At 41.1% G+C, this 72,089-nt stretch overlaps 3 protein-coding genes and 1 pseudogene across 3 annotated transcripts in view; 3 read left to right on the top strand and 1 right to left on the bottom strand.

Annotated features, from left to right (window-relative positions):
• Window positions 1-6,471, top strand: part of LOC134356468 (chymotrypsinogen A-like) — a 9,013-nt gene extending 2,542 nt beyond the window's left edge. The window contains exons 5-7 of the mRNA XM_063067425.1: window positions 2,413-2,593; window positions 6,090-6,223; window positions 6,310-6,471. Of these exons, the coding sequence (XP_062923495.1) occupies window positions 2,413-2,593; window positions 6,090-6,223; window positions 6,310-6,471 (477 nt within the window). The remainder of the gene's footprint in view (window positions 1-2,412; window positions 2,594-6,089; window positions 6,224-6,309) is intronic.
• A 5,243-nt stretch (window positions 6,472-11,714) lies between these two features.
• LOC134356469 (agouti-related protein-like) lies at window positions 11,715-13,891 on the top strand. Its single transcript, XM_063067426.1, has 4 exons — window positions 11,715-11,795; window positions 11,968-12,129; window positions 12,846-12,913; window positions 13,693-13,891. The coding sequence occupies exons 2-4, from the start codon at window positions 11,973-11,975 to the stop codon at window positions 13,879-13,881; spliced, it is 414 nt and encodes a 137-aa protein (XP_062923496.1). The 5' UTR covers window positions 11,715-11,795; window positions 11,968-11,972; the 3' UTR covers window positions 13,882-13,891.
• Window positions 13,892-27,999: 14,108 nt separating this feature from the next.
• On the top strand, window positions 28,000-52,334 carry LOC134356467 (chymotrypsinogen 2-like). The gene is made up of 7 exons (XM_063067424.1): window positions 28,000-28,051; window positions 28,166-28,269; window positions 30,876-30,955; window positions 31,278-31,359; window positions 33,797-33,977; window positions 51,953-52,086; window positions 52,173-52,334. The coding sequence occupies exons 1-7, from the start codon at window positions 28,000-28,002 to the stop codon at window positions 52,332-52,334; spliced, it is 795 nt and encodes a 264-aa protein (XP_062923494.1).
• A 6,765-nt stretch (window positions 52,335-59,099) lies between these two features.
• Window positions 59,100-67,735, bottom strand: LOC134356466 (chymotrypsinogen A-like; annotated as a pseudogene).
• Window positions 67,736-72,089: the final 4,354 nt, after the last annotated feature.

The raw sequence follows: 72,089 nt of genomic DNA, 5'->3' as shown, positions 1-72,089 counted from the left end.
ACTAGGAATTTGTTTGAATTCAGGTCAAGTTTAGGCTACAGTACTGTTAGGATCCAAAATGATGTGCAGAGATGGATGCCATACAGACAGGACACAGGATCTTAGTAAGGGGTGTCCAACACCAAAAGTGGTTTCAATCTCCAATATGAATATGCCTCACCATGATAAACTTCATAGCACCAAGAATAGAATCACAAGATATCAATAACAAGCAAAAGCAAGAATTATTTCAGGTGCTGACGAAGATGATAAAAGATTATTACACGTCACTTCCCTTAGGCATTGGGGCCCCAGTTTTAATCAGATTAATTTTCCTCTGCACTAGCCTCAATACCCTGACACATGCGCCTTCCAGCAATAAATGTTACTTGCAGTGTAGTAAGTGAAAAGACAAACTCAGTCATAAGTACAAACATGAAGCAAACAGATTAGACATTTCACATTGGAATGCATGACTCTCTGGAAATGTCAATGCTGACAAATCATTAGGCTCACAGCCAGAACAAAACGAGGTCAGTCTCAAGACTGTTGAATACTTATAGCTTGGAACCAACAAAATAAACTAAAGTCTTATTCCTATCTCACTTATATCAAGTGAGAACTAACTTAAGTCATTAATGCTTGGTATTATGGCCATGTTAGATCAAATTAAAAGAGAACACACTATTAGCCCTATTACAGTTTTTCTCAGTCGCTTAACCACACGGTCAAAACAGTAGCCACATTCTCTAAACAGTCGACACAGGCTGCAAAGGACTAATTCATTGTGCTAGACTCCTCATTCTCACTGCAAATTACACTCAGCAAACCAAAACAATAAATATTTGCAGCAAAAGTGAATAATTCAATTAAAACAGTAGCACACAGCATTACATCTCTAACACATATCAGTGATCACTGGGTAATCACTGCAAAACACTGGCCATCCTTCTCAAAGAGGCATAACATGATCAGTGTAGTCAGTTGCACATTGTGATGCTTGGCGCATACTATGTATAACGCCAGAGATCAGGACACTTTGTCTATTATTGTAAATACTATGATTACAACTCCAATCTTGAGTAAGAACTTTGAAGGATCAACAGGATGAGAGGCAAGAATGCAAACCTACACACACAGTCTGGAATCTCAACTGTTGTTACATGAAAGTCAAAGACAAAATTGCCCACACCTTTAGGGGAGAAAAATCATTCATCTCTGATAACAGAAATGCCGTACAATAATGGTCCACTGATCTATTTTGTCCCCGGTTTGGCCTCATGTTTTCACCAACATCACAGCGAATGTGCTCCCTAGCAATGCACCCACTGGGATGCCAAATCCAGCCCTGGACGTCTGCATGGTGATCCTCAATCATAGTGTCCATCAGCGTCCTTTGGTCGGAATAACGCCTGCCATCTGCAGGAAGGGAAAAAACCCAGGAGAGTTGAGGAATGGGGAGTGCGGTGAAAAGAGTTTCACGGACATGGATAGATAAGCCTGAAACCAGCCAGTCACTGCAGATGAATGGTGGAAAGATATATTGTCCCACATGATGACATAGAGTGGCCATTGATCCTGGTGTCCTGTTCACTAAGGGTTGCCTGTAAAACCCATCAGGGAATTTGATAATGTGTGGGTCGGTATAAGGTCCAGTCTTTGGGCTGTATGCCAGAATGTCAGTGTCTATATGACTGCACACACGGTAATGTTTGAACCTCTCTGTCCTGATAGCTGGACTGGCACCTTTTTCTCGACATGATTCATCCTTTGTCTCCTTGTCCTAGATAAGGTTGGTGTATCAACAGATTACCAACGATTGCTTAATCTGTTGCAAAGCAGAGCCATTTTGAGTAAATGATTTGGGATTGATTGCTGACACTTCTGAATGATTTTTGCATCTTCTTTTTGTCTTCTGACCACTGTTGTGTCCTGGTATCGAGCGGTTTGCAAGAAGTTCATTAACATTTGAGACAGATGTAGATGCAATGAGAAATGGTTGCCTTATTGTGCTGAGGTGATTGTTTTTTTGCTCATATAGAGTTTAGAAATGAGCACATGAACTGCTGGCTTGATTGAAGTGTCTGGGCAACTAAAAAAAACTAATTATCTCAGAAAAGTTAATCAAATTCAGAAAGGAAAAACTGAAGATGTTTTATACAAGACGACAGCACCAGTGTAATGGTAAACCACAGAATGCTCCACTTATTTCCACTTCCAGCTTGTAAGTCTATCTATTTTTCTTTAAATTGCTGACTTGGTTTTCTAATGAAGGGCTTTTGAATTCTATTTTGAAGAAGCAATTCCCCATTCATGAGTGCAGCTCCATTGACATGAAATCCAGGAGAGTCTGAAGTTATCGGTCTCAAGCAAGTGCCAACTGTAAAAGATGAGTACTAGGAACAGCCGTCATCCATGTTCTCTCTGTTACAGGTCATTACACACCCCAAGTGGAACCCATCCACCATTAATTATGATCTTTCTGTGGTGAAGCTTGCAACCCCCGTTCAGTTCAACAGTCATGTGTCGCCAGTCTGTCTCGCCGCTGTATCTGATAACTACCCAGAGGGCATGATGTGTGTCACAACGGGATGGGGAAGGACTCGTGCTTACCGTATGTCAGTTCAAAACTTTACAAATTACAGTGTTGCAGTTCCGAGCTCTGTGCCTTTGTACCCTTACCCTGACAGGGAGCAGCGGATAGATTCCCAAGATGATTGGCAATCTGAAAGGTTATGCTATGAATAATACTTCATGGCTGCAACAAGTTTCTCTGGTCAAGGAACAGGATAATTCTGTTCATCAGAGGGATATTGTGGGCTTCTACAACTAATCCACCGATAGGGTGTTCACATTGTCATATAGATTGGAAATGGGTCTTTCTGCCCAATTGGTCCAAGCAGACTAAGGTACCCCATCCAACCTAGTGCCATTTGCCAATGTTGGCCCATAACTTTCTAAACCTTTCTGATCCATGGACCAATAACCTTCTAAACCTTTCTAATCCATGGTCCCATAACCTTCAAAACCTCTTTTATCCATGTGTCATAACTTTCTAATCCTTTCCAATCCAGGTACCTGTCCAACTGTCTTTTAAAAGTTGTCATTATATTTGCCTTACCACTTCTTCTAGTAGCTGATTCTGCATAGATACCACCCTTTGTGGAACAAAAAAGGTTGTCCCTCAAGTTTCTCTGAAATCTTTCCACTCTCACCTTAAACCTATGCCCTCTTGGTCTTGATGTCCCAACTCTGAGGAAAAAGACGGAATACATTCACCCTATCTTTGCCACTCATGATTTTATACCTCTCTATAAGATCATCTTCAGTCCTTAATGCTCTAAGGAATAAAGTCCTAGCCTCTTCAACCTCTCCCTATAATTCATTTATTCAAATCCTGGCAGCATCCTTATAAATCTTTTTTACACCTCTTCCAGTCTAACAACACCTTTACTGCAGCAAGGCGACCAAAAATGAATACAATATTCCAAGAGCAGTATTACCAGCGTCCAATACAACCACAAAATGACATGACTTCCCAACTTCTCTACTCATTGGCCTGAGAGACAAAGGCCAGTGTGTCAAAAGCCTTCTTCACCTCTTCACCTACCTGTGACTTTCACTCTGTTCTACACCACTCCCCAGTGCCCTGCCATTCATACAACTCTCTGTGGTTAAAAAATAACAGAGGAGAGATATTCATTAAGGACCATGCCTGCCTCCTGTGGCTCCACACAAAGATATGTTCTTGTGATCTTTGAGGGGCCTTATTCTGTTTCTATGTTAATATACATACAATCTGTGTAGAATTTTATTCATATTCTCTGTCAAAAATCCCTCATTCCCCCTGTTTAACCCTATATCCCTCCAGAGAATTGCTTGATCCCAGCTGCTTGTACCTAACCTATGCCTCGTTTTCTCCAGGGTCAGGGCCTCAATATCCCTCATTGTCCAAGGTTCCGTACTCCTGCCTGCCTTGCCCTACGCTCCAACAGGAACATGTAGGCTTTGAGATCTTACTAGATCACTTTTAAAAGACTCCCACTTACCTGTGGGCTCTGTGTCAACAAACTACCTACCCCAAACAATCGTTGCAACCTCCTGTCTCATACTGTTAAAATTATCCTTGCCCCAGCTTAGAACTTGAACCTGTGGACCAGTTCTGTCCCTTTCCATAACCCTTTAAAAACTATTAGAAATATAGTCACTGGTCCCTAAGTGCTCCCTCACTGTCACCTTCCCAAATGTAGGACGAGTTTTGCCCCCTCCATTGTCGGGCCCTCAGTCCACTGCACCAATGACCCCTCCTCCCATATCCAATCCTACACCTTCTCTTGGACATCCCGCTCTGGTTCTCTGCCAGCTCCAGATCTTTTCATCTCTAATTCCCAACGAAATATCAACTGCCTCAATTTCAGCACTCCTCTCCTCCTCCTCCAGTCTTACTCCCTCTGAATGCACTGCCCTCCACTCTCTCCACACCAATCACAACCTTACCAGCAAACCTGCAGTCAAAGGGGGAGCTATTGCTGTGTGGCGGACTGACCTCGACCTTGCTGATGCCAGTCGGAAACTCTCAAGACACCTCCTTGAAAAGGACCATATTCTGGACCGTCAGTGTCACCATCACTGATCTCATCAACTTTGTGAACTCCCATTCACTGCCACCAAACTTATAGTTTCCTTAACCCGCAATGCTTGTTTCTACCTTCTACCCAAGATCCACAAACGTGACTGTACGAGTAAGACCATTGTCTCTGCCAACTCCTGCCCCACTGAACTCATGTCCACATACCTCAACTCCATTATATTCCCCTTGGTTCAGTCCCTTCCCAGATCAACACAGCCACACTTCTCATGCTCGCGATCTCCTCAATAATGTTCAATTCCCTGCCCCGACCGCCTCATTTTCACCATGGATGTCCAGTCCCTATAACTTTCTATCCCCCATCAAGAAGGCCTTAAAGTTCTCTGTATTTTTCCCTCCAAAGGACCCAACCAGTTCCCCTCCACCAATACCTTCCTGTCTAGCAGAACTGGTTCCCACCCTTAACAATTTCTCCTTTGGTCCCTCTCACTTTTTCCAAACCCTAGGGGTAGCCGTGGGTACCTGTATGGGCCCCAGCTACGCCTACCTTTTCACTGGCTGCGTAGAGCAGTCCATGTTCCAAGCCTTCTCTGGTCAAACTCCCCAACTCTTTCTGCACTACATTGACAACTGCATAGATGCTGCTTCACACCTACATGCTGAGCTCATCAATTTCATAAACTTTGCCTTCAACTTCCACCCTACCTTTAAATTCACTTGGTCCGTTTCTGACACCTCCCTCCCCTTTCTCGATCTCTCTGTCTCCATCTCTGGAGACCAACTATCTACTGACATCTTTTATAAACCTGCTGATTCCCACGGCCATCTTGACGATACTATTTCCACCCGATCTCCTGTAAAAACGCCATTCCCTTTGCTCAGTTCCTTCACCTCTGTCGCATCTGTCCCAGGGATAAGGACAAAGAACGGGGTTTCTCTTCCTCACCTGCATCTCCTCCATTTCCCGGACATCCACGTCCACCCCATCTTCCTGCCACCTGAACAAGGATAGAGTTCCTCTTGTCCTGACCTGTCACCTCATGAGCCACTGCACCCAACGCATCATCCTCCACAACTTCCGCCGTCTGCAAAGGGATCCTACCGCCAACACATCGTTACCTTCCCTCCACTCTCCACATCTTCAGTGGGATCCTAGCACCAAACACATCTTTACCCCCCCTCCCCCACTATCCACGTTTCATAGGGATTGCTCTCTCCATGATTCCTTTGTCCATTTAGCCCTCCCCACTAGTCTCTCTCACATATCCCTGCATGCAACAGAAATGCTACACCTCGCTGTTCACCTCCTCCCTGTCCTGGAAAGAAAAGCCTTATCCTGGCAATAGATACAGTGGAAGCACAAGAATTGAGAAAAGGGAGACAGGCCGGAAAGAGGTATAGTCAATCAATAGGCCTATAAAAGGTTTCTAATGGCTGAAAATATACCCTTTTACTTTCATTGGAGTATGACCCTTAAAAAAAAAAGCAAAATTGATTGAAGTATCATCTAACGTTTCCACAGCTGCTAAACGACCTAACAAACTTCAGCAAGCTGCTCTTCCTCTCCTCTCCAACGTGAACTGCCGGAACTACTGGGGTAGCAGTGTCACCGATATCATGATCTGCGCTGGGGCAGCTGGTGCCTCATCTGGCATGGTATGAAACCTTTTCAAAGTACTTCAACCTCTTTTAAGTTGCAAAAAGGAAATTTGACCAAGTCTGAGGCTGTGACTTGTTTACAGGATGACTCTGGCGGCCCACTTGTCTGTCAGAAGCACAACGTATGGAACTTGGTTGGCATCGTTTCCTGGGGCAGTGGCTATTGCTCCACCAGCACTCCTGCTGTCTATGCCCGCGTGACGGAGCTCAGGGACTGGATCGATAGCACCATTGCTGACAACTAAGTGCAAAACAACATGTGAAATGCAAATGAAAATAAATGTACTTCTTCAACATGAATTCTAAACCTGTGTTGTTCTTTAAGGCCTGTCTGGAAATATAAGTTATTAATAAATCTAAGTAATATATGAGTTATAGGGAAAGGGTGAATAAGTTAGCAGCATAGGAGAATGTGGGGGGATTTGCTAGAGATGTACAAAATTATGAAAGGTATAGATAGGTTAATTGCAAGCAGGCTTTTCTCCCTCAGAACACAAAATAATCTTCAGATGCTGGGGTCAAAACAACATTCACAACACGCTGGAGGAACTCAGCAGGTGAGGCAGCATCTGTGGAAAAGATCGGTCGACGTTTCAGGCCGGAACCCTTTGTCAGGACTGTAGGGGGAAGGGGCAGAGGCCCTATAAAGAAGGTGGGGGGAGGGTGGGAAGGAGAAGGCTGGTAGGTTCCAGGTGAAAAACCAGTAAGGGGAAAGATAAAGGGGTGGGGTAAGGGAGGCAGGGAGGTGATAGGCAGGAAAGGTGAAGAAAGAATAGGGGAAAACACAATGGGTAGTAGAAGGAGGCGGAACCAAGAGGGAGGTGATAGGCAGCTGGGGGAGGGGGCAGAGTGACGTAGGGATGGGGAATGGAGGGGGAGGGGGAGGGAATTACCGGAAGTTGGAGAATTCTATGTTCATACCAAGGGGCTGGAGACTACCTAGACGGTATATGAGGTGTTGTTCCTCCAAACTGTGTTTAGCCTCATCATGGCAGTAGAGGAGGCCACGTATGGACATATCTGAATGGGAGTGGGAAGCAGAGTTGAAGTGGGTGGCTACCGGGATGAAAGGTGAAATATTTAAGGGGACACTTTTTCACACAGAGTGGTGAGAGTGTGTAATGAGCTGCCAGTGGAAGTGGAGGGGAAATGAGGGGGAATTTCTTCATTCAGAGAGGGGACTGAGTGTGGAACAAACAGCATTCAAGAGAAATTTGGGTAAGTACATGAATAGTGGAAATACGAATGGCTTTGGTTCAGGTGCAGGTCAATGGGACGAGGTAAACTACTAGCTCGGCATGGTCTAGATGGGCCGAAGAGCCTGTCTCTGTGCTGTGGTGCACTATGATTCTGTAATCTACAGTCAGTTATAGATCTTTAAGAAAAAAAGTGTTTGATTTCCAAATATGCTGCCTTTGATAAGTCCAGCATCTTGCTTCCACTCCGTGTTGCCCAGGCAGTGAATTTCCATATGGTTACAGAGATCCAGCACAGGCTCTTCAACTCATCAAGCCTGGCTGATCACCCCACATCACGTTTCCATCACCTAACCACACTAATCCTACCATCACCCATTTTGTCCAAATTTCCATCAACCCATCTACACCTAGATGAGGACAAGCAGATGTACAAGATGTTGGTGAGGCTGCACTTGAACAATGAGTGCAGTTCTGATCACTACACTATTGAACCCCAGTGTTTGAATCCTATCTTCATTATCCCTGATAACATCATCTAAATGCCTAGTGGTATGGAGTCAATGTAATTATTGATATATCTCTGTCATTCCTTCATTATCAATCCCAGCAAATTGGAACATCTACGTCCTATAAAAGCTGGGAGATAGATATTCTATCCCCACTGGTGCACCTCAGGGGTGTGTACGTAGTCCACTGCTCTACTCTCTATATACACGTGACTGTGTGGCTAGGCATAGTTCAAATATCATCCATGAATTTGCTGATGATACAACCATTGTTGGTAGAATCTCAGACGGAGATGAGAGGGTGTACAGGAGCGAGATATGCCAACCAGTGGAGTGGTGCTGCAGGAACAACCTGGCACTCAACATCAGTAAGACGAAAGAGCTGATTGTGGACTTCAGGAAGGGTAAGACGTAGGAACACATACCAATCCTCATAGATGGATCAGAAGTGGAGAGAGTGAGCAGTTTCAAGTTCCTGGGTGTCAAGATCTCTGAGGACCCCACCTGGTCCCAACATATCGATGCAGCTATAAAGAAGGCAAAACAGAAAATATACTTCATTAGGAGTTTGAATAGATTTGGTATATCAACAAAAACACTTAAAAACCTCTATAAATGTACCATGGAGAGCATTCTGACCGGCTGCATCACTGTCTGGTATGGGGAGGCTACTGCACAGGATTGAAAGAAGCTGCAGAGGGTTGTAGATTTAGTCGGCTTCATCTTGGGTACTAGCCTGCAAAGTACCCAGGACATCTTCAAGGAGCGGTGTCTCAGAAAGGCAGCATCCATTATTAACCTCCAGCACCCAGGGCATGCCCTTTTCTCACTGTTACCATCAGGGAGGAGGTACAGAAGCCTGAAGGCACACACTCAGCGAGTTAGGAACAGCTTCTTCCCCTCTGCCATCCAATTCCCAAATGGACATTGAACCTGTGAACACTACCTCACTTTTTAAAATATATATATTATTTCTGTTTTTGCATTATTTTTAATCTATTCAATATATATATTGTAATTGATTGATTGATTGATTCTCTTCTATATTATATTTTGCATTGAACTGCTGTTGCTAAGTTAACAAATTTCACGACACATGCCAGTGATAATAAAGCTGATTCTGATTCTGATTCTGATTCTAAAACTGTTAAAACTATTACTAACTAAAGTATCAGCTGCGGGAGCACTAAAATTGATAGCATTTGCTAAATCAACACAAGAATGTGAATGACCCCCTACCTCATCAACAATAGATACTCATTATTATCAGATATTGCAACAGCTCCAGAAAGAAGGAAGGAGATGTTCATCATGATGTTCCCTGGAATGAAGGTCTTTAGTTATAAGGAAAGATTGGATAGGCTGGGATTGTCCTCACAGGAGTGCAGGAATCTGAAGGGTTAATAAAAGAATGAGGGGATGAGGTTGGGTACGGTCACAGCACTTTTCCAGAGGTAGGGGACTCTAAAACTACAGGGCGTGGATTGAAGCGGGAGGGAAAGGTTTAAAGGAGATCTGAGGAGAATGTTTTTGACACAGGGTTGTGAATATGTGGTCAGGCCTCTGGAGAAGAAGGTAGAAGTGGATGCAATCCCAGCATTCTTGAAGCACTTGGACAGATTGATGTGTATGAAAGCATGAGGGCCAAAGTGTAGATGAGTGTAGATGAATTTCTTGTCTGGCATGGGCAACTTGGGTCAAGAAGGCATGGGATCCAGGGAAGTTTGGCCAGGTGGATTCAGAATTGGCATGCCTGCAGAAGGCAGGAGGCGGTGGTGGAGAGAGTACATTCAGACTGGAGGATTGTGACTAGTGGTGTCCCACAAGGATCTGTTCTGGGACCTCTACTTTTCGTGATTTTTATTAACGACCTGGATGTGGGGGTAGAAGGGTGGGTTGGCAAGTTTGCAGACGACACAAAGGTTGGTGATGTTGTGGATAGTGTAGAGGATTGTCAAAGATTGTAGAGAGACTTTGATAGGATGCAGAAGTGGGCTGAGAAGTGGCAGATGGAGTTCAACCTGGAGAAATATGAGGTAGTACACTTTGGAAGGACAAACTCCAAGGCAGAGTACAAAATAAATGGCAGGATACTTGGTAGTGTGGAGGAGCAGAGGGATCTCGGGACACATGTCCACAGATCCCTGAAAGTTGCCTCACAGGTGGATAGGGTAGTTAAGAAAGCTTATGGGGTGTTAGCTTTCATAAATTGAGGGATAGAGTTTAAGAGTCGCGATGTAATGATGCAGCTCTATAAAACTCTGGTTAGGCCACACTTGGAGTACTGTGTCCTGTTCTGGTCACCTCACTACAGGAAGGATGTAGAAGCATTGGAAAGGGTACAGAGGAGACTTACCATGATGCTGCCTGGTTTAGAGAGTATGGATTATGATCAGAGATTAAGGGAGCTAGGGCTTTACTCTTTGGAGAGAAGGAGGATGAGAGGAGACATGATAGAGGTATACAAGATAATAAGAGGAATAGATAGAGTGGATAGCCAGCGCCTCTTCCCCAGGGCACCACTGCTCAATACAAGAGGACATGGCTTTAAGGTAAGGGGTGAGAAGTTCAAGGGGGATATTAGAGGAAGGTTTTTTACTCAGAGAGTGGTTGGTGCGTGGAATGCACTGCCTGAGTCAGTGGTGGAGGCAGATACACTAGTGAAGTTTAAGAGACTACTAGACAGGTATATGGAGGAATTTAAGGTGGGGGCTTATATGGGAGTCAGGGTTTGAGGGTCAGCACAATGTTGTGGGCCGAAGGGTCTGTACTGTGCTGTACTATTCTATGTTCTATGTTCCATCCCGGGTCGCTGGAGGTATGAGGCAGCTCCGTCTGCTGCACTGTCATGCCACCCATCGGGATGCCCTTAAGCATGACTTTATCAAGGACTTCCAAAAATCCAAGAACACTACATCCAGGGATTCTATTCCATCTAGGCTACCTATTACAGCTTCTAAACTCCTGCAGCATAACATGAATAAATGTGATGCTATCCACTGTTAGATCACTTTCCCTTTTCATACTGAGCTCAGATAATATCAGATTTTTGTTCTGAGAATGCTGTTTTAACACCTCTACCTTGAAAGACCTTACATGCCTTTAAGCTTGCATGTGGCCCCAGACTACTACAGCCTATAAAATTGTCTGGATTATCTTCCTTGTTAGAGACATAGAGTCAAAGGTTCATTTATTATCAAAGTATACAACTCTGAAATCGTTCTTCTCCCGATAGCCACAAAACCAAGAAAGCAGCACGAGCATCAAACCCCAAATCCCTCCTCCCCGCACAAAGCAAATGAATAAAAATGGAACAGGCACATCGACCTCCAAATCCCCCTCCCCCACACACAAAAAAATGAAGAGACAGGTTGATGTATATGAAAGCATGCTGGCCAAAGTGTAGATGAATTTCTTGTCTGGCATGGACAACTTGGGTCAACTCAGGAGCCTGGGAGAACACATCAGATAATGCCCTGTGACCTGAAATGGAATTAATGCCTTATGGAAAGAAAAGACTTCTAATAGTTCACTGCTCTTCAGCATTGTACTAAAGTGGCACGCTGGATTTTGTGCTCAGATCTCTGCAGTAGGACTCAAATGTACAGCTTTCTGACTGAGAATGCTATTCACTCAGTCAGGACTAACATGAAACTAAATTAGGTGACTTTAAAGAAACATTGCTGGAGGTGGATCCAAATCCCATTTCAGTGATGGCGTCAGTGTGACGTTGAAGTTAATAAATCCAGTCGATATAAACCAGGAAGTGTGAACACAGGAGTTCAAAAACAGATAGCAGCTCTCAGCAACCACCGACTGGGGAATGAAAAAGTTCACTTTCACTTCATGAGCTGTTCCTTGCAGGTAAATGGAGATTATTAAATCAAAGTGATTTCTGAGATCCAACTTCAGCAGATGCGTTATACGCTGATGATAGAGAAAGTAGGGTTATTGCCCAGTGTATTAATAGAAACAGATTATTTTTCTTGTGGTGGGGTGTTGCTGCCCTGCTGAGTGTTGTGCCATTATCCTGCAGGTATCATGGTTAATGCCATGCTGCTCTACTGCTGTGCTCTACAGCTCATTCTCTGCTTCGGTGCCATCAGAGCTGAACTGGATTCCAACGCCGTTAGAGATGTGACCACAAATGCCGACTTTACATCCCTGAGCAGGGGCAAGACCCTATTTTCTGCTGCAGGTGAGTATTAACCATCTCCATTTAATTCTGCACTCTCTGCATTAATCCTGGTCTGAGGCTCTCAGTGTGACTAATTATCTACTGCTTCAGTCGCAGTTGACTGTTGCATTTTATCCAAGAATATTGAATGGATTAATGACTCCAGTGGGAGAGCATGGTACAGGTTCCGCATAGGAAACCTACAAAAATATATTTCACTGGAAGAAAAGTAAGTGACCAGCTCTTGTTTACCGTGAAGCCAATACTCTCATTCAATGTACATAGGCAGTTTGTTAGAGTAGTCTCTAATTAGCAATGTAGAACTCATTTTGGATATCCCTGACATTACACCCAGAACATACTTTTGTTGTGCTCTGTCACCTTTAGAAATAATTTACTCTTAAACCTCACTTTATCATTGAGTGAGTCTTCTGTATGGCTGAGAGTCTGTTGGAGATTGAGTGCCTTTCTATTGTCTCTTATTCTTTGTTCTTACAGTTCACTCTGTCAGTTTTGTTTGTTTGAATTCTCTGGGTTCTTCTCCAAACTTCTGGGGAATGTTAATGTGGTAGAACACAAATCCTTTGAGAAAAGTAGAGAATGGTTTGTGCAGCAGCCTTTATTTTAGGTCAATATTATTGCAATCTACCAAGTCACCATTTCATGCCCTGAAATTTAATGTTTGCATGAACAACAGGATAGACATTTGACGAATTCTGTTAATGTTGTGAATTCAGGTCCACTGACTAAACCCACATTGGAAAAAGAACATCAAATGTCAGAAAAGATGATGCTCAATCCTGAGGTAAATCCAGTTTTTATATCTTATCGTTCCAAAGGCAGAGTGACTGATATCCAGTAAACTGATCAACTTTTAATTACATTTAAAATTTGACTTTTTATAACAAATATTGTAAAATATAATACGAATTAAAGCTGAAACATCAGCAGTTCAATTAAATTCTGTTATTCACTGTTCTGGCCCAACATTAGTACACAATCATCTGCTATTTAATATTTAGGATTCTTTAATATGAATTGTATTTATTTAATATAAAATTGTTTCTTAGTTAAAATAGTAGAAAATTATGAATGAGGAAATATTCTCACACAGTTTTTAATCCCAACGTCACTCTGATATTGGGGTACTTTAGGTGTTTCTGCAACGATGTTCTGTCCTCTCCAGCACCAACAAGACCTGCATTTTTCAGCCTCAACTAATCTGTCATGAGGTCATTTCTGTTGCCTTGTGTTTCTTAAAGCAGAGTAACCTGGAGACATCTGCCTATTGACAGGCTTAGCTCTGCTGAATGCCAAGACACCCTCCTTACCCGGGCTAGCCCAGGTTGGTTTAATCACTCCCTGACTTATGTATGGAAGAGGCAATGCCGGTTTACATAGTCCCAGGGTTACGGCATTATATCTCCTTAATGAACGAGGAGACCATTTGGCCCACAGGGTATATAGTTGGTAGTCCATGTTTAAATGTTAAATGCAACTAGTTATTCTCGTTGCAAAGTTGGAGAAATTGAAAATGGTATGTGACATTTCATATTCTGTAAACTTTAACACTTTCTCTTACAGCTGATGTTCGATGCAGTCGAAATGGATAGATCAGAGCGTTCGCCCAGGAGATGCGTTCGACACCTAGAGTCCTGCTTTGGCCATGCTCTGCCTTGCTGTGATCCATGCACCATTTGTTACTGCAGATTCTTTAAAGCTATTTGTTACTGCAGGAAAATCGGTAGTGACTGTGACCAGGGCAAGAACTAGCTTTGTACATGTCCGCTCTGTTGACAACTTCTCTGTTTTAGATGTAAACAGATTTATATTACGTTATGTTGCTTTCCATGTGCAACTTGTAAGTTTGCAGTTGAAATAAACGTTTTACTTTGATGAGAAGGAGAAACTTGCAGTGGAGTGCAGCCCAGCTCAGCTTGTAATTTAGTGTGAGAGAGTCATAGAGCACTACAGCCCAGAAATAGGCCCTTCAGCCCATCTACTCCATGCCAAACTGGTCTTCTGCCTAGTCCCTAAACCATAGCCCTCTATACCCCTCTCATCCACGTACCTATCCAAATTTTTCTTAAACTCCTTTTGTGATAGGAAATAATGGATCCACCAGTAATTTGTCACAAATGCCCCAAAATTTCTAATGACAGAGAGAATTTGGTGAATTATTTGTCTAATTTAAAGCCAAATTTTTACCATACGGTTAAAGGGCAAATACAATATTCCTTAAATTTGCCGCCAGTTATTTGGGGTGAGGTGGAGGACTTTGTTACATTTTGTAGAATACAAATGTATTACACAAAAGTGTCTTTCTTTGCACTTTGAACAGAAACTTTAACCATGTCTACTCAAATAAACAGAGGAAAGAAATGTAATTTCAATTCTGCAATATCTCACCAATTAAAAATTTAAATATTGTTCATCCTTAGTTGATAGCGATGACCTAGAGGGCACTCATGTTGCTGAAATATACTTCTGTTTGCGGAAGCTGCTTCTAGAATCTCAGTCTGGTACATATTTAGGATCTGAGGTTGATTATCTCAGCCTGGGGATAGAGGCTCTTATTCAGGTAGGAGGTCAAGGAGATTTTGGGACGGATGGGAGGTGTCCTTGACAATGCTGAGGGTTCTGTGAACTGTAGAGTGAAAGACACCAGAAAAAACAAGCAACCTGCAAGTAATTCCTTTCATTATCATGGAGAGTGCTTCAATCAGGCTCTTTAACACGTATTCAACTGGACAGCAGTAAATGTGTTGTTGGGGTCAGGTCAACACAGCATTATAACTGACTCCATGACATAATCCTCCTCAGATTTTCAATGGAGCACACTATCAAAATGGCAGCCAGTAATAGAGGTCTGAGGTTGTCCAATTAAGATGCAGATGTTTGTTTTCTAAATGTTCAATACTCAATCTGAATGCTCTGGTTAGCGCAGCAGTCAATGAGAATTAGGAAATGTTTTGACACTCAACAATTTTTATCAGCGCACACTGAAGCTTGAAGCCAAAATGAGGAAGGGGAGGGAAGAAGGGCAGGGAAGGAGGGAAGACAAGGGGAGCAAAAAACAAAGCAAAGGGAGACAAAGCAGGAGGAGTGAAGGAAGTGAGTGAATAAAGAGGATGGGTGGAGGGAAAGGGAAGGAGAGAAAAGGAGGGAAGAATGAAATGAGAACGGGAAAGGAACGGGAGCAAAGGAGGTGAATAAAGAGGAGATAGGAAAGAGAGGGAGTGAACAGGAGGAAGAAAGTCAGAGGAGAAAACGATGGGATTGCAGGGAAAAGTAGTAGAGAGAGTGGTTGAGTGAGAAGAGGAGGGGTATGGCAAAGACAGAGGGAGTAGGGAAAAGGAAGAGAACGAAAGTGAATAAAGGAAGAAAAGAGAGGGAGAAAGAAAACGGGAAAGGTGATAGGGAGAAATGGAGTTAGAGGACCCAGGATAGGCTGCTGACAAACAAAGCTTGCAGGGATCACCCTTGTGTGTAAAGCAAGCTACTGAGATCTTTGAGGGCCAGACCCAGGCACTTCAGGCAGGCAGCTGCCAGGAAGGGTGGAGGGTGCAGATGCTCTGTAAGGTCATGGTTGCGGGCTTTGAATACTTGGATGGTGGGGAAGCTTCCGGTGCGGAACATGTCTGTGTCCACTCTGCCTGCTCTTGGGAGCTGAAGGGAAAACAGATGAAATCTCTTTCTCTGAGCTGGGCGTCAGGGTGATCTCCGTGTTCAAGCAGAGAACAGCACTGTGTGAAGTTGCAGAGATCTGCAGCCGCAGACTGGAATGGTCCAGAGTTGGGATAACCCTGCATGGATAAAGCAGTCAGGGCAAATCTATGAAGTTGTATTGAAGGTTGAAGATGATCAATATTCCAGTCAGGGTGAAAAATGGAGCTTGAATATTATTCAATGAGTAAGTGAAAATTGTCATTTGGAACACCATAAGACACAGGAACAGAATTAGGCCATTCAGCCCATTGAGTCTGCTCCACCATTTGATCATGGCTGATCCATTTCCCTCTCAAACCCATTGTCCCGCCTTCTCCCCATAACCTTTCACACCCCGACTAATCAGAACCTATCAACCTTTGCTTTAAATACACACAATGACTTGGCCTCCTCAGCTGCCTGTGGCAACATATTACACAGATTCACCACTCACTGGCTGAAGAAAGTCCTCCTCATCTCCATTGCAAATCAATGCCTCTCTATTATGAGGTTTTCTCTTCTGGTCCTAAACTCCCCCACTATAGGAAACATCTCTCTCAAGCTTCTCTCTCAAGCCTCTGTAATTTCCTTTACTCCACTGCAATATGGAAACATCTGACTTTAGAATCTCCCTCTCACATTCCAGGGTGAATTCTATCATATTACGGTGACTGTCTCCTAAGGGTTACTTAACCTTAAGCTTCCTAATTCAATCTGGTTCATTACAAAACATCAAATGCAGAATAACCTATCCCCTAGTGGGTTCAACCACAAACTGCTCTAAAGGGCCATCTCATAGGCATTCTATAAATCCAAATTCAGTACCAACTTGATTTTCCCCAACCTACTTGCATATTGAAATCCTTCATGACCATCATAACATTACCTTTGGCATGTATTTTCTATCTCCCATTGTTATTTTAAGCCCACATCTTGGCTACTGTTTGAAGGCCTGTATATAACTCCGATATGGGACTTCTTGCCCTTGCAGTTCCTTAATTCTACCCACAACGATTCCACATCTTCCAATCCCATGTCACCTAAAAGGATTTGATTTGTTTTAATAAAACGGGGTGGGGGGACACCTGCCTGTCCTTTTGATTAAATGTGTATCCTTGGACGTTAAGCTCTCAACTATAATCTTCCAGACACAACTCAGTGATGCCCACAACGTCATACCCACTAAACTCTAACCATGCTACACGATAATCTACCTTATTAAGCATACTGAGTGCATCCAAATACAACATCTTCAGTCCTGTATTCATCATCCTTTTCAGTCTTGTTATCACTGAGTTCAGATATGCCCCAAGTGTGGAGTGAGAGACACTGAAACAGGTCGATAGTTCACAGACTTTAGTGCGAGTGGTGTTAAAGGGAAAAGAAAACAATAAATGCTAGGCCAAACAAGGCCATTAACTGAAACTCTCAAATGGAAAACAAAGCCTACACTGCAGCTGGAAAAGAACAACTAAACAGTAAATGAATACCGCTAGTTTTCAGGGTGAGTTGACTCAACAGTCCAATTTCCTCAGGTAAGGCAGAATGCAAGCAACGAAGTGTTGCTGTGTCCAAGTCACGACAAATATTACGACAGAACGAATGGAGTTAAGTACTATTACAGTGAAATGATAATTAGCTGAGACGAGCATATTCACGAGCTCAATTGCCGTATCTGCTGGGCTGCCGAATCCGTGATTGTGACGGGGCCACAGATCTGTGTCCACTGGAAGTCCTGAATGAGGGACTTGTTCAAGATGTCCTTCAGTGATGCTGGTAGATAAATGCTGTGGTGTGCACTGGCAACATCGGAGATAAAGACTTCCATGTAGAGACAGAAACGAGAGCTTATACAGAGGTAGCTCGACCAAGTGAGACAAATTGTTCTCAAAATTAGGACATCCCGATTGGAGCTAATCGGGCATCTGCTTCAAGAATAAAACTAACACAGAATCTCAGCCTATCAAAATAAACTTAACAAACTTAAACAGAAAGCACCAGATAACTGCACTACAAAGTGCGAGTCGCTCGAGAAACACAAGGAACTCTTAAACCATTAATAACTGTTAAGCAACAATTAGCAAATTCAGGTGCTCTTAGAAACCTCAGAGCCCAATGCTCTGATGCCCTGCACTTGTCCCCCGTTACACTGCAACTCATCCAACTGCCGGCTATTTTGCTCTTTCATCTGCCTGTCCTTCGTCACAGTTTCACTACACACTACCTCTGCTTGTATACCAATGGCCCTATCACTCAGTTTCCCATCCCCTACCCAAAGAGTTTAAACCCTTCCCAACACTTCTAGTGAATATATTGGTCCCCCTCGGGTTCAGGTCTATCCTGTTACTTTTGTACGGGTGTCAATGTTGTCACATTCCTCAAGGAGATCTTGTGAGAATGATGTAATGGTCCGGTGCAGATCACCTGATGTTTGGTTGTTTTTATATAACCGGTCTCGATTGATATTCATTGTTGCCGGTTACGTAACAGTGTGAATAAAAATTTCACTGCAAATAAACTGGAATTGGAATTAGTTTAATATCGTCTTATGTACCTCAGTACAGTGAAAAGTCTGCCTTGCCTACTGTTCATACCAATCAAATCATTACACAATACAAAGAGGTAAAATAATAACAGAATGCAGAATAAAGTGTAACAGCTCCAGAGAATTTACACTGGGGAAAAAAACGTTTTAGGGAGATCAGAAGATCCAGCAGGCCCTAAAGCTCCGAGATATAAACACAAAATTGCTGCCTCGAGATTACACTGATTTTTAACATCGCATTGTACCTTTTGCAGCGGTGTGAATGAGTTTTTGCCCACGATCAGTGGCGGCATGTGGAGAGAGGGAACGAGCGCCAATGAAGGAACAGCGTGGTAAATTCAACAAATTCTGTAGATGCTGAAAGTCCAAAGTAACACACACAAAATGCTGAAGGAACTCAGTCGAAAATCAGCAGCATTCATGGAAGTGAACGTGAATGCTGCCCGCAAACACGAGGAAATCTGCAGATGCTGGAAATTCAAGCAACACACACAAAATGCTGGTGGAACACAGCAGGCCAGGCAGCATCTATAAGAAGAAGTACAGTCGATGTTTCGGGCCGAGACGCTTCGTTAGGACTAACTGAAAGAAGAGATAGTAAGAGATTTGAAAGTGGGAGGGGGAGATCCGAAATGATACGAGAAGACAGGAGGGGGAGGGATGAAGCTAAAAGCTGGACAGGTGATTGGCAAAGGGGACAGAGAGCTGGGGAAGGGAGAGGATCATGGGATGGGAGGCCTAGGGGGAAAGAAAGGGGGAGGGGAGCCCAGAGGAAGATAGACAGCAGGCAAGGAGTGATTGTGAGAGGGACAGAGAGAGAAAAAAGAGAGAGAGAAAAGTGGCGGGGGGGGGGGAAGGAGAATTAATAAGTAAATAAATAAATAAGGAATGGGGTACGAAGGGGGAGATGGGCATTAACGGAAGTTAGAGAAATTAATGTCCATGCCATCAGGTTGGAGGCTATCCAGATGGAATATAAAGTGCTGTTCCTCCAACCTGATTGTGACTTCATCTTCACAGTAGAGGACGTCATGGATTGACATATCAGAATGGAAATGGGACGTGGAATTAAAATGTGTGGCCACTGGGAGATCCTGCTTTCTCTGGCAGACAGAGGGTAGGTGTTCTGCGAAACGGTCTCCCAGTCTGCATTGGGTCTTTTTTCTCTCTCTGTCCCTCTCACAATCACTCCTTGCCTGCTCTCTATCTTCCTCTAGGCTCCCCTCCCCCTTTCTTTCCCCCTAGGCCTCCTGTCCCATGATCCTCTCCCTTCTCCAGCTCTGTATCCCTTTTGCCAATCAACTTTCCAGCTCTTAGCTTCATCCCTCCCTCTCCTGTCTTCTCCTATCATTTTGGATCTCCCCCTCCCCTTCTCACTGTCAAATCTGTTACTATCTCTTCTTTCAGTTAGTCCTGACGAAGGGTCTTGGCCTGTATCATCGACTGTACCTCTTCCTATAGATGCTGCCTGGCCTGCTGCGTGTCACCAGCATTTTGTGTGTGAATGCTGCCCGACCTGCTGAGTTCATCCAGCATTTTGTGTATGACTCAACTGTCCTATCTGATTCTCAACGGCTCAACCCTCATTAACAAAGGCCAATTGGCCTTAAACTTCCAATTAAACCCGACTCTGAGGCTTAACAACCAGTCCCAATCGAGGATACAAAAAATTGTGTAATTTACATCATCATTGCGTCTGTGTGCGTAAGCCGCTATGTGTTTCTCTGTCAAATACACTGAAAACCAAGAACAAATATGCAGCTTGTTCTGGTGAAAGTTAACTTGTACTTTGCAGTAGAAATTTCAGGCTGTGGTAGTTAATTAAAGTTTCCAGTAGGTGGCGCATCAAAGCATTTCTAAGGTAACACGTCCCACATTTATAACTCCTACATCACCATGTATTTTGCTTCAATTTCTTTACCAACTTTCGGAGACCCCGATACTTTTTATGCGGTCCTCTCCAGTACATAGAAGCCTGGGAGGAATGGGGCAAGAACTGGATGGAAGAGAAAACAAAGACTGGGAAAAAAGAGAAATTTTCTGACAGGGTTAAGAGTCTAGGGAATAAAGACAATCTCTCCCTCTCCCTCTCTCTCCCCCTCTCCCTCCCTCCCATTTAGGTGGGAGGGGGAGGAATGGGGGAGGCGCTGGTGCACCAGAAATGGTTTGATGCTAAGAACGTGGAAGAAGCATGGAATCACGAATCCCTGGATGTGAGTAGACAAGCAGATCAAGTGGTTAAAAAAGGCATTTCGGATACTTGCTGATTCTCTAAGAACAAGAGCAGGGAGATGATGCTGAATAAGATGGCAGAGGCAAACCTGTCAGCATTTCTGGTCGGTACACTACAGACACACTGTGATAGCACTCAATGTGGGTGGAAGAGATTTACAAGGACATTTCCAGACCAGGGAAGATTTAATTGACGTGCATAAAATTCTGAGGGGCCCAGGCTGAATAAACAGTGAGGACCCTATTTCCCTTAACAGAGTTTAGTAACAAGAACAACTGGGGGCAGTTGAGAAAAAATTTCTGAACCGAAAGTGAGGTTGGGGTCTGGAACTTATTACCTGAAGCCACCTCATGTTTAAAGGAGTAACTGGAGACATCAGTCTCTTCTTGTGCTGTAAATCCCTCTGCTTTTTTCCCCATTCATAGTGGTTTGGATGTTTTATGAACTACACCTCCACAAATGACACGCGAGGGCAATTCTCTGGGATTTTTACAGCCCTTTCATTGATCAAGAGTGTAGCCACTGTGATTTTTGTGAAGGAGGACATAGGCAGTGGATTATGATAGAGGAGCAAGTTCTCCTATGCAGTTTGATCAGAGCCCCCACACAATTCCTGCTTCTCAAAATGGATGCACTCGACTTTACTCTGCCCGAACGGCGCTGTGAAACCGACAGTCTGCGTGTGGCATCAGGGCAGATGCCAGATGGAGCGGTCCCCTGCACTCAATGATTTGGGATTGAAAGGCAGTGACTCACTATGCCCAGCATAGAACTAGAGGAAATTGCTGTCTCTGATGCCTTTTGGATGGGCTATGCAGCATTTACACCAGGTCCAAAACGAAAAAAGCTATTACTTTCCAAAGTTTTCAGACTGATCAACACCGCCGCCCATTAAATCACCCATCAGACTACATCCAGATTAACCCACTCATCACCACTACATCCACATTAACCCACTCATCACCACTATATTCACATTAACCCACTCATCACCACTACATTCACATTAACCCACACATCACCACTACATTCACATTAACCCACTCATCACCACTACATTCACATTAACCCACTCATCACCACTACATTCACATTAGCCACTCAATGTAATCTATACACTTTATGTGCATACGGTCAGTCTCTGTATATACAGTAAATTAATCCCCTATACCTATGGTATATACAGAAAACTAATCCCCTGTCCATACGGTATACATGATAAACTAATCCCCTATACATACGGTATATACAGTAAGCTAATCCCCTGTACATATGGTGTATATGGTAAACTAATCTATGCATATGGTATATACAGTAAACTAATCCTCATCCATGTAGTATATACAGTAAGCTAATTTCCTGTATATATGGTATATACGGCGAGCTAGTCCCTGTCCATGAGGTATATACAGTACAATAATCTTCTGTACATATTGGTCACACTCAAACAGTTACTCACCTATTGTGATTTATAGGATTGCTTTTATATTTGCTAATCAATAAATAACACATTGCGATTATTTTTGTTTTTATTGTGTTCTTTATGCTTCCTGTACTTTTTAAAGCTGTATTGGATCCAGATCATCTTGCTCTTCTTTACACTTGTACCAAAGAATGGCGATAAACAATCTTGAATATTGAAAGAAATAAACTTTGATAAACTGAGGGAGGCCAAGCCTACTGGTTTGTCCTGCTCTGGGGAAGCGAGGCACTGAAAGAGGCACTGGAAAATCCCAAACATTTCTGATCCTGGCTGTAACACCTCTCCTCCCCTCCATTGCTTCATGAGCAATTCCCAAAATAAGTGCCTACAGTACCCATGCCTGCTTCTATCTCCAACGGATGGAAGCAATATTTCAGTTCAGAGCAACTGAATGATTTGAAGTTCACTTTATTCTACTGCCTACAGGGCATTGGATTAGCAACAGAGCTTCAGAATTCCTGCAGTCGAAAAGAGCAAATCTCCCCAATGCAGGGGGTGATGAGTGTAGGCCCAACTAAAATCCTGGGCTAATGTCAATAAAAGCAGAATAGAAACGAAGCCACTGTCTTATTTCACATGCGGCCGTCACACAGCTGAACAGTGGAGTGGGGATCTGGAAAGGGCTGCAGAGTTCCAGAACAATGGTGTGTGAATCAGTTTGCCTTCTGCTATTGACAGAGCAGAATTTCTACTTCATGCACTATTTGATTAAAACTATTAATTAGCAACCCCACTTATTGGTAGCTTTATCATCAGCACTTGAACAGGCATATATTCCAATGCTTGATGAAAATCAAAAGAACTGCAGAAGATGGAAAGGTGAAATCATAGCAGAAAATGTTGGAAAAACTCATGGAGAGTGAGCTGTTCCCCTTTCCATGGAAGGGGCCTGACTTCCCAAGTTTCCAGCATGTTCGGTTTTTATTCAAATCCTTCTTCAGTCCAGAGATAACTTCATGACATGAAGTAAGTTCCTGACGAAGGGTCTCGGCCTGAAACGTCTACTGTCCCTCTTCCTAGAGATGCTGCCTGGCCTGCTGCGATCACCAGCAACTTTGGTGTGTGCTGCTTGAAGTAAGTTAATGTGGGTCTAAGTCAAAGTTAAGTTTATGCCCAAGTGCATGTATAAGGGGTATGTTCCTGTCACTGTCTGTAAGGAGTTCGCATGTTCTTCCCGTCACCGCTTGGCTTTCCTCTGGGTGCTCCGATTTCCTCCCACGTTCCAACATGCAGTTCATTAGCTCAACAGGTCACATGGGTGCAGTTGGGCAGCGCAAGAAGGACCTGTTACCGTGCTGTGTCTCTGAATAAAAAGCAAACACAGGTGCAATGAAAAACTTGGTTGCAACGGTGTCAAAGGGACAAGGCGAGACATACACAACATTCACAAGAAAAACTTAAATGATGTAGGAAAGATCACAACTACAACAGCAATGTCATTGCAGGTCAAAGTGGTCATAGCTAGCATTTCTCTGCTGTGGTAGTGATTAGGGTTGTATGGGTTGGTTCCAGAACTGAATGGTTGAAGGGAAGTTGTTGTTTAAAACTTCTAATAATTAGAGGAAAACCTGAGTTGGGCTCTGCTGAAGCAAACAGAATAGAGTTTCCTATTTTCCACTTTGCTGAAGTGTTGTGCAAGAAACCGGTTATTTACATAAGACAAGGTCACGTGTATCCAGTTACCTGTTGGAAGCTTTCTCTCTGCAGCTATTTGTTAACCTACAATACTGAATCTCTTGTGTTGTTAGCATAGTCATAGTCATAGTTATTGATCCCGGGGGAAATTGGTTTTTGTTACAGTTACACCATAAATAATAAATAGTAATAGAAATAGTAATAGTAGTATTACTATTAGTAAATAGTAATAGTCATAGAAATAATAAATAGTAATAGAAATGGTAATAAATAGTTAAACAGTAATATGTAAATTATGCCAGTAAATTATGAAATAAGTCCAGTACCAGCCTATCGGCTCAGGGTGTCTGACCCCCCAAGGGTTGTAAAATTTGATGGCCACAGACAGGAACGACTTCCTATGACGCTCTGTGTTGCATCTCGGAGGAATGAGTCTCTGGTTGAATGTACTCCTGTGCCCACCCAGTACATTATGTAGTGGATGGGAGATATTGACCAAGATGGCATGCAACTTGGACAGCATCCTCTTTTCAGACACCACCGTCAGAGAGTCCAGTTCCATCCCCACAATATCACTGACCTTACGAATGAGTTTGTTGATTCTGCTGGTGTCTGCCACCCTCAGCCTGCTGCCCCAACACAGAACAGCAAATATGATAGCACTGGCCACCACAGACTCGTAGAACATCCTCAGCATCGTCCGGCAGATGTTAAAGGACCTCAGTCTCCTCAGGAAATAGGGACGGCTCTGACCCTTGTAGACAGCCTCAGTGTTCTTAGACCAGTCCAGTTTATTGTCAATAGTGTTAACGAACCAATGAGTGTCATTCCTTTCCAAACAGCAAGTTGCTAATCTGCTTCTTTTCTTATATATTTTGATTATTTGAAGACAAATAATGAGACATTATTTTTGCACTTCCATAGTGTACATTAGTTGATGCAGTACATATGTGAGTTTTCCTTAGATCTGCTGTGGAAAACTGGCAGAATTCCTGGGTTGAAAGGGATATGAAATCAGCCGTGATGGACTGGTGGAGCTGACCATTTGGACTGAATTAGCCTAATTCTGCTCTGATGTCTTATGGGCTTATGGTCACTCCCCTGAGAAAGTTCTGTAGAATTTCTGCTCCACAACAAAACTTGTGAAAGCAAATATGTTTCCTTCAGTTTCTGAATCTCACTTGGTGCTCTGGTTAAAAGTTTGGATAAAAAGAAAGGAACTACAGTTTCTGTTTAGTGCTTTTTGACAGAATGCCTGCAGGCATAAAGAACCAAGAAAGAGACAGCAAAGGGGACAACACTATCATTCAAATCCAAAAATCAACATCTTTGTTTTCTGCCATTTAACCATTGTTTTACCCATCCTTTGTGCTCCCTTGTGTACCGTGCATTTCTGTTTTATAAACAAGCCTGGTTCTTAAAGAGATAAATGTGAAAACAGTTCTTAAAGCGGTAAAGTCAAACACAGTTCTTAAAATGGTAAATTCGAAAGTCCAACAGATTTATACATTCAATTGGGAGAGACTTCTCTGGAGAAGGATTTCTTCATAGACGCGACTTTCCTGCTGGTTCTGTCCAAAGGATTCATACTGAAGGAAATAAACGGCTTAAAACAACTGACCTTAATTTCCAGAGAGCAAATTCTGCATGAACTACCTTGTTCCTTTGGCAAGAGTTATCTCGATGCAGGTCGCTACTTCTTCAACGAAGACTCAATAAGGTTGATCCTTTATTAAATTGACGAACGATACCACCTTCTCTTAATCCTTCAATCCTGTACTTCGATGAAGTCTTCGCTCTCCAATACTACTGAAAAGGTACATTAACAAATCTGGCAAAAAGGGTAAACTGCCAATTCAGCACTATCTTACCTTGCAACAGAATGTAACACTCCATTTTAAAAATGAAACTGCATCATAAAAACAAATACACAACAGAACGGAGACATTGACAAACGTTCTAGTTGGAAAACTAATAACTAACTGCGTCACCAGAGATCTTCCCTTTTATACTCATGGTGCACATGTCATCGTGTGACCTCACATCGGCGGGAAAATTACATCAGGTGACCTCCAAAAGACCGCTACATCATTCTCACAAGATCACCTTGAGGTATGTAACACCTCCCTCCAAAAAAAATTTGGTCTCTTAAGGAACAAAATTTTAACAATTAACAATTTACACAAAAAATACAAAGGTATAAAATTTACAACGTACACAATATATACAGTCTTATCTTTCAGCACTTTACAAACTAATATACAGCATGAGTGTTACAAATGTTAAAATACCACTCTATAAAAAAATTTCATTGTACATTTAACATCTAGATAGACAATCAGCAATCACATTATCTTTACCCTTAATATGAGTGATCAAAATATTGTACTCCTGTAACATTGAACTGTGTTATTAAATTGGAGTTTGATTTCCTTAACCCTTTTCCTTAAGAATCACAGTGGCATGACCAAATTCACTTTTAGCTAAGTTAATAGTTAAGTTGGCTTTTGAAAGTCTATCCAATAGTTTCTCCACTGCAGTAATGTGTGCTTTCCACGTATTATTTCCTCTAACTAAATCATCAATACAGGCATCTGTATCTTTTAATCCATGAATTACACTATTAGTCATTCTCAGAAAAGTACCTGGTGCATTCTTCATCCTAAATGGAAGAACATTACATTCATATAACCTAGATGGGGTTACAAATGCTGAAATCTCTCTACCTCTATCCGTCAATGGAACACACCAATAAACTTTCAACAAATCAATCTTTGTAAGGAATTTGGCTTGTCCAACTTTATCCGCACAATCATCTACCCTAGGGATTGGATATGCATCAGCTTTTGTCACAGCATTCACCTTCCTGTAATCTGTACAAAACCTAACACTATTGTCTGGCTTAGGCACCATAACACACGGTGAACTCCAATCCGAATTAGAATGTCTAATAATATCATTCTCTGACATACACTTAATTTCTTGTTTGGTAAGTTCAGAGTTTTCCCTGTTCATTCGATACGGATGTTGTTTTATGGGTTTTGCATCTCCAACATCTACATCACGCGTAGCTACGGTGGTTCTTCTAGGAACATTTGGAAATAAATCTCTATATTTAAAAATTAACTCTTTTATCTTCTCTCTCTCTCTGCTCTGGCTGTAAATGAGATAATTTTTCATCAATATTTTCTAGAATTTTTGAATTTGGTAACCTGGCTGAAATAATGTTGGGTTTAAAATGAGTTTCAGATGAATCATCCATTAAGTTTTTAGAAAGATCAAACTCATTATTGATCACATCAGTCATAGTAGAAGCTTCTCTCTCATAATATGGTTTTATCATATTTATATGACACAGCTGTGTTGTCTTTCTTTGATCTGGGGTTTTTATCACATAATCCACATCATTTACTTTAGATTTAATTTCATAAGGACCATGAAATTTAGCTTGTAATTGGTTCCTTTGCAGTGGGAAAAGAACCAGCACCTTATCTCCAGGTTTAAATAACCTCATTCTAGCTTCCTTATCATACCAGGTCTTCATCTTCACTTGAGCCAACTTCAAATGTTCCTATGCCAAGCTACAAGCTTTATATAATCTTTCTTTAAATTTTAAAACATAATCTAGCAAATTAGTGTGTACCTCTTTATTAAGCTTGTACTCCTTCCCCACCTTCTCATTTGGCTTCTTCCCCCTCCCTTTCCAATCCTGATGAAGGGTCTCAGCCTGAAAGATCGACTCTTTATTCCCCTCCATAGATGCTGCCTGACCGACTGAGATGCTCCAGCATTTTGTGTGTGTTGCTAGGTGACTGTATACTGTATGTCTCCGGAGAGTTTAGCACTTACTAGGGCTGAGGCCGGCTGATTTGGTCTTCCAGAACAAACTTTGTATTTTTCTTACTGGATCAACAAATGGGGGTGGATCGGAGCAACTGAATGTGAAGACACTGATGCTCGGAACGCAGCCACTGAACTGCATTGACCTGTGCAAGTGTTTACCGGCAACTCATTGTGATCAAGTGCTAGAATGCAGAGAGCTGAGAAGTTATGTGTCAAAGACCGTATGTGCCTTATTTGCATTTGTTTAGGATAATTGCCATTTTTCCAGAGTTTGCACAACCTTGTATAATATTTGTTTACTTGGAAAAGGAATAAGCAACATATGCTGTTATTAACTTTTGCACACAGAGCATTTTTTATTCATGACTTTGAAGTGTAAAGTTCATGGCAAATAGACCCTATAAAACCAATCATCAGTCTCTTAAAGAATGTTATAAGCTCACCATGGCGTTTCTGTGGCTTCTCCACTGCTTCGCTTTCATTGGAGTCACTTATGGTAATATCACTTGAAATTAGAATTCTACTTTTAACCATTGGAACGGAGGGTGCTGTGTTGAATGCAATAGGCAACATTTACATAGAACAACTGCTTCTCTCCACCCAGGTGCAGGCTGCGGATCTCCAGCCATCACCCCGGTTGTGTCAGGCTACAGTCGAATTGTCAATGGTGAAGAGGCTGTTCCAGGATCCTGGCCCTGGCAGGTTTCCCTGCAGGTCAGTTAATGTTACCTAGTAAGTTATTTGTTTTTGTTATTTAGTACTTATGGTTATAGAGAGACAACACGGAATAGGCCCTTCCAGCCCTTCGAGCCACATTGCCCAGCAACCCCCGACTTGACCCTAACCTAATCACTAGACTCGCCGGCTGGTGGCATAGTGGCATCATTGCCCGCTTTCAGCGCGAAGGGTCCCGAGTTCGAATCCAGCCGGCTCTCTTGCACACTTTCCATCCGTGCTGGGTTGAACATTGAGCTAGCAACTCGGACATGTAAAAATACGAAAGCCTTAGAACTGTTGAAATTGCTGCAAAAGGCCAGATACTTCTGTATTTATATTGCATCCTGTTTGGTTAATAGACACAGTAATGGGCAATATTTGCAGCTCTTTGCTCAAAAGATGAAGTTATATGAAGAGCTTTCTCTGCTCATCCCTGTTCCACAGATTAAAAAGTAAATATGTTTGCATTCCAGTGGCATTTCTTTAAATAATCCCGTTTTGCTTTTAGTCACCACAACTCTCAAAAAAATTATCCATTTTCCTAATTTTGAATATTACAGAGGTTTCCCTGAAGTTTCTTTAATTTGTCGGACAGTGAACTGAGCACCATTGTTTGGGGTGCACAGTTTCCCTCTCTGTCCCACCCAGTCTACTCTCTTTCACTCTCTCTCTCTTTCACTCTCTCTCTCTCTCTCTCTCTCTCACACACACTCTCAATCCTTCTCACCCTCTCTCTCTCTCACTATCACTCTCTCACACTCTCTTTCTCACCCTCTCTCTCTCTCTCTCTCTTGTTTCTGTCAATCAACTTTTTATCTGTCCTATTATACGTTTGTCTGTTTTTATTTAACAAGCTTCACGTGAATTACTTTCTTAAAACCTTGATGTAATATAGACTTTCTACAATCCTCTACAAAATCACTATTTATCTTTAACAAATCCAAACTGGTTATTCTTAATTAATGTATGTCTGAATTCTTACTAATTGTGGGAAATTATAGATTCTCAGAGTTGATCCATAAATGTCCTCATACCAGTTGGTTTATGATTACTTGGCCTATCTTTCTCTATCTTTTGATTAGTAATTCTCCAGTGCTAAATGGCAATTTGAACACTAAGATTACATTATCCTCCTTTACAAATTATTTCGACTGCATGGAGCTTCTTGATTCCATTTTAGAACTGCTCCCTTCCTGCAGTGACATATCCCTCTGTGTAGCATCCAGATTCTTATTCCATTAGTACTTGCATCATATAATCCAGTGCTTAATATCTTGCTGTCATTTCATCTTGCACAATTCATCTCCATCTCTCCTCTCAGATTGGTTCCAGGCTCTCTTTACTTTAAACATTCTCCAGGAAAATATCTTATACCCCCATAAACTTCCTTACATTATCTTTTATTCATTTTTCAAACTCCCCTTAAGCAATTCTTACCCAACTTTTCAGATTTCCACATCATTTTCTAAATCCCACTTAACTGTTCTTGGTATTACAATATTAGCCCTATTTCTAATCATATCTTTCATTTAAAACTGAAGTTTAGTTTTACAGTAGTTATTTATTGCATCTTTAAAATTTTGTTCTTCAACGAATTTCTTTGAATTCATGATCCAATGACATATGATAACTTCCTTGTTATATTATGAGTCTTGTTTCCTTTTACCCAATTTGCAATAGAGAGTGTTACGTACCCCTTAGCTGGGTTTCCAAACCATCAGAAATGGAATCCCCTTTGGAGTCTGTGATTACTAGGAACTAATAAAGTTTTATTAAAGAAATAAGTAATACAGTACACTAATCACAAGGATATATATCTACAGGTTAGCAATGATAATACACACATATACACAGAACTGGGGTAATAGGAATCAACCAAGCTCTATCGCAGTCTAGGGGTAAAATGATCAGTCTTAAATGAAGCAGAGTTCAGTTCAGTTTAGTGCAGTTCGAAGTAATTGCTGTTGTTGTACCGTTGAAGGGGGAGAGAGAGAGAGAGAGAGAGAGAGAGAGAGAGAGTGAGAGATGCAGTTGGTTTCGGGCAGACCTTTCGATGTCTTCTAATCCCACTGTGGTCATCGACTGTGACCGCTCCGTTCCGGATACGATCGTTCTTCCGTGGTGAACCTGGCACCCAGGCAAGGGCGGACACACACCCCAGGTTCCCATCGATCGTACCTTTACCCCCTGTGGGCCTCTGACCAATCCCCATGAACCGGTCCTCCAAACTCTCACCAACTTTTGGCGGCACACTGCTCTTTCCTGGGTCTCATGGCGTGTTGTGCCTTAGCAAACCTGCTCTTTTTATCCCCCTGCTGGGGTATCACCTGTCCATCAAACTTCAAACAGTTCAGGTTCAAAGTCAATATCTGAATTGTGTTTCTTTCTCGTTGATCTCTCTCTTCTCTCTTATTAGCATTTTGAATGTTTCTCCATTGTCTTCCGATATCTCTCTCATTAGCATTATCCGTCCGGTAGCTCTGCTTGGCATCACACATGACAAGAGTCACTGTCAAATTTCAATAAAACTACTTCTGTATGGTGGAGAAAAGCTTAAGATGTTTTTATGGTAATACTGAGCATCCTTTTTCCTCGTGTAACAGACTGATTCTGGTTGGCATTTCTGCGGCGGTTCCTTGATCAATGAAAACTGGGTTGTCACCGCTGCACATTGTGAAGTGAGGTAAGTCTTAACACCTACAAAGAGAGAAAGAAATGTGCTGGTGAATCATTCTCTAATTCCTGAGGGATGATGCAGCTTTAACTGATATTTTTGTTCAAAGTGATATATGAGGCAAAGAAAAATTGCTCTTGTGGGCATGAACATTGACCTAACGAGGGAAGATCCTTGCATGAATAGTTTGGGAAATCGTTGACTGGAAAGTACAATTTTCCCTCCACCCCCCCCCCACCCACCCCCCCACCACTGATGAAGCTTGGAGTTGCTGGTATCTTGCAACAAGCAAACTCTGTCACTGCTTTTGTTTTTCTTTTGTCACATACAGTACGAACGACTTTGCTATTGTTGGTGCCTATGACAAAAGCTCAAAAGCTGAAGCCAGCCAGAAGTCCATGTCCATTGCTAAGGTATGCATCTCCCTGTAAAACTAGGAATTTGTTTGAATTCAGGTCAAATTTGGGCTACAGTACTGTTAGGATCCAAAATGATGTGCAGAGATGGATGCCATACAGACAGGACACAGGATCTTAGTAAGGGGTGTCCAACACCGAAAGTGGTTTCAATCTCCAATATGAATATGCCTCTCCATGATAAACTTCATAGCACCAAGAATAGAATCACTAGATATCGATAACAAGCAAAAGCAAGAATTACTTCAGGTGCTGACGAAGATGATAAAAGATTATTACACGTCACTTTCGTCAGGCACTGGGGCCCCAGTTTTAATCAGATTAATTTTCCTCTGCACTAGCCCCAATACCCTGACACATGGGCCTTCCAGCAATAAATTTTACTTGCAGTGTAGTAAGTGAAACGACAAAATCAGTCATAAGTACAAACATGAAGCAAACAGATTAGACATTTCACGTCGGAATACATGACCTCTCTGGAAATGTCAATGCTGACGAATCATTAGGCTCACAGCCAGAACAAAATGAGGTCAGTCTCAAGACTGTTGAATACTTATAGCTTGGAACCAACAAAATAAACTGAAGTTTTATTCCTATCTCACTTATATCAAGTGAGAACTAACTTAAGTCATTAATGTTTGGTATCCTGGCAATTTTAGATCAAATGAAAAGAGAACATACTATTAGCCCTATTACAGTTTTTCTCAGTCGCTTAACCACACAGGTCAAAACAGTAGCCACATTCTCTAAACAGTCGACACAGGCTGCAAAAGACTAATCCATTGTGCTAAACTCCTCATTCTCACTGCAAATTGCACTCAGCAAATCAAAACAATAAATATTTGCAGCAAAAGTGAATAATTCAATTAAAACAGTAGCACACAGCATTACATCACTAACACATATCAGTGATCACTGGGTAATCACTGGCAAAACACTGGCCATCCTTCTCAAAGAGGCATAACATGATCAGTGTAGTCAGTTGCACATTGTGATGCTTGGCGCATACTATGTATAATGCCAGAGATCAGGACACTTTGTCTATTATTGTAAATACAATGATTACAACTCCAATCTTGAGTAAGAACTTTGAAGGATCAACAGGATGAGAGGCAAGAATGCAAACCGACACACACAGTCTGGAATCTCAACTGTTGTTACATGAAAGTGAAAGACAAAATTGACCACACCTTTAGGGGAGAAAAATCATTCATCTCTGCTAACAGAAATGCCGTACAATAATGGTCATCTCTGATCTATTTTGTCCCCGGTTTGACCTCATGTTTTCAACAACATCACATCGAATGTGCTCCCTAGCAATGCACCCCCAGGATGCCAAATCCAGCCCTGGACGTCTGCATGGTGATCCTCAATCATAGTGTCCATCAGCGGCCTTTGGTTGTAATGACGCCTGCCATCTGCAGGAAGGGAAAAACCCAGCAGGGTTGAGGAATGGGGAGTGCGGTGAAAAGAGTTTCACGGACATGGATGGATAAGCCTGAAACCAGCCAGTCACTGCAGATGAATGGTGGAAAGATATATTGTCCCACGTGATGACATAGAGTGGGCCATTGATCCTGGTGTCCTGTTCACTAAGGGTTGCCTGTAAAACCCATCAGGGAATTTGATAATGTGTGGGTCGGTATAAGGTCCAGTCTTTGGGCCGTATGCCAGAATGCCAGTGTCTCTATGACTGCACACACGGTAACGTTTGAACCTCTCTGGCCTGGTAGCTGGACCTGCACCCTTTTCTCTACATGATTCATCCTTTGTCTCCTTGTCCTAGATAATGTTGGTGTATCAACAGATTACCAACGATTGCTTAATCCGTTGCAAAGCAGAGCCATTTTGAGTCAATGATTTGGGATTGATTGCTGACACTTCTGAATGATTTTTGCATCTTCTTTTTGTCTTCTGACCACCGTTGTGTCCTGGTATCGAGCGGTTTGCAAGAAGTTCATTAACATTTGAGACAGATGTAGATGCAATGAGAAATTGTTGTCTATTGTGCTGAGGTGATTGCTGTTTCGCTCATATAGAGTTTAGAAATGAGCACATGAACTGCTGGCTTGATCGAAGTGTCTAGGCAACTGAAAAAAAAACTAATTATCTCAGAAAAGTTAATCAGATTCAGAAAGGAAAAACTGAAGATGTTTTATACAAGACGACAGCACCAGTGTGATGGTAAACCACAGAATGCAGCCACTTATTTCCACTTCCAGCTTGTAAGTCTATCTATTTTTCTTTAAATTGCTGACTTTGTTTTCTAATGAAGGGCTTTTGAATTCTATTTTGAAGAAGCAATTCCCCATTCATGAGTGCAGCTCCATTGACATGAAATCCAGGAGAGTCTGAAGTTATCGGTCTCAAGCAAGTGCCAACTGTAAAAGATGAGTACTAGGCACAGCCGTCATCCATGTTCTCTCTGTTACAGGTCATTACACACCCCAAGTGGAACCCATCCACCATTAATTATGATCTTTCTGTGGTGAAGCTTGCAACCCCCGTTCAGTTCAACAGTCATGTGTCGCCAGTCTGTCTCGCCGCTGTATCTGATAACTACCCAGATGGCATGATGTGTGTCACAACGGGATGGGGAAGGACTCGTGCTTACCGTATGTCAGTTCAAAACTTTACAAATTATAGTGTTGCAGTTCTGAGCTCTGTGCCTTTGTACCCTTACCCTGACAGGGAGCAGTGGATAGATTCCCAAGATGATTGGCAATCTGGAAGGTTATGCTATGAAGAGTACTTCATGGCTGCAACAAGTTTCTCTGGTCAAGGAACAGGATAATTCTGTTCATCAGAGGGATATTGTGGGCTTCTACAACTAATCCAGCGATAGGGTGTTCACAGTGTCATATAGATTGGAAATGGGTCTTTCTGCTCAATTGGTCCAAGCAGACTAAGGTACCCCATCCAATCTAGTGCCATTTGCCAATGTTTGGCCCATAACCTTCTAAACCTTTCCAACCCATGGTCCCATAACCTTTAAAACCTCTTTAATCCATGTGTCATAACTTTCTAATCCTTTCCAATCCATGTACCCGTCCAACTGTCTTTTAAAAGTTGTCATTATATTTGCCTTAACACTTCTTCTGGTAGCTGATTCTACATAGATACCACCCTTTGCGGAACAAAAAAGGTTGTCCTTCAAGTTTCTCTGAAATCTTTCCACTCTCACCTTAAACCTATGCCCTCTTGGTCTTGATGTCCCAACTCTGGAGAAAAAGATGGAATACGTTCACCCTATCTTTGCCACTCATGATTTTATACCTCTCTATAAGATCATCTTCAGTCCTCTATGCTCTTTTTTAAAAAAAATTTTATTTTTATTTGGATAAGGAATTCACAAGCATCATGAACTTTTTTCACATGTATAACCTTTTCCATTTCTTTATATATGTATAAATCTATAATTATTTATACATTCCTCAGTACACATTAAGATGATATAAAAAGAAATTAGACACTTAAATAGATAATTATGTGCAGCTGAAATTCTACTCTATTAGGCTAAGTAATGATATTAGTTGTTAAGAAAAATAGTAATAATAGTGGATTAATAATAATTTCCATATATCTCTTCTGGACCATTTCTTTCTGGTCCAAAATTTTGTATGTAAGTCTATGTAACTACCATTGTAGGTGTTTATATCCTAACTTGTTCATGTTTGCTCCTACCCCCAAACATAATTATCCAATCCCTGTGTACTTATTTACTTAATTTTATCATTTTTTATCCCTTTCCCAAATCTTTTCCTTTACTTGTGTTAATTCACCAATTTCCAAAAAAAAAAGAAAAAAAAACAAAAACAGTAAACATTTAGACTAGGGGTGTTTACGTTAGCAATATTACTGTGTTGATGAGAAGAGCAGTATAAATCATTAGGAGAGTCATCTAAAGTCTGCTCGCATTGGGGTTATATATTCAATCCATTTATTCCAAATTTGATAAAATTTTTCTTCTTGAATTCTCAGAGAGTAAGCCATCTTTTCCATTTAAAATATTTCCAAGATAATTTCGTGCCAATCTTCTAATGTAGGTGGTATTGGATTTAGCCATTTTCTAGTGATTGATTTCTTACTTGCCGCTAAGAGGGCCTGCAGCAACTTTATATCTTTCTTCTGTTCAAGAAACAATACATGCCCCAAATAGAGCGTCTCAAAGTTCAGAGGTATCTGGATCTTAAGTACCTTAACTAATATTCTATGATTACCTTTCCAATATAAACTTAATTTAGGGCAATCCCAGAAAATATGGAAATGATTTGACTCCTTGGAGCCACACCTTCTCCAACACATCACGTTTGTGTCGTTATATTTTTCCTGATGTGGGGTCTTGAAGTATCTTATAGTTCAAGGTGTCTCGATAGTAAGGGGGTCAGATAGGCGATTCTGTGGACGCAGTCCAGAGACCTGGATGGTAGTTTGCCTCCCTGGTGCAAGGGTCCGGGATATTTCTGTCCAAGATATCCTGAAGTGGGAGGGTGAGGAGCCAGAGGTCGTGGTACATATAGGTACCAATGACATAGGTAGGAAAAGGGATGAGGTCCTGAAAGGAGAATATAGGGAGCTAGGAAGGGAGTTGAGAAAAAGGACCGCAAAGGTAGTGATCTCGGGATTACTGCCTGTGCCACGCGACAGTGAGAGTAGGAATGCGATGAGGTGGAGGATAAATGCGTGGCTGAGGGATTGGAGCAGGGGGCAGGGATTCAAGTTTTTGGATCATTGGGACCTCTTTTGGTGCAGGCGTGACCTGTACAAAAAGGACGGGTTACACTTGAATCCTAGGGGGACCAATATCCTGGCAGGGAGCTAAGCAGGGCTACTGAGGTGACTTTAAACTAGAATGGTTGGGGGGTGGGAATCAAATTAAAGAGGCTAGGCGAGAGGAGGTTAGTTCACAACAGGGGGATGGGAACCAGTGCAGAGAGACAGAGGGGTGTAAAGTGAGGGTAGAAGCAAAAAGTACTAAGGAGAGAAGTAAAAGTGGCAGGCCGACAAATCCAGGGCAAGCATTAAAAAGGGCCACTTTTCAACATAATTGTATAAGGGCTAAGAGAGTTGTAAAAGAGCGCCTGAAAGCTTTGTGTGTCAATGCAAGGAGCATTCGTAACAAGGTGGATGAATTGAAAGTGCAGATTGTTATTAATGATTATGATATAGTTGGGATCACAGAGACATGGCTCCAGGGTGACCAGGGATGGGAGCTCAACGTTCAGGGATATTTAATATTCAGGAGGGATAGACATGAAGGAAGGGGAGGTGGGGTGGCGTTGCTGGTTAAAGAAGAGATTAACGCAATAGAAAGGAAGGACATAAGCTGGGAAGATGTGGAATTGATATGGGTAGAGCTGCGTAACACTAAGGGGCAGAAGACGCTGGTGGGAGTTGTGTACAGGCCACCTAACAGTAGTAGTGAGGTTGGAGATGGTATTAAACAGGAAATTAGAAATGTGTGCAATAAAGGAACAGCAGTTATAATGGGTGACTTCAATCTACATGTAGATTGGGTGAACCAAATTGGTAAGGGTGCTGAGGAAGAGGATTTCTTGGAATGTATGCTGGATGGTTTTTTGAACCAACATGTCGAGGAACAAACTAGAGAGCAGGCTATTCTGGACTGGGTTTTGAGCAATGAGGAAGGATTAATTAGTGATCTTGTCGTGAGAGGCCCCTTGGGTAAGAGTGACCATAATATGGTGGAATTCTTCATTAAGATGGAGAGTGACATAGTTAATTCAGAAACAAAGGTTCTGAACTTAAAGAGGGGTAACTTTGAAGGTATGAGACGTGAATTAGCTAAGATAGACTGGCAAATGACACTTAAAGGATTGACGGTGGATATGCAATGGCAAGCATTTAAAGGTTGCATGGATGAACTACAACAATTGTTCATCCCAGTTTGGCAAAAGAATAAATCAAGGAAGGTAGTGCACCTGTGGCTGACAAGAGAAATTAGGGATAGTATCAATTCCAAAGAAGAAGCATACAAATTAGCCAGAGAAAGTGGCTCACCTGAGGACTGGGAGAAATTCAGAGTTCAGCAGAGGAGGACAAAGGGCTTAATTAGGACGGGGAAAAAGGATTATGAGAGAAAACTGGCAGGGAACATAAAAACGGACTGTAAAAGCTTTTATAGATATGTAAAAAGGAAAAGACTGGTAAAGACAAATGTAAGTACCCTGCAGACAGAAACAGGTGAATTGATTATGGGGAGCAAGGACATGGCAGACCAATTGAATAATTACTTTGGTTCTGTCTTCACTAAGGAGGACATAAATAATCTTCCAGAAATAGTAGGGGACAGAGGGTCCAGTGAGATGGAGGAACTGAGCGAAATACATGTTAGTAGGGAAGTGGTGTTAGGTAAATTGAAGGGATTGAAGGCAGATAAATCACCAGGGCCAGATGGTCTGCATCCTAGAGTGCTTAAGGAAGTAGCCCAGGAAATAGTGGATGCATTAGTGATAATTTTTCAAAACTCGTTAGATTCTGGACTAGTTCCTGAGGATTGGAGGGTGGCTAATGTAACTCCACTTTTTAAAAAAGGAGGGAGAGAGAAACTGGGGAATTATAGACCGGTTAGCCTAACGTCGGTGGTGGGGAAACTGCTGGAGTCAGTTATCAAGGATGTAATAACAGCACATTTGGAAAGCGGTGAAATGATCGGACAAAGTCAGCATGGATTTGTGAAAGGAAAATCATGTCTGATGAATCTCACAGAATTTCTTGAGGATGTAACTAGTAGAGTGGATAGGGGAGAACCAGTGGATGTGGTATATTTGGATTTTCAAAAGGCTTTTGACAAGGTCCCACACAGGAGAATAGTGTGCAAACTTAAAGCACACGGCATTGGGGGTAAGGTATTGGTGTGGGTGGAGAATTGGTTAGCAGACAGGAAGCAAAGAGTGGGAATAAACGGGACCTTTTCAGAATGGCAGGCGGTGACTAGTGGGGTATCGCAAGGCTCAGTGCTGGGACCCCAGTTGTTTACAATATATATTAATGACTTGGATGAGGGAATTAAATGCAGCATCTCCAAGTTTGCGGATGACACGAAGCTGGGTGGCAGTGTTAGCTGTGAGGAGGATGCTAAGAGGATGCAGGGTGACTTGGATAGGTTAGGTGTGTGGGCAAATTCATGGCAGATGCAATTTAATGTGGATAAATGTGAAGTTATCCACTTTGGTGGCAAAAATAGGAAAACAGATTATTATCTGAATGGTGGCCGATTAGGAAAAGGGGAGGTGCAACGAGACCTGAGTGTCATTATACACCAGTCATTGAAAGTGGGCATGCAGGTACAGCAGGCGGTGAAAAAGGCGAATGGTATGCTGGCATTTATAGCGAGAGGATTCGAGTACAGGAGCAGGGAGGTACTACTGCAGTTGTACAAGGCCTTGGTGAGACCACACCTGGAGTATTGTGTGCAGTTTTGGTCGCCTAATCTGAGGAAAGACATCCTTTCCATAGAGGGAGTAAAAAGAAGGTTCACCAGATTGATTCCTGGGATGGCAGGACTTTCATATGAAGAAAGACTGGATGAACTGGGCTTGTACTCGTTGGAATTTAGAAGATTGAGGGGGGATCTGATTGAAACGTATAAAATCCTAAAGGGATTGGACAGGCTAGATGCAGGAAGATTGTTCCCGATGTTGGGGAAGTCCAGAACGAGGGGCCACAGTTTGAGGATAAAGGGGAAGCCTTTTAGGACCGAGATTAGGAAAAACTTCTTCACACAGAGAGTGGTGAATCTGTGGAATTCTCTGCCACAGGAAACAGTTGAGGCCAGTTCATTGGCTATATTTAAGAGGGAGTTAGATATGGCCCTTGTGGCTACAGGGATCAGGGGGTATGGAGGGAAGGCTGTGGCGGGGTTCTGAGTTGGATGATCAGCCATGATCATAATAAATGATGGTGCAGGCTCGAAGGGCCGAATGGCCTACTCCTGCACCTATTTTCTATGTTTCTATGTTTCTATAATATTTTTCCAACAATGCTCTCTCCAAGTCAAAGAGTTAGTCAAAGACCACTGAAAGCTGCATATTTTTCCCCAAGCCTCCTCTGAAAGTACCAACCCCGCTTCTTTCTCCCACTTCTCTTTAATATACAATGTGTTTACATTTTTAGCATGGGAGAGTGCAGTGTATAATCGAGAAACTGATTTATTTGGTATTGAACTGTAAGCCGAATTCAGAATCTTGAAAAATTCTGATTCTACTGTTGATAAGTCTGTATATCTACAACTCTGGTTAACATAGTGTCGTACTTGAAGGTACCTAAAAAAGTCATTGTGTTCTAGGCCATGTTTGTCCTGTAGGAATTGGAAACTTTGTAATACTCTTTTATGTATAAATGAGAGGTAGGTTGTAAGACCTTTCTTTATTCTTAGTTCAAATCTTTTATCTCCTCTGTTGGGAAGGAATTTGGTATCATATGCACACCATCTGAAAAGTTTAAACATGTTATTGATTCCACATGAATTAACCACCTTCTGCCATACTCTTAATGTAAGATTTATCCAGCTGTTGTTAAACGTTTCCAATTGGGCCATCAATCCTTTGTCAGCTATTGAGGCCTGTAGAGGAAAACTGTCAATCAATCCAAATTCTATTTCCTTCCATCTAGCCTTATATTCCCTATTACACCAATATAACAGAGGGGTTATCTGTGAGGCATAAAAATAATTTCTCAGGCAAGGAAGAACCATACCTCCTCCTTCCTTCCCTAACTATAAGGTGTTATATCGAATTCTAGGTTTCTTTCCTTGCCAGATAAAGCGGGAAATCCATTTGTCCCATTCCCTGAATTGATTATCATCCACCTCCGCAGGTAAAGTCCGGAAAAGATAGCGTAACCGAGGGAGAATATTCATTTTTATGGTATTTATCCTTGAATTTAAACTCAAAAAGGGGATAAGATTCCATCTATGCATATCTGCTTTTATCTCTGAAATTAATGGCCCGTAATTTACCTGTGACAGTGTTGAAAGAACCTTCGACAGGGTTATTCCTAAATATTTTAATGATTTAGCTTCCCACTTAAGATCATATGTGTCCTGCAGTTTTTTGGATGGTGTATAATTTAGGGACATAACTTGCGTTTTCTTTGCATTTATTTTATAACCTGATATTTTCCCAAAGTCATCCAACAGTGTAAACAATCCTATAAATGATTTTTCTGGTTCACTCAGATAGACCAAAACATCATCTGCGAATAACGCCACTTTCTGTTCAATCCCTGCCACCTTGATACCTTTTACAATTTCGCTCTGTCTTATTAGTTGGGCAAACGGTTCAATGTATAGCGCAAAAAGGAGAGGAGAAATTGGGCATCCCTGTCTAGTGCCTCTCTCTAAAATAAAGGAGTCAGAGAGTTCCCATTTATTTTAATTCGAACTGTAGGGCTGCCATGTAAAGTCTGGATTACTTTAATAAACTTTTCTTGAAAGCCCAATCTTCCTAACACTGTGTATAAGAATGCCCAACTAACCGAATCAAAAGCTTTCTCAGCATCTAATCCCACTACCATTGTCTCTGTCCTGTTCTTAGTAACCTGTTCTAGTATGTGTAGAGTTCTCCTTATGTTGTCCTGTGTTTGTCTTTGTTGAATAAATCCAGTCTGGTCTAAGTGGATTAGGCCAGGTAAAAGCTTTTCCAATCTGTGCGGTAATATAGATGTAAATAATTTGTAATCTAAATTAAGAACATTAACTGGCAGATAATTACCACATTCTAGTTTATCTTTACCTTCTTTAGGAATAACTGAAATAGTTACTTCTCTCCAGGAAGGTGGAGTTTCTCTTCTCTGCAAGATCCAATTAAAGATGTTAAGTAGTAATGGGGCTAACTGTGACTTCAGCAATTTGTAGCACTCTGAGGTAAACCTATCAGAACCTGGAGACTTTCCAGCCTTTAATCTAGAGATGGCCACATTCAGTTCTTTGGCAGTTACTGGTTCTAATAGGCATTGATTTTGTAAATCTGTAAGTTTGGATAGATCTAAAGAATTCAATAAAGTGTCTATATAGGGCTCATTGGAGGCCCGGGGTAGGGAGTACAGCTCTCGATAATATGTTTCAAAACTCTCTTGAATTTTCCCTATTGTACTCTCCACAAGCTTTGTCTTTGGATTCTTTATTTTATGAATTGTATTGTCTGCTTGTTGTTTACATAACTCATATGCGAATAATCTAGCTGATTTACCTCCTACTTCATAATTCTTTTGTCTCAGGTAAAGAAAATTTCTTTGAGTTTCCAATGTATAAATATCATCAATTTCACTTTGCAATTTCTTAATTTCCTGTTTTAAATTAGAATTACTTTTGTTGCTATCTACAACTTGAAGTTGCTTTAATTTTCCTTGAAGGTCTGCTAATTTTTGTGCATTGATTTTTTTCATGTGAGTGGTAATGGAAATAATTTTCCCTCTCAGTGCAGCTTTCAATGTATCCCATAAAATCACTGGTGATGTTTCTCCTGTGTCATTAAGATCTAGGTATTCTTTGATTTCTCCCCTTAATCTCTCCATTACTTTCAGGTTATTGAGTATATGTGAATTTAACCTCCATAGTGTTTTCCTCATTTTCCTTTCCAGGATTTGAGACATAGAGACTGGGCTATGATCTGACAGATCAATTGTTGCAATATTACAGTTTTTTATCCTGTGTCTATCTGTATTTAAGATAAAGAAATAGTCTATCCTTGAATAGGCTGAATGAGGGAAAGAGTAATCTGTAAAATCTTTACTAGCGGGGTGTAATTCCCTCCACACATCCTTAATTCCCAACTCCTCCATCAATAAATTCATTTTCCAAGTCAAAGGTTTATTCTGAGTAACTATTCTTGAAGAATCTAATGCAGGATTTAACCTAATATTAAAATCCCCTCCACAGATTACTACCCCTTGAGAACTGACCATTAGGTCAAAAATGTGTCTATAAAATGACCATTCACTACCTGGAGGAGCATAAACATTCAGCAATGTTATTTCTGTACCTTCTATTCTTCCTGTGATTTTTATAAATCGTCCATCTTTGTCTTTAGTCTCTCAAATATGTTAATAATTAAGAGTACTTGATATTAAAGTAGCTACCCCTCTTTTGTGGCTCAATTTATATGATGAATAAAATACATACTTAGAGCCCATTCTTTTTAATTTTTCATGTTTGGATTGGCTCATATGTGTTTCCTGGAGGAAAGCTATTTGTGCCCTCTCTTTTTTCAATTTAGACATAATCTTATTTCTTTTAATTGTATTCAAAACCCCATTAACATTATAGGAAATTATTTTCACCAGTTCAATTTGCATTTTTCTCTAGAAGAAAAAAAACACTCTCCTTTTCTAACCAAACAGTAAGCAATCCCTTCTCAACAGTGAACCAAAACATATAACCACACCCTAGACATTTTTGAACGTATAACATTTGAAAATTTTCCCCGACTTCCAACAGTGAGGCCTGAGCACCGACCCGCCTCAGTTCAGAGGGATAACCTCTATCTTCACCCTGTGTTAGAGGGCTCTCCGCAGTTTGAGTAATCATAGAGAATTTTCTCCTATTTATGTCTCAACCATATTGCTATCATTCAAGTTATTCCGTCTAGTTTATTTTCAGTTACCAGCTTTCATTTTACCTTTAAGTCCGATTTACTCTTTTCAGTCATTTCTCTTAACTAGTCTGTATTCTCTGTACATTCGCGTCTGAATATTTGCAGCTTTTCCTTGTAGTTTGACACTCTGGTTCGAGTGGAGCGTCCTCGCCCCACTAACTGCCACGACTTCTGCCGAATCCTTTCCAGTAGCGACTCCGGTTGGGTGATAACTTTAATAGGTAGTCCCCAGTCCGCCAGGTCCAACGTTGCCTCCTCCACTGTAGCGTAAGTTTTTGTCCCTTCGTCGTAAAAGACTCTCAGCCGAGCTGGATACAGGGTCTGGAATCTGATGTTGTTTTCCTTCAGGACCCTCCATGTTTCCGTTTATTCCTTCCATCTGGCAAGGATCCTGGGAGCGTAATCGTGGTCTAAACTGATTTTACAGTTGCTCCACATGAAACCTTTCTTTTGTCATGCCTGTTTAAGCACCTCTTCCTTCCTTCTGTAACTGAGAAATCTGATCAGAATCGATCTGGGCTGGGCGCCTGCCGAGGGCTGTGGTGCCAACGTGCGGTGAGCTCTTTCTATCTGTAGGTCTTTTGTAGCCGGTATATCAAGGTTCTCTCTAAGCAGCTTCTCCACGAAGGGAACCATCAATCCGGGTTTACCTTCAGTTCCTTCGGGAACTCCATAGCTCCTCACATTTTCCCTTCTTGAGCGGCCTTCTTGGTCTATTAGCTTCCACTGGAGCTGGTCTTGTAGCTTCAGCATTTCTGCTATCACTTCCTCTGCGTTTTGCAGCATCTCATTAATTCCTACAATCCTCACTTTGGCTTCATCTATCCTCAGATTAGTTTTTCCTATTTCTCCTTTAATATCTTCCAGCTGTTTGTTGTTATCTTGTCAGAACTCGTGAATCTCTCTGAGAATCAAAGACAGATTCAACGATTCCTCTTCATTCTTTCTTTCTTTTCAAATCTTTTTATTATATATATAGGAAATATAACACGAGTACATCGAAGTAACAACACTTACAATGTCTCAAAAAAAACCATCATCTTAAAGATTGAAAACAAAATTTTGTGATAACAAAAAAAAAACCTACTGAGCAGAAAAGTGAGAAAAAAAAAGAGAACCTATTAGTTGTACAACCCCGGAGCCATGCGTCATACAAAAAGCTTCTAAAAATAAACATCAAACCGCCAGCAAGAAAAGAAAATATACTAAAAAAATTTACAATTAGATCGTGGAAAAATGATATCAATTAACTCAAATGATAATAATGAACAAATGAGCCCCATCTTTTCTCAAGATCAAATGAAGGCTCAAAGGTTCGACTTCTAATTTTCTCCAAACTAAGACGTAGCATCACTTGAGAGAACCATTGTGACAAAGTGGGAGCTGATGTATCCTTCCGCGTCAACAAAATGGCCCTCCTAGCTATCAATGTAACAAATGCAATAACATGTTGGTCAGACACAGAAATACCATGAATATTTTGAGGAACTATTCCAAAAAGCACAGTTAATTTACTAGGTTGTTAATTTATTAATTTATTATTTTTAAGTGCTTTAGAAATTGTTGATAAAACCGACTTCCAGATATGTTCCAATATAGAACAAGACCAAAACATATGTGTCAGTGTAGCTATCTCAGTTTTACATCTATCACAATGACTATCAACATTGGGAAAGATTTTAGAAAATCTCTCCTTTGTCAAATGATAACGATGTACAATTTTAAATTGAATCAATGAATGGCTAGCACAAATTGAAGAAGAGTTAACCAACTTCAATATCGGCATCCAATCCTCCGTCATAAAAGTCAAATTAAGTTCCTTTTCCCAATCCTGTTTAATCTTAGACAAAGGATGTTTATCCCATTGTAATAGTAAATTATAAATTCTTCCAATAGAACCCATAATCAAAGGATTCATACTCATAATAGTATCTAACAGGTCAGCCTCCAATATGTAAGGGAAATTACTTAAATATTTTTGTAAAAAATATCTAACTTGAAGGTATTGCAGAAAGTGTGAGTATGAAAGAGAATATTTATCAATTAATTGTTCAAAAGACAATAATCTGTCCTCTTTAAATAAGTCCAAAAAAAATTAGTATCTTTATTTTTCCAAAGTAGAAAAATTGGATCACTCAAAGAAGGCTTAAAAAAGTAAATTAAACTACAAAATTTAAATTTTTTAAGATTAAAAAAATTGCGGAACTGGAGCCAAATTTGTAAAGAATACTTAATCACAGGATATAGGTTTAAATTAACAACTTTACCTAATTGCATAGGTAAAGGAGCCCCCATTAACAAGGTTAAATAAAACTGTTTTACAACTTTTAGTTCCAGGTCTACCCAAATTGGCCGATCACTCTTATCAACCCAATATAACCAAAAAGACATATATCGCAGATTAACAGCCCAATAATACATTCTAAAATTAGGCAAAGCAAGACCTCCATCCTTTTTCAATTTTTGTAAATGACATTTACTAATTCTTGGTCTTTTATTATTCCAAATAAAAGATAAAATAATAGAATCAATCTGATCAAAAAACTTCCTAGTCAAAAAAACAGGAATATTCTGAAATAAATATAAAAATGTCAGTAGAATCATTATTTTAACTATATGAATACGACCAACAAGTGAAAATGTAAGTGGACTCCATCTACTAAATAAATACTTCATAGAGTCTACTAAGGGAACAAAATTAGCTTTATAAATATCCTTATATTTTTTAGTAATTATAGTAACTAAATATCTAAAAGAGTCTGAAACTTTTAAAGGGGTATTATCATATATAGAAACAGAATCATTTAAAGGAAACAATTCACTTTTACTAAAATTAATTTTATATCCTGAAAAACCTCCGAATTCATTAAATAATTTTAGCAGGACAGGAATGGATTCGTCAGGGTTAGATATATAAACCAATAAATCATCAGCATAAAGAGAGACCTTATGCATGGTCTCATTCACAAACATCCCATGGATATTTTTAGCCTCACGAAGAGCAATAGCAAGGGGTTCTAATATTAAATTAAACAACAAAGGACTTAATGGACAGCCTTGCCTTGTCCCCCGTGAAAACTGAAAAAAAGGAGACCAACAATTGTTAGTGACAACAGTAGCAATAGGGGCTTTATATATCATTTTAATCCAATTATTGAAATTAACACCAAAGCCAAATTTCTCTAAAACATTGAATAAATATTTCCATTCGACTCGGTCGAACACTTTATCAGCATCCAAAGATACAACACATTGTGGAATTTTAGAAGAGGATGAATATATAATGTTAAGTAGTCTCCGAACATTTGAAAAGGAATAGCGACCCTTTATAAAGCCTGTTTGATCTTTACAAATAATTTTACCCAAAATACTCTCCAACCGATCGGCCATTATCTTTGACAAAATCTTAGCGTCAACATTCAGTAATGAAATAGGTCTATATGAAGCACAGTCAGTAGGATCTTTATCTTTTTTAAGAATTAAAGAAATAGAGGCCTCATAAAAAGTAGAGAGTAAGTCACCTTTCACAAAAGAATCCTTAAACATTTCCAACATATACGGAGAGAGCAACTTTCCAAATTTTTTATAAAATTCTACAGGATAGCCATCAAGTCCTGGGGACTTACCAGATTGCATTGAAAAAATAGCTTTATGAATTTCTGCTTCAGTAATTTGAGCATCGAGAATCTTTTGATCCTCAGCTGAGATTTTAGGAAAAACAATCTTTCGTAAAAAAGCATTCATTTTAGAGGAATCTAACGGACATTGAGATTTATATAGCTCAGCATAAAAGTCTTGAAAGATCTTATTAACTTCCTCATATTCCTGAGCTAAGGTACCATCTTTCCTATGAATTTTCATGATTTGCCTTTTGGCTGCAGCCATTTTTAATTGAGATGCAAGCAGTTTATTATTTTTATCTCCAGACATATAAAATTGGCTCTTTAACTTAAGCAATGTTTAATCTTTAACCTTCAATGGGATGAGTTAATAACAGGTTATATTGTGATTGAAGTTCCACCCTTTGTTTAAATAAATCAGTATTGGGGGAAATTGCATAAATATTATCTAAATCTTTAATTTGTTTTGAAATTCTATCTAATTCTGCTCTAGTTTGTTTTTTAAGTTTAGCTGAATAAGAAATAATCTGACCGTGTAAAAATGCTTTAAATGTATCCCATATAATTAATTTAGACATACTCCCTATATCATTAAAAAGAAAAAATTCTTTTATCTGGGTTTCAATGAAACTGACAAAGTCAGAGTTTTGCAATAATGTCTGAGACATGCACCAAGGTGGGTGGGCAAGAGTGACATCATCAAATTCAAAAGACAAACTCAGAGGCGCATGATCAGATATAGCAATAGCGTCATATTCGCAGGTTTTAACACTAGGCAAGAAGCGGGGATCGATTATAATATAATTGATCCTCGAATATTTTTTATAAACGTGTGAGAAGAAAGAATATTCTCTATTGTCAGGATAAAGATACCTCCACAAATCAATCAACCCAAAATCAATCAAAAAGGAATTAATAAATGACGCGGATCGATGTGGAAGTCGCTGATTGGTTGAGCTCTTATCAATCATAGGAGTTAAACAGCAGTTAAAATCCCCACCCATTATGAGCATATATTTATTTAAGTCAGGCAGTAAAGCAAATACCTTTTTAAAAAAAGAAGGATCATCTAAGTTAGGACCATACAAATTAACTAAAACAACTTTTCTGTTGCAGATTGTTCCTTTAACAATTAAAAATCTACCATTAGAATCTGATTCAATATCCTCTTGAATAAATATATTAGGTTTAATGAAAATAGACACGCCTTTTGTTTTACTCTGAGAAGTAGAGTGGAATTGCAAACCATTCCACCATCTAAAAAATCTATTTTGATCTCCCGCCCTGATATGTGTCTCTTGAGCAAAAATTATATCAGGTTGGAATCGTTTAATAATTTTAAAAGTCATCTTTCGTTTTATAGGATGATTCCAACCACGTACATTCCAACTTATTATATTAATCCGTTTGAACAGCATACTATAATTTCATTCTACTTTATACATGCACAAAGCACATACCAATGCAGGATGATCAAAGATGGCGGCGATGAAGAATACAACCAAATAAAAAACACGCATGCTCCGGAACCACCCAATGGGAAAAAACGAACTCTAAACCCACCCACCCACACCCGGAAACCCGAAAAAGGCAAGCAATCTACGATAGAATTCAAAGCTGCTGACTGCTCTGTCTGTGTTTTCTTTCCCTCCTCCCAGTTAGTAAAAAAGTAGAGTGACCTTGTGAAAAAGACAATAAAGTCTCAGCAAAGAAGGTACTTACATTCCATCAACCGATAAACAAGAAAGAACCAAAATAATGTTATCTCTTAGAGAGAAAAACCAGTACCATGTTTAAGTTTAATATTAATTCCCTAAAAAAGCTTTAAATTCAATTATAAAATGTTATTATAGAACAGAAAAATATATAAAAAGCCCTATTAATAGGAAAAACTACCAATTAGCTACGAAGTATTAAATTAAAGGAACAAATCACCTTATCTTCTTCCCTCAGTCATAAAATGTCCAGAGATCATTTGAGCAGAGATACTTAAACCATAAATCTTTCCTAAGGAAAACCAATAATATGCAATAAAAAACATCTCCCCGTGTTCTTTAATTAGTCTCTCGATGAAATATACAAGTGGCCATCATAAATCTTCTTTCCAAAATGCGAATAATACACAAATAGCCAAACAGCCTTTCAGATGGATCATTCAACAGCAGCGTCAGTGACAGTGGCAGGCAAAGCCTGAACAAAATCCAGCGCAGCTTTTGGATCAAAAAAAGTACGAGGAGGAGAATTAGGAGGGAAAATTTTAAGTCTTGTCGGATACCTGAAAGATGGGAAAAGATTCTTATCATATGCTTGTTTCATTACCAGGGCAAATTTTGATCTTTGTTCCATTATCTCTCTTGGATAGTCTTCGTAGAAGCGGAGCTCAGATTCCATAAATCTAAAAACTCTCTGTTTTCTTGCCTGTCGTATTATTTGATCTTTAATTTTAAAGTGATGAAAGCAAACCAGAACAGATCTTGGTTTGCTAGAGTCCTTCGATTTCGAGATAAACACTCTGTGTGTCCTTTCTATAGCAGGCGGCTTTGATAGAATGGTAGGAAATAAAGTGTGGAAAAGCTTACCAAAGTAAGCCATTAGATCTCCATCTTCAGCTCCTTCTTGCAACCCAACAATTCTTATATTCCTTTGTCGAGACCTAGTTTCCAGGTCTATAATTTTATTTTGATACCTTTCCAAACGAGTTGTAGCTTCAGACAGCTTTTGCTTAGTTATCTTCAATTCCTCTTTGTGTGAAATAACTTGAGTTTCCAGGTCTTTAAGTTTTCACAGAAATGACTTCATTTCATTACTATTCTTTTCCAGTTGGTCCTTAATTGATCCATTCTGATCCTTAATTGAATTTAGTGTCGGAACAATATCTTCAGCCCACGATGGCATTTCATCAGATCTTTCCTTTTGCACCTTTCCTTTCCCATTACCTTTATCACTAGGTTCAGGTAAATTCTTCCCACTTCTTGTAGACATAGACATATTGATCCCCCTCAAGAATCAACAAGTAAAAATTTTAAATTCAAAGCTTAAACTAGGGGGAAAGAAAGAAAACTAAGAGCAGCAGAAAAATACTCCCTTTCCATTGGCAGACAGGGGCGGTCCCCTTCCTCTTCATTATCTCCGTCCTGGCTTGCCGTGGGGGAGCTAGGCCCGTCGCCTTGCTGCGTCTCTTTGTGTTTATCAGCCTTCAGGAGCGGACTTTTTAATCTTGTTCTTAGACATCATCCTTGCCCCTTTTATTAATATAGTTATACAATATTAAGTATTTGTCTAATTTCGATTTTGGGGCAGTTTACCTTTTTTGTCGAGAGACTTTTTCCTTATGCCGCCACTCCCCTGATGACCCGGACGTCCTATCCCTTCTATGCTCTAAGGAATAAAGTCCTAGCCTCTTCAACTTCTCCCTATAATTCAGTTATTCAAATCCTGGCAGCATCCTTTTTTACATGTATTCCGGTCTAACAACACCTTTACTACAGCAAGGCAACCAAAAATGAATACAATATTCCGAGAGCAGTCTTACCAGCGTCCAATACAACCACAACATGACATGACTTCCCAACTTCTCTACTCATTGGCCTGAGAGATAAAGGCCAGTGTGTCAAAAGCCTTCTTCACCTCCTCACCTACCTGTGACTTGCACTCTGTTCTACAGCACTCCCCAGTGCCCTGGAATTCACTGTGAAAATCCTACCTGGATTTGACTTTCCAAAATATAGCACTTCATATTTACCAGCAAACCTGCAGACAAACGGGGTGCTATTGCTGTGCGGCGGACTGACCTCGACCTTGCTGATGCCAGTTGGAAACTCTCAAGACACCTCCTTGAAAAGGACCATATTCTGGACCCTCAGTGTTGCCATCACTGATCTCATCAACCTTGTGACCTCCCATTCACTGCCACCAAACTCATAGATCCCTTATCCCGCAATGCTTGTTTCTACCTTCTACTCAAGATCCACAAACGTGACTGTACGAGTAAGACCATTGTCCCTGCCAACCTGCCCCACTGAACTCATGTCCACGTACCTCAACTCCATTATATCCCCCTTGGTTCAGTCCCTTCCCAGATCAACACAGCAACACTTCTCATACTCTTGATCTCCTCAATAATGTTCAATTCCCTGCCCTGACCACCTCATTTTCACCGTGGATGTCCAATCCCTATACGTTTCAATCCCCCATCAAGAAGGCCTTAAAGTTCTCTGTATTTTTTCCCTCCAAAAGACCCTACTTGTTCCCCTCCATCAATACCCTCCTGTCTGGCAGAACTGATCCTCACCCTTAACAATTTCTCCTTTGGTCCCTCTCTCTTTTTCCAAACTCTAGAGGTAGCCGTGGTTACCTGTATGGGCCCCAGCTACGCCTACCTTTTCATTGGCTGCGTAGAGCAGTCCATGTTCCAAGCCTTCTCTGGTCAAACTCCCCAACTCTTTCTGCACTACATTGACAACTGCATAGACGCTGCTTCACACCTTCATGCTGAGCTCATCAATTTCGTAAACTTTGCCTTCAACTTCCACCCTACCCTTAAATTCACTTGGTCCATTTCTGACACCTCCCTCCCCTTTCTCGATCTCTCTGTCGCCATCTCTGGAGACAAACTATCTACTGACAACTTTTATAAACCTGCTGATTCCCACGGCCATCTTGACGATACTATTTCCACACGATCTTCTGTAAAAACGCCATTCCCTTTGCTCAGTTCCTTCACCTCTGTCGCATCTGTCCCAGGGATAAGGACAAAGAATGGGGTTTCTCTTCCTCACCTGCATCTCCTCCATTTCCCGGACATCCACGTCCATCCCATCTTCCTGCCACCTGAACAGGGATAGAGTTCCTCTTGTCCTGACCTGTCACCTCATGAGCCACTGCACCCAACGCATCATTCTCCACAACTTCCGCCGTCTGCAAAGGGATCCAACCGCCAACACATCGTTACCTTCCCTCCACTCTCCACATCTTCAGTGGGATCCTCGCACCAAACACATCATTACCCCGCCTCCCCCACTATCCGCGTATCATAGGGACTGCTCCCTCCATGATTCCTTTGTCCATTCAGCCCTCCCCACTAGTCTCTCTCACATATCCCTGCATGCAACAGAAATGCTACACCTCGCTGTTCACCTCCTCCCTGTCCTGGAAAGAAAAGCCTTATCCTGGCAATAGATACAGTGGAAGCACAAGAATTGAGAAAAGGGAGACAGGCCGGAAAGAGGTATAGTCAATCAATAGGTTTATAAATGGTTTCTAGTGGCTGAAAATATACCCTTTAACTTTCATTGGAATATGACTCTTAAAAAAATAAAGCAAAACTGATTGAAGTATCATCTAACGTTTCCACAGCTGCTGAGCGACCTAACAAACTTCAGCAAGCTGCTCTTCCTCTCCTCTCCAACGTGAACTGCAGGAACTACTGGGGTAGCAGTGTCACCGATATCATGATCTGCGCTGGTGCTGCTGGTGCCTCATCTTGCATGGTATGAAACCTTTTCAAAGTACTTCAACCTCTTTTAAGTTGCAAAAAGGCAATGAGACCAAGTCTGAGGCTGTGACTTGTTTACAGGGTGACTCTGGCGGCCCACTTGTCTGTCAGAAGCACAATGTCTGGAACTTGGTTGGCATCGTTTCCTGGGGCAGTGGCTATTGCTCCACCAGCACTCCTGGTGTCTATGCCCGCGTGACGGAGCTCAGGGACTGGATCGATAGCACCATTGCTGACAACTAAGTGCAAATCAACATGTGAAATACAAATGAAAATAAATGTACTTCTTCAACATGAATTCTAAACCTGTGTTGTTCTTTAAGGCCTGTCTGGAAATATAAGTTATTAATAAATCTAAGTAATATATGAGTTATAGGGAAAGGGTGAATAAGTTAGCAGGATAGGAGAATGTGGGGGGATTTGCTAGAGGTGTACAAAATTATGAAAGGTATAGATAGGTTAAATGCAAGCAGGTTTTTCTCCCTCAGAACACAAAATAATCTTCAGATGCTGGGGTCAAAACAACACTCACAACACGCTGGAGGAACTCAGCAGGTTGAAAACCGGTAATGCCAAACCCATGAGATAATCAATCTCAGATCCTAAATTTGTACCGGACTGAGATTCTAGAAGCAGCTTCCGCAAACAGAAGTATATTTCAGCAACATGAGTGCCCTCTAGGTCATCGCTATCAACTAAGGATGAACAATATTTAAATTTTTAATTGGTGAGATATTGCAGAATTGAAATTACATTTCTTTCCTCTGTTTATTTGAGTAGACATGGTTAAAGTTTCTGTTCAAAGTGCAAAGAAAGACACTCCTGTGTAATACATTTGTATTCTACAAAATGTAACAGAGTCCTCCACCTCCCCCCAAATAACTGGTAGCAAATTTAAGGAATTTTGTAATCGCCCTTTAACCGTATGGTAAAAATTGAGCTTTAAATTAGACAAATAAATCACCAAATTCTCTCTGTCATTAGAAATTTTGGGGCATTTGTGACGAATTACTGGTAGATCCATTATTTCCTATCACAAGAGGGGTTTAAGAAAAGTTTGGACAGGTACGTGGATGAGAGGGGTATAGAGGGCTATGGTTTAGGGACTAGGCAGAAGACCAGTTTGGCATGGAGTAGATGGGCTGAAGGGCCTATTTCTGGGCTGTATTGCTCTGTGACTCTCTCACACTAAATTACAAGCTGAGCTGGGCTGCACTCCACTGCAAGTTTCTCCTTCTCATCAAAGTAAAACGTTTATTTCAACTGCAAACTTACAAGTTGCACATGGAAAGCAACATAACGTAATATAAATCTGTTTACCTCTAAAACAGAGAAGTAGTCAACAGAGCGGACATGTACAAAGCTAGTTCTTGCCCTGGTCACAGTCACTACTGATTTTCCTGCAGTAACAAATAGCTTTAAAGAATCTGCAGTAACAAATGGTGCATGGATCACAGCAAGGCAGAGCATGGCCAAAGCAGGACTCTAGGTGTCGAACGCATCTCCTGGGCGAACGCTCTGATCTATCCATCTCGACTGCATCGAACATCAGCTGTAAGAGAAAATGTTAAAGTTTACAGAATATGAAATGTCACATACCATTTTCAATTTCTCCAATTTTGCAACAAGAATAACTAGTCACATTTAACATTTAAACATGGACTACCGACTATATACCCTGTGGGCCAAGTGGTCTCCTCGTTCTTTAAGGAGATATAATGCCATAAACCTGAGACTATGTAAACCAGCATTGCCTCTTCCATACATAAGTCAGGGAGCGGTTAAACCAACCTGGGCTAGCCCGGGTAAGGAGGGTGTCTTGGCATTCAGCAGAGCTAAGCCTGTCAATAGGCAGATGTCTCCAGGTTACTCTGCTTTAAGAAACACAAGGCAACAGAAATGACCTCATGACAGATTAGTTGAGGCTGAAAAATGCAGGTCTTGTTGGTGCTGGAGAGGACAGAACATCGTTGCAGAAACACCTAAGGTACCCCAATATCACAGTGACGTTGGGATTAAAAATTGTGTGAGACTATTTCCTCACTCATAATTTTCTTTTATTTTAACTAAGAAACAATTTTATATTAAATAAATACAATTCATATTAAAGAATCCTAAATATTAAATAGCAGATGATTGTGTACTAATGTTGGGCCAGAACAGTGAATAACAGAATTTAATTGAACTGCTGATGCTTCAGCTTTAAATCGTATTATATTTTACAATATTTGTTATAAAAAGTCAAATTTGAAATGTAATTAAAACTTAATCAGTTTACCGGATATCAGTCACTCTGCCTTTGGAACGATACTATATAAAAACTGGATTTACCTCAGGATTGAGCATAATCTTTTCTGACATTTGATGTTCTTTTTCCAATGTGGGTTTAGTCAGTGGACCTGAATTCACAACATTAACAGAATTCGTCAAATGTCTATCCTGTTGTTCATGCAAACATTAAATGTCAGTGCATGAAATGGTGACTTGGTAGATGGCAATAATATTGACCTAAAATAAAGGCTGCCGCACAAACCATTCTCTACCTTTCTCAAAGGATTTGTGCTCTACCACATTAACATTCCCCAGAAGTTTGGAGAAGAACCCAAAGAATTCAAACAAACAAAACTGACAGAGTGAACTGTAAGAACAGAGAATAAGAGACAATAGAAAGGCACTCAATCTCCAACAGACTCTCAGCCATACAGGAGACTCACTCAATGATAAAGTGAGGTTTAAGAGTAAATTATTTCTAAAGGTGACAGAGCACAACAGAAGTATGTTCTGGGTGTAATGTCAGGGATATCCAAAATGAGTTCTACATTGCTAATTAGAGACTACTATAACAAACTGCCTATGTACATTGAATGAGAGTATTGGCTTCACGGTAAACAAGAGCTGGTCACTTATTTTTCTTCCAGTGAAATATATTTTTGTAGGTTTCCTATGCGGAACCTGTACCATGCTCTCCCACTAGAGTCATAAATCCATTCAATACTCTTGGATAAAATGCAACAGTCAACTGCGACTGAAGCAGTAGATAATTAGTCACGCTGAGAGCCTCAGACCAGGATTAATGCAGAGAGTGCAGAATTAAATGGAGATGGTTAATACCCACCTGCAGCAGAAAATAGGGTCTTGCCCCTGCTCAGGGATGTAAAGTCGGCATTTGTGGTCACATCTCTAACGGCGTTGGAATCCAGTTCAGCTCTGATGGCACCGAAGCAGAGAATGAGCTGTAGAGCACAGCAGTAGAGCAGCATGGCATTAACCATGATACCTGCAGGATAATGGCACAACACTCAGCAGGGTAGCAACACCCCACCACAAGAAAAATAATCTGTTTCTATTAATACACTGGGCAATAACTCTACTTTCTCTATCATCAGCGTATAACGCATCCGCTGAAGTTGGATCTCAGAAATCACTTTGATTTAATAATCTCCATTTACCTGCAAGGAACAGCTCATGAAGTGAGAGTGAACTTTTTCTTTCCCCAGTCGGTGGTTGCTGAGAGCTGCTATCTGTTTTTGAACTCCTGTGTTCACACTTCCTGGTTTATATCGACTGGATTTATTAACTTCAACGTCACACTGACGCCATCACTGAAATGGGATTTGGATCCACCTCCAGCAATGTTTCTTTAAAGTCACCTAATTTAGTTTCATGTTAGTCCTGACTGAGTGAATAGCATTCTCAGTCAGAAAGCTGTACATTTGTGTCCTACTGCAGAGATCTGAGCACAAAATCCAGCGTGCCACTTTAGTACAATGCTGAAGAGCAGTGAACTATTAGAAGTGTTTTCTTTCCATAAAGCATGAATGAAAATTCCATTTCAGGTCAGAGGGTGTTATCTGATGTGCTCTTCCCAGCCTCCCAAGTTGACCCAATTTGTCCATGCCAGACAAGAAATTCATCTACACTTTGGCCCTCATGCTTTCATACACATCAACCTGAACAAATGCTTCAAGAATGCTGGGATTGCATCCACCTCTACCTTCTTCTCCAGTGGCTGTCCACATATTCACCACCCTGTGTGAAAAACATTCTCCTCAGATCTCCTTTAAACCTTTCCTTCCTCGCTTCAATCCATGTGCTGTAGTTTTAGAGTCCCCTACCTCTGGAAAAGTGCTGTGACTGTACCCAACCTCTTCACCTCATTCTTTTATAAACCCTTCAGATTCCTGCACTCCTGTGAGGACAATCCCAGCCTATCCAATCTTTCCTTATAACTAAAGACCTTCATTCCAGGGAACATCATGATGAACATCTCCTTCCTTCTTTCTGGAGCTGTTGCAATATCTGATAATAATGAGTGTCTATTGTTGATGAGGTTGGGGGGTCATTCACATTCTTGTGCTGATGTCGCAAATGATATCAATTTCAGTGCTCCCACAGTTGATACATTAGTTAGTAATAGTTTTAACAGTTTTATAATCAGAATCAAGTTTATTATCACTGGCATGTGTCGTGAAATTTGTTAACTTAGCAACAGCAGTTCAATGCAAAATATAATATAGAAGAGAATCAATCAATCAATCAATTACAATATATATATTGAATAGGTTAAAAATAATGCAAAAACAGAAATAATATATATTTTAAAAAGTGAGGTAGTGTTCACAGGTTCAATGTCCATTTGGCAATCGGATGGCAGAGGGGAAGAAGCTGTTCCTGAATCGCTGAGTGTGTGCCTTCAGGCTTCTGTACCTCCTACCTGATGGTAACAGTGAGAAAAGGGCATGCCCTGGGTGCTGGAGATTAATAATGGATGTTGTCTTTCTGAGACACCACTCCTTGAAGATGTCCTGGGTACTTTGCAGGCTAGTACCCAAGATGGAGCCAACGAAATCTAGAACCCTCTGCAGCTTCTTTCAATCCTGTGCAGTAGCCTCCCCATACCAGACAGTGATGCAGCCTGTCAGAATGCTCTCCATGATACATTTATAGAGGTTTTTAAGTGTTTTTGTTGATATACCAAATCTCTTCAAATTCCTAATGAAGTATATTTTCTGTTTTGCCTTCTTTATAGCTGCATCAATATGTTGGGACCAGGTTCGATCCTCAGAGATCTTGACACACAGGAACTTGAAACTGCTCACTCTCTCCACTTCTGACCCTCTATGAGAATTGGTATGTGTTCCTACGTCTTACCCTTCCTGAAGTCCACAGTCAGCTCTTTCATCTTACTGACATTGAGTACAAGGTTGTTGCTGCGACACCACTCCACTGGTTGGCATATCTCGCTCCTGTACACCCTCTCGTCTCCATCTGAGATTCTACCAACAATGGTTGTATCATCAGCAAATTCATGGATGATATTTGAGCTATGCCTAGCAACACAGTCACGTGTATATAGAGAGTAGAGCAGGTGGGCTAAGCACACACCCCTGAGGTGCACCAGTGGGGATAGAATATCTATCTCCCAGCTTTTATAGGACGTAGATGTTCCATTTAGCTGGGATTGATAATGAAGGAATGACAGAGATATATCGATAATTACATTGACTCCATACCACTAGCTATATAGATGATGTTATCAGGGATAATGAAGATAGGATTCAAACACTGGGGTTCAATAGTGTAGTGATCAGAACTGCACTCATTGTTCAAGTGTAGCCTCACCAACATCTTGTACATCTGCTTGTCCTCATCTAGGTGTAGATGGGTTGATGGAAATTTGGACAAAATGGGTGATGGTAGGATTAGTATGGTTAGGTGATGGAAACGTGATGTGGGGTGATCAGCCAGGCTTGATGAGTTGAAGAGCCTGTGCTGGATCTCAGTAGCCATATGGAAATTCACTGCCTGGGCAACACGGATTGGAAGCAAGATGTTGGACTTACCAAAGGCAGCACATTCGGAAATCAAACACTTTTTTTCTTAAAGATCTATAACTGACTGTAGATTACAGAATCATAGTGTACCACAGCACAGAGACAGGCTCTTCGGCCCATCTAGACCATGCCGAGCTAGTAGTTTACCTCATCCCATTGACCTGCACCTGAACCAAAGCCATTCGTATCTCCACTATTCATGTACTTACCCAAATTTCTCTTGAATGCTGTTTGTTCCACACTCAGTTCCCTCTCTGAATGAAGAAATTCCCCCTCATTTCCCCTCCACTTCCACTGGCAGCTCATTACACACTCTCACCACTCTGTGTGAAAAAGTGCCCCCTTAAATATTTCACCTTTCATCCCGGTAGCCACCCACTTCAACTCTGCTTCCCACTCCCATTCAGATATGTCCATACATGGCCTTCTCTACTGCCATGATGAGGCTAAACGCAGTTTAGAGGAACAACACCTCATATACCGTCTAGGTAGTCTCCAGCCCCTTGGTATGAACATAGAATTCTCCAACTTCTGGTAATTCCCTCCCCCTCCCCCTCCATTCCCCATCCCTACGTCACTCTGCCCCCTCCCTCAGCTGCCTATCACCTCCCTCTTGGTTCTGCCTCATTCTGCTACCCATTGTGTTTTCCCCTATTCTTTCTTCACCTTTCCTGCCTATCACCTCCCTGCCTCCCTTCCCCCACCCCTTTATCTTTCCCCTTACTGGTTTTTCACCTGGAACCTTCTCCTTCCCACCCTCCCCCCACCTTCCTTATAGGGCCTCTGCCCCTTCCCCCTACAGTCCTGACAAAGGGTTCCGGCCTGAAACGTCGACCGATCTTTTCCACAGATGCTGCCTCACCTGCTGAGTTCCTCCAGCGTGTTGTGAATGTTGCTTTGACCCCAGCATCTGAAGATTATTTTGTGTTCTGAGGGAGAAAAACCTGCTTGCATTTAACCTATCTATACCTTTCATAATTTTGTACATCTCTAGCAAATCCCCCCACATTCTCCTATGCTGCTAACTTATTCACCCTTTCCCTATAACTCATATATTACTTAGATTTATTAATAACTTATATTTCCAGACAGGCCTTAAAGAACAGCACAGGTTTAGAATTCATGTTGAAGAAGTACATTTATTTTCATTTGTATTTCACATGTTGATTTGCACTTAGTTGTCAGCAATGGTGCTATCGATCCAGTCCCTGAGCTCCGTCACGCGGGCATAGACACCAGGAGTGCTGGTGGAGCAATAGCCACTGCCCCAGGAAACGATACCAACCAAGTTCCAGACGTTGTCCTTCTGACAGACAAGTGGGCCGCCAGAGTCACCCTGTAAACAAGTCACAGCCTCAGACTTGGTCTCATTGCCTTTTTGCAACTTAAAAGAGGTTGAAGTACTTTGAAAAGGTTTCATACCATGCAAGATGAGGCACCAGCAGCACCAGCGCAGATCATGATATCAGTGACACTGCTACCCCAGTAGTTCCTGCAGTTCACGTTGGAGAGGAGAGGAAGAGCAGCTTGCTGAAGTTTGTTAGGTCGCTCAGCAGCTGTGGAAATGTTAGATGATACTTCAATCAGTTTTGCTTTATTTTTTTAAGGGTCATATTCCAATGAAAGTTAAAGGGTATATTTTCAGCCACTAGAAACCTTTTATAAACCTACTGATTGACTATACCTCTTTCCGGCCTGTCTCCCTTTTCTCAATTCTTGTGCTTCCACTGTATCTATTGCCAGGATAAGGCTTTTCTTTCCAGGACAGGGAGGAGGTGAACAGCGAGGTGTAGCATTTCTGTTGCATGCAGGGATATGTGAGAGAGACTAGTGGGGAGGGCTGAATGGACAAAGGAATCATGGAGGGAGCAATCCCTATTAACACGGATAGTGGGGGAGGGGGAGTAAAGATGTGTTTGGTGCTAGGATCCCACTGAAGATGTGGAGAGTGGAAGGAAGGTAACGATGTGTTGGCAGTAGGATCCCTTTGCAGACGGCGGAAGTTGTGGAGAATGATGCGTTGGGTGCAGTGGCTCATGAGGTGACAGGTCAGGACAAGAGGAACTCTATCCCTGTTCAGGTGGCAGGAAGATGGGGTGGACGTGGATGTCCGGGAAATGGAGGAGATGCAGGTGAGGAAGAGAAACCCCATTCTTTGTCCTTATCCCTGGGACAGATGCGACAGAGGTAAAGGAACTGAGGAAAGGGAATGGCGTTTTTACAGGAGATCGGGTGGAAATAGTATCGTCAAGATAGCCGTGGGAATCAGCAGGTTTATAAAAGATGTCAGTAGATAGCTTGTCTCCAGAGGTGGAGACAGAGAGATCGAGAAAGGGGAGGGAGGTGTCAGAAATGGACCAAGTGAATTTAAGGGTAGGGTGAAAGTTGAAGGCAAAGTTTATGATATTGATGAGCTCAGCATGTAGGTGTGAAGCAGCATCTGTGCAGTTGTCAATGTAGTGCAGAAAGAGTTGGGGAGTTTTACCAGAGAAGGGTTGGAACATGGACTGCTCTACGCAGCCAGTGAAAAGGTAGGCGTAGCTGGGGCCCATACAGGTAACCACGGCTACCCCTAGGGTTTGGAAAAAGTGATAGAGACCAAAGGAGAAATTGTTAAGGGTGAGGACCAGGTCTGCCAGACAGGAGGGTATTGGTGGAAGGGAACTGGTTGGGTCTTTTGGAGGGAAAAATGCAGAGAACTTTAAAGACTTCTTGATGGGGGATAGAAATGCATAGGGACTGGACATCCTGGTGAAAATGAGGTGGGCAGGGCAAGGAATTGAACATTATTGAGGAGGTCGAGAGCATGAGAAGTGTTGCTGTGTTGATCTGGGAAGGGACTGAACCAAGGGGGATATAATGGAGTTGAGGTATGTGGACATGAGTTCAGTGGGGCAGATTGGCAGAGACAATGGTCTTACTCGTACAGTCACGTTTGTGGATCTTGGGTAGAAGGTAGAAACAAGCATTGCAGGATAAGGGAACTATGAGTTTGGTGGCAGTGAATGGGAGTTCACAAGGTTGATGAGATCAGTGATGGCAACACTGAGGCTCCAGAATATGGTCCTTTTCAAGGAGGTGTCTTGAGAGTTTCCGACTGGCATCAGCAAGGTCGAGGTCAGTCCGCCACTCAGCAATAGCACCCCCTTTGACTGCAGGTTTGCTGGTAAGGTTGTGATTGTTGTGGAGAGCGTGGAGGGCAGTGCATTCAGAGGGAGTAAGGCTGGAGGAGGAGGAGAGGAGTGCTGAAATTGTGGCGGTTGATGTTTCGTTGGGAATTAGAGACGAGAAGATCTGGAGCTGGCAGAGAACCAGAGCGGGATGTCCAAGAGAAGGTGTAGGATTGGATATGGGAGAAGGGGTCATTGGTGGAGGGAGGGGAAATCTTGCCAAAGAAGTGGGCTTGGAGACGGAGGCGACCAAAGAAGAGCTCAACGTCCTGCCAGGCACAGAACTCACTCAGATGCAGGTGAAGGAGGACAGACATGAGACCTTTGCTGAGGACAGAATTTTCCAGCTCAGAGAGGGGAAGGTTGGAGGGAATGGGGAAGACACGGCAAGGATTTGAGCTGGGATTGGAAGGGGGAGGAGAGCAGGGTGAGGGTTAGGGTGTTCTGGGAAGGTAGGGTGGGAAGAAGATAGTCGCTCTGAGGGCAAGGCAGGCAGGAGTACGGAACTTTGGATAATGAGGGATATTGAGGCCCTGACCCTGGATAAAAAGGAGGCATGGGTTAGGTACAAGCAGCTGGGATCAAGCAAATCTCTGGAGGGATATAGTGCAAACAGGGGGCTTGAGGGAACTTTGACAGAGAATATGGATAAAATTCTACAGAGATTGTGTGTATATTAACGTAGAAACAGATTAAGAGTGGAAAGATTTCGGAGAAACTTGAGGGACAACGTTTTTTGTTCCACAAACGGTGGTATCCATGCAGAATCAGCTACCAGAAGAAGTGGTAAGGCAAATATGATGACAACTTTTAAAAGACAGCTGGACAGGTGCATAGATTGGAAAGGATTAGAAAGTTATGACACATGGATTAAAGAGGATTTTAGGTTATGGGACCATGGATCGGAAAGGTTTAGAAGGTTATGGGTCCATGGATTGGAATGAGTTAGATTATGGGTCTATGGTTTTGAAAGGTTTGGAAGGCTGTGGGTCTGTGGATTGGAAAGGTTCAGAAAGTTATGTGCCAAACATTGGCAAATGGCACTAAATTGGCTGGGGTATCTTAGTCTGCTTGGACCAATTGGGCAGAAGGACCCATTTCCAATCTATATGACACTGTGAACACCCTATCGCTGGATCAGTTGTAGAAGCCCACAATATCCCTCTGATGAACAGAATTATCCTGTTCCTTGACCAGAGAAATTTGTTGCAGCCATGAAGTATTATTCATAGCATAACCTTTCAGATTGCCAATCATCTTGGGAGTCTATCCACTGCTCCCTGTCAGGGTAAGGGTACAAAGGCACAGAGCTCGGAACTGCAACACTGTAATTTGTAAAGTTTTGAACTGACATACGGTAAGCACGAGTCCTTCCCCATCCCGTTGTGACACACATCATGCCCTCTGGGTAGTTATCAGATACAGCGGCGAGACAGACTGGCGACACATGACTGTTGAACTGAACGGTGGTTGCAAGCTTCACCACAGAAACATCATAATTAATGGTGGATGGGTTCCACTTGGGGTGTGTAATGACCTGTAACAGAGAGAACATGGATGACGGCTGTGCCTAGTACTCATCTTTTACAGTTGGCACTTGCTTGAGACCGATAACTTCAGACTCTCCTGGATTTCATGTCAATGGAGCTGCACTCATGAATGGGGAATTGCTTATTCAAAATAGAATTCAAAAGCCCTTCATTAGAAAACAAAGTCAGCAATTTAAAGAAAAATAGATAGACTTACAAGCTGGAAGTGGAAATAAGTGGCTGCATTCTGTCGTTTACCATTACACTGGTGCTGTCGTCTTGCATAAAACATCTTCAGTTTTTCCTTTCTGAATCTGATTAACTTTTCTGAGATAATCAGTTTTTTTTTTCAGTTGCCTAGACACTTCAATCAAGTCAGCAGTTCATGTGCTCATTTCTAAACTCTATATGAGCAAAACAGCAATCACCTCAGCACAATAAGACAACCATTTCTCATTGCATCTACATCTGTCTCAAATGTTAATGAACTTCTTGCAAACCGCTCGATGCCAGGACACAACGGTGGTCAGAAGACAAAAAGAAGATGCAAAAATCATTCAGAAGTGTCAGCAATCAATCCCAAATCATTGACTCAAAATGGCTCTGCTTTGCAACGGATTAAGCAATCGTTGGTAATCTGTTGATACACCAACCTTATCTAGGATAAGGAGACAAAGGATGAATCATGTAGAGAAAAGGGTGCCAGTCCAGCTACCAGGCCAGAGAGGTTCAAACGTTACCGTGTGTGCAGTCATATAGACACTGGCATTCTGGCATACAGCCCAAAGACTGGACCTTATACCAACCCACACATTATCAAATTCCCTGATGGGTTTTACAGGCAACCCTTAGTGAACAGGACACCAGGATCAATGGCCACTCTATGTCATCACGTGGGACAATATTTCTTTCCACCATTCATCTGCAGTGACTGGCTGGTTTCAGGCTTATCCATCCATGTCCGTGAAACTCTTTTCACCGCACTCCCCATTCCTCAACCCTGCTGGGTTTTTCCGTTCCTGCAGATGGCAGGTGTTATTCCGACCAAAGGCCGCTGATGGACACTATGATTGAGGATCACCATGCAGACGTCCAGGGCTGGATTTGGCATCCCGGAAGTGCATTGCTAGGGAGCACATTCGATGTGATGTTGGTGAAAACATGAGGTCAAACCGGGGACAAAATAGATCAGAGATGACCATTATTGTATGGCATTTCTGTTAGCAGAGATGAATGATTTTTTTCTCCTAAAGGTGTGGGCAATTTTGTCTTTGACTTTCATGTAACGACAGTTGAGATTCCAGACTGTGTGTGTCGGTTTGCATTCTTGCCTCTCATCCTGTTGATCCTTCAAAGTTCTTACTCAAGATTGGAGTTGTAATCATAGTATTCACAATAATAGACAAAGTGTCCTGATCTCTGGCGTTATACATAGTATGCACCAAGCATCACAATGTGCAACTGACTACACTGATCATGTTATGCCTCTTTGAGAAGGATGGCCAGTGTTTTGCCAGTGATTACCCAGTGATCACTGATATGTGTTAGAGATGTAATGCTGTGTGCTACTGTTTTAATTGAATTATTCACTTTTGCTGCAAATATTTATTGTTTTGATTTGCTGAGTGCAATTTGCAGTGAGAATGAGGAGTTTAGCACAATGGATTAGTCTTTTGCAGCCCGTGTCGACTGTTTAGAGAATGTGGCTACTGTTTTCAACTGTGTGGTTAAGCGACTGAGAAAAACTGTAATAGGACTAATAGTATGTTCTCTTTCAATTTGATCTAAAATGGCCATGATACCAAGCATTAATGACTTAAGTTATTTCTCACTTGATATAAGTGAGATAGGAATAAAACATCAGTTTATTTTGTTGGTTCCAAGCTATAAGTATTCAACAGTCTTGAGACTGACCTCATTTTGTTCTGGTTGTGAGCCTAATGATTTGTCCGCATTGACATTTCCAGAGAGTCATGCATTCCAACGTGAAATGTCTAATTTAAGTTGCTTCATGTTTGTACTTATGACTGAGTTTGTCTTTTCACCTACTACACTGCAAGTAACATTTATTGCTGGAAGGCCCATGTGGAGCTAGTGCAGAGGAAAATTAATCTGATTAAAACTGGGGCCCCAATGCCTGAGGGAAGTGACGTGTAATAATCTTTTATCATCTTCGTCAGCACCTGAAATAATTCTTGCCTTGCTTGTTATCAATACCTAGTGATTCTATTACTGGTTCTATGAAGTTTATCATGGCGAGGCATTTTCATATTGGAGATTGAAACCACTTTCGGTAATGGACACCCCTTACTAAGATCCTGTGTCCTGTCTGTATGGCATCCATCTCTGCACATCAACTTGGATCCTAACAGTACTGTCGTCCAAATTTGACCTGAATTTAAACAAATTCCTAGTTTTACAGGGAGATGCGTACCTTAGCAATGGACATGGATTTCTGGCTGGCTTCAGCTTTTGAGCTTTTGTCATGGGCACCAACAATAGCAAAGTCGTTCGTACTGTATGTGACAAAAGAAAAACAAAAGCAGTGACAGAGTTTGCTTGTTGCAAGATACCAGCAACTCCAAGCTTCATCAGTGGTGGGGGGGGGTGGGTGGGGGGGGGTGGAGGGAAAATTGTACTTTCCAGTCAACGATTTCCCAAACTATTCATGCAAGGATCTTCCCTCGTTAGGTCAATGTTCATGCCCACGAGCAATTTTTCTTTGCCTCATATATAACTTTGAACAAAAATATCAGTTAAAGCTGCATCATCCCTCAGGAATTAGAGAATGATTCACCAGCACATTTCTTTCTCTCTTTGTAGGTGTTAAGACTTACCTCACTTCACAATGTGCAGCGGTGACAACCCAGTTTTCATTGATCAAGGAACCGCCGCAGAAATATCAACCAGAGTCACTCTGTTACACGAGGAAAAAGGATGCTCAGTATTACCATGAAAACACCTTAAGTTTTTCTCCACCATACGGAAGTAGTTTTATTGAAAGTTGACAGTGACTCCATATTGCAAATTGGGTAAAAGGAAACAAGACTCATAATATAACAAGGAAGTTATCAAACATCATTGGATCATGAATTCAAAGAAATTCGTTGAAAAACAAAGTTCTAAAGATGCATTAAATAACTACTGTAAAACTAAACTTTAATTTTAAATGAAACATATGATGAGAAATAGGGCTAATATTGTAATACCAAGAACAGTTAAGCGGGATTTAGAAAATGATGTGGAAAACTGAAAAGTTGGATAAGAATTGCTTAAAGGGAGTCTGAAAAATGAATAAAAGATAATGTAACATACATCAAAGTTGCTGGTGAACGCAGCAGGCTAAGCAGCATCTATAGGAAGAGGCGCAGTCGACGTTTCAGGCCGAGACCCTTCGTCAGGACTAACTGATAATGTAAAAGATAATGTAAGGAAGTTTATGGGGATATAAGATACTTATAAAAGATATAAGATACTTTCCTGAAGAATATTTAAAGTAAAGAGAGCCTGGAACCAATGTGAGAGGAGAGACGGAGATGAATTGTGCAAGATGAAATGGCAGCAAGATATTAAGCACTGGATTATATGATGCAAGTACTAATGGAATGAGAATCTGGATGCTACACAGAGGGATATGTCACTGCAGGAAGGGAGCAGTTCTAAAATGAAGGAATCAAGAAGCTCCATGCAGTCGAAATAATTTGTAAAGGAGGATAATGTAATCTTAGTGTTCAAATTGCCATTTAGCACTGGAGAATTACTAATCAAAAGATAGAGAAAGATAGGCCAAGTAATCATAAACCAACTGGTATGAGGACATTTATGGATCAACTCTGAGAATCTATAATTTCCCACAATTAGTAAGAATTCAGAAATACATTAATTAAGAATAACCAGTTTGGATTTGTTAAAGATAAATAGTGATTTTGTAGAGGATTGTAGAAAGTCTATATTACATCAAGGTTTTAAGAAAGTAATTCACGTGAAGCTTGTTAAATAAAAACAGACAAACGTATAATAGGACAGATAAAAAGTTGATTGACAGAAACAAGAGAGACAGAGAGAGAGGGTGAGAAAGAGTGAGAGTGCGAGAGAGTGAGAGTAAGAGAGAGAGAGTGAGAGAGAGTGAAAGAGAGTAGACTGGGTGGGACAGAGAGGGAAACTGTGCACCCCAAACAATGGTACTGAGTTCAATTAAAGACACTTCAGGAAAACCTCTCTAATATTCAAAATTAGGAAAATGGATAATTTTTTTGAGAGTTGTGGTGACTAAAAGCAAAACAGGATTATTTAAAGAAATGCCACTGGAATGCAAACATATTTACTTTTTAATCTGTGGAACAGGGATGAGCAGAGAAAGCTCTTCATATGACTTCCCCTTTTGAGCGAAGAGCAGCAAGTATTGCCCATTACTGTGTCTATTAACCAAACAGGATGCAATATAAATACAGAAGTATCTGGCCTTTTGTAGCAATTTCAACAGTTCTAAGGCTTTCGTATTTTTACGAGGCCGAGTTGCTAGCTCGATGTTCAACCCAGCACGGATGGAAAGTGTGCAAGAGAACCGGCTGGATTCGAACTCGGGACCCTTCGCGCTGAAAGCGGGCAATGATGCCACTATGCCACCAGCCGGCGAGTCTAGTGATTAGGTTAGGGTCAAATCGGGGGTTGCTGGGCAATGTGGCTCGAAGGGCTCGAAGGGCCTATTCCGTGTTGTCTCTCTAAATACTGTAAGTAATAAATAACATAATCAAATAACTTGCTGGATAACACTAACTGACCTGCAGGGAAATCTGCCAGGGCCAGGATCCTGGAACAGCCTCTTCACCATTGACAATTCGACTGTAGCCTGACACAACCGGGGTGATGGCTGAAGATCCGCAGCCTGCACCTGGGTGGAGAGAAGCAGTTGCTCTATGTAAATGTTGCCTATTGCATTCAACACGGCACCCTCCGTTCCAATGGTTAAAAGTAGAATTCTAATTTCAAGTGATATTACCATAAGTGACTCCAAAGAAAGCAAAGCAGTGGAGAAGCCACAGAAACACCATGGTGAGCTTATAACATTCTTTAAGAGACTGATGATTGGTCTTATAGGGTCTAGTTGCCATGAACTTTACACTTCAAAGTCATGAATAAAAAATGCTCTGTGTGCATAAGTTAATAACAGCATATGTTGCTTATTCCTTTTCCAAGTAAACAAATATTATACAAGGTTGTGCAAACTCTGGAAAAATGGCAATTATCCTAAACAAATGCAAATAAGGCACATATGGTCTTTGACACATAACTTCTCAGCTCTCTGCATTCTAGCACTTGATCACAATGAGTTGCCGGTAAACACTTGCACAGGTCAATACAGTTCAGTGGCTGCGTTCCGAGCATTAGTGTCTTCACATTCAGTTGCTCCAATCCACCCCCATTTGTTGATCCAGTAAGAAAAATACAAAGATTGTTCTGGAAGACCAAATCAGCCGGCCTCAGCCCGAGTAAGTGCTAAACTCTCCGGAGACATACAGTATACAGTCACCTAGCAACACACACAAAATGCTGAAGCATCTCAGTAGGTCAGGCAGCATCTATGGAGGGGAATAAAGAGTCGATCTTTCAGGCTGAGACCTTTCATCAGGATTGGAAAGGGAGGGGGAAGAAGCCAAATGAGAAGGTGGGGAAGGAGTACAAGCTTAATAAAGAGGTACACACTAATTTGCTAGATTATGTTTTAAAATTTAAAGAAAGATTATATAAAGCTTGTAGCTTGGCATAGGAACATTTGAAGTTGGCTCAAGTGAAGATGAAGACCTGGTATGATAAGGAAGCTAGAATGAGGTTATTTAAACCTGGAGATAAGGTGCTGGTTCTTTTCCCACTGCAAAGGAACCAATTACAAGCTAAATTTCATGGTCCTTATGAGATTAAATATAAAGTAAATGATGTGGATTATGTGATAAAAACCCCAGATCGAAGAAAGACAACACAGCTGTGTCATATAAATATGATAAAACCATATTATGAGAGAGAAGCTTCTACTATGACTGATGTGATCAATAATGAGTTTGATCTTTCTAAAAACTTGATGGATGATTCATCTGAAACTCATTTTAACCCCAACATTATTTCAGACAAGTTATCAAATTCAAAAATTCCAGAAAATATTGATGAAAAATTAGCTCATTTACAGCCAGAACAGAGAGAGCAGATGAAACAGTTAATTTTTAAATATAGAGATTTATTTCCAAATGTTCCTAGAAGGACCACCGTAGCTACGCATGATGTAGATGTTGGAGATGCAAAACCCATAAAACATCATCCGTATCGAATGAACAGGGAACAATGTGAACTTACCAAACAAGAAATTAAGTATATGTTAGAGAATGATATTATTAGACATTCTAATTCGGATTGGAGTTCACCGTGTGTTATGGTGCCTAAGCCAGACAATAGTGTTAGGTTTTGTACAGATTACAGGAAGGTGAATGCTGTGACAAAAGCTGATGCATATCCAATCTCTAGGGTAGATGATTGTGTGGATAAAGTTGGACAAGCCAAATTTCTTACAAAGATTGATTTGTTGAAAGGTTATTGGTGTGTTCCATTGATAGATAGAGGTAGAGAGATTTCAGCATTTGTAACCCCATTTGGGTTATATGAATATAATGTTCTTCCATTTGGGATGAAGAATGCACCAGGTTCTTTTCAGAGGATGATTAATAGCGTAATTCATGGATTAAAAGATACAGATGCCTAAATTGATGATTTAGTTACAGGAAATAATACATGGGAAGCACATATTACTGCAGTGGAGAAACTATCTGATAGACTTTCGAAAGCCAACTTAACTATTAACTTAGCTAAAAGTGAATTTGGTCATGCCACTGTGATTGTTAAGGAAAAGGGTTAAGGAAATCAAACTCAAATTTAATAACACAGTTTAATGTTACAGGAGTACGATATTTTGATCACTCATATTAAGGGTACAGGTAATGTGATTGCTGATTGTCTATCCAGATGTTAAATGTACAATGAAAATTTTCTTATGGAGTGGTAATTTAACATTTGTAACACTCCTACTGTATATTAGTTTGTAAAGTGCTGAAAGATAAGACTGTATATATTGTGTATGTTGTAAATTTTATACCTTTGTATATTTTTGTGTAAATTGTTAATTGTTAAAATTTTGTTCCTTAAGGGACCAACTCTTTTTTTTGGAGGAGTTGTTACATACCTCAAGGAGATCTTGTGAGAATGATGTACTGGTCTTTTGGAGGTCACCTGATGTAATTTTCCCGCTGATGTGAGGTCACGCGATGACATGTGCACCACGAGTATAAAAGGGAAGATCTCTGGTGACGCAGTTAGTTATTTGTTTTCCAGTTAGAACGTTTGTCAATGTCTCCGTTCAGTTGCGTATTTGTTTTATGATGCAGTTTCATTTTTAAAATGGAGTTTTACATTCCATTGTAAGGTACAATAGTGCTGGTTGGCAGTTTACTCTTTTTGCCAGGTTTGTTGATGTACCCTTTCAGTAGTATTGGAGAGTGAAGACTTTATCGAAGTATAGGATGGAAGGATTAAGAGAAGTTGGTGTCGTTCAGCAGTTTAATAAAGTATCAACCTTATTGAGTCTTCGTTGAAGAAGTAGCGACCTGCATCGAGATAACTCTTGCCAAAAGAACAAGGTAGTTCATGCAGAATTTGCTCTCTGGAAATTAAGGTCAGTTGTTTTAAGCTGTTTATTTCCTTCCTCATGAATCCTTTGGACAGAATCAGCAGGGAAGTCGCGTCTGTGAAGAAATCCTTCTCCAGAGAAGTCTCTCCCAATTGAATGTATAAATCTGTTGGACTTTCAAATTTACCATTTTAAGAACTGTGTTTGACTTTACCGCTTTAAGAACTGTTTTCACATTTATCGCTTTAAGAACCAGGCTTGTTTACAAAACAGAAATGCACAGTACACAAGGGAGCACAAAGGATGGGTAAGACATTGGTTAAATGGCAGAAAACAAAGATGTTGATTTTTGGGTTTGAATGATAGTGTTGTCCCCTTTGCTGTCTCTTTCTTGGTTCTTTATGCCTGCAGGCATTCTGTCAAAAAGCACTAAACAGAAACTGTAGTTCCTTTCTTTTTATCCAAACTTTTAACCAGAGCACCAAGTGAGATTCAGAAACTGAAGGAAACATATTTACTTTCACAAGGTTTGTTGTGGACCAGAAATTCTATAGAACTTTCTCAGGGGAGTGACCATAAGCCCATAAGACACAGGAGCAGAATTAGGCTAATTCAGCCCAAATGGTCAGTTCCACCAGTCCATCATGGCTGATTTCATATCCCTTTCAACCCAGGAATTCTGCCAGTTTTCCACAGCAGACCTAAGGAAAACTCACATATGTACTGCATCAGCTAATGTACACTATGGAAGTGTAAAAATAATGTCTCATTATTTGTCTTTAAATAATCAAAATATATACGAAAAGAAGCAGATTAGCAACTTTCTGTTTGGAAAGGAGCGACACTCATTGGTTTGTTAACAGCACAAGAGATTCAGTATCGTAGGTTATCAAATAGCTGCAGAGAGAAAGCTTCCAACAGGTAAATGGATACACGTGACCTTGTCTTATGTAAATCACCGGTTTCTTGCACAACACTTTAGCAAAGTGGAAAATAGGAAACTCTATTCTATTTGCTTCAGCAGAGCCCAACTCAGGTTTTCCTCTAATGATTAGAAGTTTTAAACAGCAACTTCCCTTCAACCGGACCATTACATCATTCTCACAAGATCTCCTTGAGGAATGTGACAACACTGACACCCGTACAAAAGTAACAGGATAGACCTGAACCCGAGGGGGACCAATATATTCACTAGAAGTGTTGGGAAGGGTTTAAACTCTTTGGGTAGGGGATGGGAAACTGAGTGATAGGGCCATTGGTATACAAGCAGAGGTAGTGTGTAGTGAAACTGTGACGAAGGACAGGCAGATGAAAGAGCAAAATAGCCGGCAGTTGGATGAGTTGCAGTGTAACGGGGGACAAGTGCAGGGCATCAGAGCATTGGGCTCTGAGGTTTCTAAGAGCAACTGAATTTGCTAATTGTTGCTTAACAACAGTTATTAATGGTTTAAGAGTTCCTTGTGTCTCTCGAGCGACTCGCACTTTGTAGTGCAGTTATCTGGTGCTTTCTGTTTAAGTTTGTTAAGTTTATTTTGATAGGCTGAGATTCTGTGTTAGTTTTATTCTTGAAGCAGATGCCCGATTAGCTCCAATCGGGATGTCCTAATTTTGAGAACAATTTGTCTCACTTGGTCGAGCTACCTCTGTATAAGCTCTCGTTTCTGTCTCTACATGGAAGTCTTTGTCTCCGATGTTGCCAGTGCACACCACAGCATTTATCTACCAGCATCACTGAAGGACATCTTGAACAAGTCCCTCATTCGGGACTTCCAGTGGACACAGATCTGTGGTGCCGT

The sequence above is a fragment of the Mobula hypostoma genome, chromosome 14, assembly GCF_963921235.1.
Source record: "Mobula hypostoma chromosome 14, sMobHyp1.1, whole genome shotgun sequence".
In the NCBI taxonomy this organism is placed as follows: Eukaryota; Metazoa; Chordata; class Chondrichthyes; order Myliobatiformes; family Myliobatidae; genus Mobula; species Mobula hypostoma.
Note: the sequence above shows the minus strand (reverse complement) of the source record. Positions and strands in the feature narration are given on the sequence as shown.

Excerpts from the sequence above, each read along its gene's own strand:
- LOC134356469 (XM_063067426.1), top strand. The coding sequence starts at position 11,973 with ATGGTTAATGCCATGCTGCTCTACTGCTGTGCTCTACAGCTCATTCTC. Across the intron at positions 12,130-12,845 it reads GACCCTATTTTCTGCTGCAG|GTCCACTGACTAAACCCACA; the intron begins GTGAGTATTAAC and ends TTGTGAATTCAG. Across the intron at positions 12,914-13,692 it reads AGATGATGCTCAATCCTGAG|CTGATGTTCGATGCAGTCGA; the intron begins GTAAATCCAGTT and ends TTTCTCTTACAG.
- LOC134356467 (XM_063067424.1), top strand. The coding sequence starts at position 28,000 with ATGGCGTTTCTGTGGCTTCTCCACTGCTTCGCTTTCATTGGAGTCACT. Across the intron at positions 33,978-51,952 it reads GGGAAGGACTCGTGCTTACC|CTGCTGAGCGACCTAACAAA; the intron begins GTATGTCAGTTC and ends ACGTTTCCACAG. Across the intron at positions 52,087-52,172 it reads CTGGTGCCTCATCTTGCATG|GGTGACTCTGGCGGCCCACT; the intron begins GTATGAAACCTT and ends ACTTGTTTACAG.